General features: G+C 56.2%; 18 protein-coding genes across 18 annotated transcripts; 9 read left to right on the forward strand and 9 right to left on the reverse strand.

Moving 5' to 3' along the window:
- Nucleotides 1–2,703: 2,703 nt before the first annotated feature.
- On the forward strand, nt 2,704–5,187 carry BBK36DRAFT_1133398 (kinase; the record flags this gene model as incomplete). The annotated part of the gene is made up of 6 exons (XM_024892087.1): nt 2,704–2,743; nt 2,875–2,980; nt 3,119–3,335; nt 3,503–3,553; nt 3,700–3,944; nt 4,116–5,187. The coding sequence occupies 6 exons, from the start codon at nt 2,704–2,706 to the stop codon at nt 5,185–5,187; spliced, it is 1,731 nt and encodes a 576-aa protein (XP_024749369.1).
- Nucleotides 5,188–7,226: 2,039 nt separating this feature from the next.
- Nucleotides 7,227–7,826, reverse strand: BBK36DRAFT_1106990 (hypothetical protein; the record flags this gene model as incomplete). The annotated part of the gene is made up of 1 exon (XM_024889217.1): nt 7,227–7,826. A coding segment is annotated over one exon (600 nt), but the record flags the coding sequence as incomplete, so codon positions are not given.
- A 2,976-nt stretch (nt 7,827–10,802) lies between these two features.
- Nucleotides 10,803–12,558, reverse strand: BBK36DRAFT_1135637 (proteasome regulatory particle subunit). Its single transcript, XM_024892707.1, is given in 5 exon segments — nt 10,803–10,958; nt 10,969–11,842; nt 11,927–12,180; nt 12,335–12,411; nt 12,453–12,558. The coding sequence occupies 3 exon segments, from the start codon at nt 12,398–12,400 to the stop codon at nt 11,158–11,160; spliced, it is 1,005 nt and encodes a 334-aa protein (XP_024749371.1). The 5' UTR covers nt 12,401–12,411; nt 12,453–12,558; the 3' UTR covers nt 10,803–10,958; nt 10,969–11,157.
- Nucleotides 12,559–13,261: 703 nt separating this feature from the next.
- Nucleotides 13,262–15,564, forward strand: BBK36DRAFT_164776 (hypothetical protein; the record flags this gene model as incomplete). The annotated part of the gene is made up of 5 exons (XM_024897763.1): nt 13,262–13,456; nt 13,541–13,841; nt 13,913–14,454; nt 14,519–15,310; nt 15,359–15,564. 5 exons carry the CDS (start codon nt 13,262–13,264, stop codon nt 15,518–15,520), a joined length of 1,992 nt encoding a protein of 663 aa, XP_024749372.1. The 3' UTR covers nt 15,521–15,564.
- Nucleotides 15,565–16,611: 1,047 nt separating this feature from the next.
- On the forward strand, nt 16,612–17,975 carry BBK36DRAFT_1120460 (RNA polymerase Rpc34; the record flags this gene model as incomplete). The annotated part of the gene is made up of 3 exons (XM_024890699.1): nt 16,612–16,892; nt 16,997–17,376; nt 17,572–17,975. 3 exons carry the CDS (start codon nt 16,612–16,614, stop codon nt 17,973–17,975), a joined length of 1,065 nt encoding a protein of 354 aa, XP_024749373.1.
- Nucleotides 17,976–18,485: 510 nt separating this feature from the next.
- BBK36DRAFT_1135639 (cyclophilin, mitochondrial form) lies at nt 18,486–19,772 on the reverse strand. Its single transcript, XM_024892708.1, has 5 exons — nt 19,632–19,772; nt 19,482–19,546; nt 18,966–19,135; nt 18,792–18,898; nt 18,486–18,725 (listed from the first exon to the last, which is right to left on the reverse strand). The coding sequence occupies exons 1-5, from the start codon at nt 19,646–19,648 to the stop codon at nt 18,539–18,541; spliced, it is 546 nt and encodes a 181-aa protein (XP_024749374.1). The 5' UTR covers nt 19,649–19,772; the 3' UTR covers nt 18,486–18,538.
- Nucleotides 19,773–21,396: 1,624 nt separating this feature from the next.
- Nucleotides 21,397–23,152, forward strand: BBK36DRAFT_1141968 (ENTH-domain-containing protein; the record flags this gene model as incomplete). Its single annotated transcript, XM_024893489.1, has 4 exons — nt 21,397–21,478; nt 21,559–21,590; nt 21,664–21,743; nt 21,805–23,152. The coding sequence occupies 4 exons, from the start codon at nt 21,397–21,399 to the stop codon at nt 23,150–23,152; spliced, it is 1,542 nt and encodes a 513-aa protein (XP_024749375.1).
- A 1,271-nt stretch (nt 23,153–24,423) lies between these two features.
- Nucleotides 24,424–25,105, forward strand: BBK36DRAFT_1105297 (hypothetical protein; the record flags this gene model as incomplete). The annotated part of the gene is made up of 2 exons (XM_024889197.1): nt 24,424–24,570; nt 24,689–25,105. Coding segments are annotated over 2 exons (564 nt in total), but the record flags the coding sequence as incomplete, so codon positions are not given.
- A 60-nt stretch (nt 25,106–25,165) lies between these two features.
- On the forward strand, nt 25,166–25,477 carry BBK36DRAFT_5402 (hypothetical protein; the record flags this gene model as incomplete). Its single annotated transcript, XM_024898229.1, has 1 exon — nt 25,166–25,477. The coding sequence occupies one exon, from the start codon at nt 25,166–25,168 to the stop codon at nt 25,475–25,477; it is 312 nt and encodes a 103-aa protein (XP_024749377.1).
- Nucleotides 25,478–28,683: 3,206 nt separating this feature from the next.
- On the reverse strand, nt 28,684–29,326 carry BBK36DRAFT_1169730 (Ctr copper transporter; the record flags this gene model as incomplete). The annotated part of the gene is made up of 2 exons (XM_024895353.1): nt 28,684–29,154; nt 29,225–29,326. The coding sequence occupies 2 exons, from the start codon at nt 29,324–29,326 to the stop codon at nt 28,684–28,686; spliced, it is 573 nt and encodes a 190-aa protein (XP_024749378.1).
- Nucleotides 29,327–30,485: 1,159 nt separating this feature from the next.
- Nucleotides 30,486–31,096, reverse strand: BBK36DRAFT_1169731 (hypothetical protein; the record flags this gene model as incomplete). Its single annotated transcript, XM_024895354.1, has 2 exons — nt 30,486–30,924; nt 31,008–31,096. 2 exons carry the CDS (start codon nt 31,094–31,096, stop codon nt 30,486–30,488), a joined length of 528 nt encoding a protein of 175 aa, XP_024749379.1.
- Nucleotides 31,097–33,660: 2,564 nt separating this feature from the next.
- BBK36DRAFT_1203611 (Zinc/iron permease) lies at nt 33,661–35,163 on the reverse strand (the record flags this gene model as incomplete). Its single annotated transcript, XM_024897272.1, has 2 exons — nt 35,103–35,163; nt 33,661–35,009 (listed from the first exon to the last, which is right to left on the reverse strand). The coding sequence occupies exons 1-2, from the start codon at nt 35,143–35,145 to the stop codon at nt 33,661–33,663; spliced, it is 1,392 nt and encodes a 463-aa protein (XP_024749380.1). The 5' UTR covers nt 35,146–35,163.
- A 752-nt stretch (nt 35,164–35,915) lies between these two features.
- BBK36DRAFT_1120032 (NAD(P)-binding protein) lies at nt 35,916–36,866 on the forward strand (the record flags this gene model as incomplete). The annotated part of the gene is made up of 1 exon (XM_024890647.1): nt 35,916–36,866. The coding sequence occupies one exon, from the start codon at nt 35,916–35,918 to the stop codon at nt 36,864–36,866; it is 951 nt and encodes a 316-aa protein (XP_024749381.1).
- Nucleotides 36,867–37,656: 790 nt separating this feature from the next.
- Nucleotides 37,657–39,874, reverse strand: BBK36DRAFT_1160178 (hypothetical protein; the record flags this gene model as incomplete). Its single annotated transcript, XM_024894269.1, has 2 exons — nt 37,657–39,298; nt 39,375–39,874. 2 exons carry the CDS (start codon nt 39,872–39,874, stop codon nt 37,657–37,659), a joined length of 2,142 nt encoding a protein of 713 aa, XP_024749382.1.
- Nucleotides 39,875–42,309: 2,435 nt separating this feature from the next.
- BBK36DRAFT_1141976 (hypothetical protein) lies at nt 42,310–43,126 on the forward strand (the record flags this gene model as incomplete). Its single annotated transcript, XM_024893490.1, has 3 exons — nt 42,310–42,384; nt 42,572–42,938; nt 42,975–43,126. The coding sequence occupies 3 exons, from the start codon at nt 42,310–42,312 to the stop codon at nt 43,124–43,126; spliced, it is 594 nt and encodes a 197-aa protein (XP_024749383.1).
- A 2,726-nt stretch (nt 43,127–45,852) lies between these two features.
- BBK36DRAFT_1169735 (hypothetical protein) lies at nt 45,853–47,610 on the reverse strand (the record flags this gene model as incomplete). Its single annotated transcript, XM_024895355.1, has 2 exons — nt 45,853–46,851; nt 46,927–47,610. The coding sequence occupies 2 exons, from the start codon at nt 47,608–47,610 to the stop codon at nt 45,853–45,855; spliced, it is 1,683 nt and encodes a 560-aa protein (XP_024749384.1).
- A 918-nt stretch (nt 47,611–48,528) lies between these two features.
- On the forward strand, nt 48,529–48,960 carry BBK36DRAFT_1203622 (hypothetical protein; the record flags this gene model as incomplete). Its single annotated transcript, XM_024897273.1, has 1 exon — nt 48,529–48,960. One exon carries the CDS (start codon nt 48,529–48,531, stop codon nt 48,958–48,960), a length of 432 nt encoding a protein of 143 aa, XP_024749385.1.
- Nucleotides 48,961–49,186: 226 nt separating this feature from the next.
- BBK36DRAFT_1160181 (hypothetical protein) lies at nt 49,187–50,521 on the reverse strand (the record flags this gene model as incomplete). Its single annotated transcript, XM_024894270.1, has 1 exon — nt 49,187–50,521. The coding sequence occupies one exon, from the start codon at nt 50,519–50,521 to the stop codon at nt 49,187–49,189; it is 1,335 nt and encodes a 444-aa protein (XP_024749386.1).
- Nucleotides 50,522–52,784: the final 2,263 nt, after the last annotated feature.

Raw genomic sequence — 52,784 nt, forward strand, 5'->3', positions numbered from 1 at the left:
TCGCGCCCTCGATGTTTAGTCCAGATGGCCCAAAGGATTCATGGCAAATTTGCGATGCTTTTGTTTGTTATTTGTCCCCTTATTGTTTGGTCTCGTTCGTCTTTTTCCGTCTTTTCTTATCACGATGCATAGGTACGAAAGGGACGTAATGTAAGCCGGGATGATCGTCGCCGGCGTGATGCATGCCCGACGGGCCAAGGAAGCTTGATCGAGGGCTTGGAGATGAAGATGGATGTTCCCCCTGTTTTTGGATTCTTACATGTACATAAAGGTACCGAAGATGGTCGAGCTCATATCTGTGCCGTCCTTTGCAGATATCAGTAATCCAGCTCTCGGCATCTCTCTTGTGGCGTGTCTACACAACACATTCCAGCCGGCCCTGGATCGCGCAACTTGAATCATCTCAGGCACCTCACCGAGACAACTGCCGTGGCTTGATAAATACTCGATCTAGGCCCCAAGACACCATCAAACGTGATGCTTCCCGTCGGTACCGCCAAAGAGTCTACTAGTTTCAGTGGAAGCAGGGAAAATGGCATCAGAAAAACATGGTGTCTGGTGTCCTGGCCCTTCCGAAGGTCGCGTGGCGCCGCAAGGATGACGTCGGCTGCGGCGTCATTATCGCGGATCCAAGCCGCGCCCCCGCCAAAGGGAGAAAGGGCAGGAAAAAAAAAAGTGTAAGAAATGCCCTGCTGGGTGATGTAGCCGGTACTTGCAGCGCATGCCAAATACGTTAGTCGAAAGAGGTATTGCGGCGGCGCCGGGAACTTTGAGCGGCTAGCAGAAAAAAAAAAGTGTTGCGATGATGCATCTGCTCCGTTTTGGCAGAGATTTGATTTCCGCTCGTGGTCTTGGCATCGGTCATTCATGTGCGTACAAGCAGACGTACGAGTACTTGTACAGTACACTTGTCAAGATCAGGTTGTCTTGCCATGCTTTCTGATGAACCCCCCTTTCGCATCTGTACTTCCAATACTCGTACCTCGATGCATGAATTCCCTGGCAGTGGACGAGATGCTGGTTCCTTGGTTTTCCTACTGTTGGTCTACCGTCCATTGTCTCATGCATGTGTCCGCGTCCTTGCTTGGACAGAGCAGACCAACCCAACAGTCAGCTTGTCTGTTGACGGGCATCCATCAGTCAGTCTGCAGTGTTTCTGTGCATGACATGACATGACACGCTTCTGCTGTGCCTCGCCACCGGCTGTGCGATGCGATACTCACTCAATACCTCGATCAATTAGTAGCCATCGCCCGGGATCACGGAGGAATCTGTCCTTTGCCCTCTGCAGCTGATTACCCACCCCGCGGTTTGACTGCGGTCTCGACCCGTAGCGTTGCATCACGCTCCAAGGTCTAGATCTACCGAGCAGAAAACGGCAATGGAAACGAGTCTAGGCGCTGCCGGTTCAAGGTTACAGGCGCCCTTGTAAGCACGGCTCCCGCCCCGGTCAGCGGTAAGGCCGTGTCGTTTTGGCTTCCAGGTTTTTGCTTGCCTGCAGATGACAGATTGAATGCGACGCTGCTGTGCCTTTTCTGGCTTTGCTGTCGGTGTTGGAGGATGCTGTATTGTGTTGGTGTTCTGTTCTTCGGTGTCTTGACATCAAATAGCCTGCAGGTGGGAGTAGCATCTGCTGCAGCCAAGGTACAGTGCGGTAGAGGCGGGTTGGGTGGTGAAAGCAACCAAGCAGCTGTTGCAATCCGCCTGCGTGCGTCATAACCACTGCCCTGCACCGCTGGACTTGACGTCGACACAGTACAGTACACCTTGATGAAATCAACCTGGAAATCCAAACTCGTACAGAGTTGAAACAAAAGAGGACTATTTTCATCTATTTCTCACTCACCCTCACCCTACAATCTATTCTCCCTACTTTCCAATCATTAATCATTCAACTTCACGTCTCTCTCCCCCTGCCTGCTGCCAAGGCGTCCTCGATCGCTATTAGTGCAGCTGCAGCGGCTAACGCCACTAAAAGCTGCCCAAAGTCCCCTCTGCCTTACCAAGCCTAGCCTCTTGCAGGCGCAGCAGCCGCACGTCACCTTGGCCTGAACTGAACTCAACTGCGCTGAACCTTGGATCTGATTGATTGATTGACCGCGCCGGAACCATCCATCAGAGTCACTAACAGGCCCCGGCACCACCAGCTGCCGCCCGCTAAAAGCGATTCTCTTCCTCTGTCTCGTACTTCCTCCGTCTTCCTCTCTTTTCCTTCATTCACGTCCGCCCTCACCTGCGATCAAATCCTTCCCCCTTCCCATCCTCCACATCGCTTTGCCGTTCTGATTCCCCCACCGTTCGCACTTCCATCATAGAGCCTTTATTCACCTAGACGGTCAACAGAAGAAGGGAAACAAGAGAGAAAAAGTGCATCCCTGTTTGCTCGCCTACACTGCAAACTCCTTTCAAAACCCCGCATCATCATCCATCGCACTTCGCCTCCGCGCACAACAAAAGCGCCATCAGACATCATCGCGTTACTGGTTTGCCTCTGGTTCTTTTCAATTTGAGCTCCTGCCAAAGAACTCGGCTTCTTCATTTTCAATCTACAACTTCTTCTCTTTTACACACGCCCGACTATAAAGGGACTCGAAAAGAAGCAGCTCTCGCATCGCGCAGCCATACCATCGTGGATACAGTTCGCCCACTCCAACTTGCATTTTTCGCCGCGCTGTCGCTCGCCAGCGGCATCTCTCGGTAACCATGTCGACCATTCAACAGCTCAAGAACTTTATTCGCCATGGTATGACCAACCCTTGCCAGCTACTCTACTCTCACTCCCCTCCCCTCCCCTGGTGACCTTCAGCATCTGGAGCTGATGCTTCATGCTTCTTCCCAAGTACGCAATGCATGACTAACAGATCTTGATTCTAGGCAAGCAAGCACGCACTGCCAATTTCGCCGACGAACGCAAGAGTGACGCCGCTTCCCAGCCCGTACCACAGCCGCCTCCTGAAAAGACCGTGGCAACAGGTCCTCTGTACGGCAAGCCGCCCGGAAACCAGGAGCCGCTTTCAGCATACTCCGAAGCGCCCAACGACCAGCAGAACCGCGCTGCGCAGGCTGGCCATGCCGCAGCGCACCATGTCGAGCCCGGTCAAGCCAATGGCCCCAAGAGCAGGAAAATTGACGAGGCGAATCTGGCTCAGATCATTGCCGAGGAGAATGCCAGCAAGAGCAAGTTCCCCAAGTATCCCGACCTGGAACGCTGGGAACTCCTCGAGAAGATGGGCGACGGCGCCTTCAGCAATGTCTATCGTGCCCGCGATTTGCAAGGAGAGCATGGCGAAGTGGCCATCAAGGTCGTGCGCAAGTACGAGATGAATCGCATGCAAGTAAGTTGATCGATTTGCTTTGTCATTTTCGTTCTTTCTTGCTTGTTTGCCTGCCTGTTTCTTCCGTGACAGCCGGTCTCCCTTTTAGCTGGCTCGTTGTATCTGTTTCTGCTTTCTCGCTTCTATCCCGCTTTTACCAACCACGGAGAGGGGTTTCCCCTGAATAGGGAAACAAACATTTACATCCAGACTTCAAGAAGATACCAAAGGCTGCAGAGGTGCGAAAACAAATTTCCTTAGACTATTTCATACTTTCAGTCCCTCGCCCTGAGGGTACGCATTGTACACATCGGGGCCAGAAGTCGTGGCCTCCGATGCAGGGAGACGATAGCCGCAACGACAGATTGTGCTAACGGTTCCATAGCGCTCCAACATTCTCAAAGAGGTCCAGATCATGCGCCAGCTCGATCACCCCAACATCATCAAGCTCATCGAATTCTCCGAGTCCAAGCAGTACTACTACATCGTTCTGGAGCTGGCTCCTGGTGGCGAACTATTCCACCAAATCGTACGACTGACCTACTTCAGCGAGGAGCTCTCTCGCCATGTCATCGTGCGAGTCGCCAGAGCGCTCGAGTACTTGCACGAGGAGAAAGGCGTTGTCCATCGGTACGTTTCCCGGCAGCACATTCGTCTCATTTCTAAGCAGCCCCAAACCAAACAAAACAAAAGTAGTGGGACAGGGGTTGTCTTGGTCCCGCCCCTGACGTCATGGCCTCCCCCCCTTGTCCACTCACAAGGCACACCTGTGCGCGACCCGTGCTGACTCATCATAAACAGTGACATCAAGCCAGAGAATATCCTCTTCAACCCGATACCGTTTGTTCCGTCCAAGCACCCGAAGCCGAAGCAGCCCGGAGACGAGGACAAGGTCGATGAGGGCGAGTTCATCCCCGGCTTGGGAGCCGGCGGCATCGGCGAGATCAAGATTGCAGACTTTGGCCTGTCCAAGATCGTCTGGGAGGCACAGACCATGACGCCTTGTGGCACCGTTGGCTACACTGCACCCGAGATCGTCAAGGATGAGAGATACTCCAAGTCGGTGGACATGTGGGCGCTTGGCTGTGTGCTCTACACCCTGCTCTGCGGATTCCCGCCCTTCTACGATGAGAGCATCGAGGTGCTCACCGAAAAGGTTGCCAAGGGCCAGTACACCTTCCTGTCACCATGGTGGGACGACATTTCGTCTTCGGCTAAGGACCTTATCAGCCACCTGTTGACAGTGGATCCCGACAAGCGTTACACCATCAGAGAATTCCTCGCTCACCCCTGGATCCAAGAGGTTGGCCCGACGCCTCGAGACGAGAAGGCACCGGGCATGGTGCCGCTCAAGCAGTTCGCCGCCACCCAGTTTGAAGAGAACGGAAAGCGGTACGACTTCCGATCTCCCGCTGCCGTCAATCTTCGCGAGGTGTTCGATGTCAGCTATGCCGTCCACCGCCAGGAGGAAGAGGCAAAGAGGAGAGCGCAGATTGGAGCGCGGGCCGGCGGTGCGGGACGTCCCCTCGGTGGCCTCAACGAAGAGGAAGAAGAGGACGAGGAAGAAGAAGAGAGCGATGTCGATAACATGGACGTGGATGAAAAGTCCGCCCACCACAACGACAAGACGCGGGCCCTGGAGCAGAGCATGCAAAGAGCCAACATCCAGGACCATGACACCGCCCAGAGCCGAGGACGGGAGCGAGAACGAGCCAGCGAGCGAGGCTACGGGCAGCACTCGGCGGCCGTGACCGCTGCCGCACGCCAGCAGGTGCGGGAGAGGCAACGCCAAAAGGGCGCGTTCGAGCTCAATCTCGACAACGCAACGCTGCTGGGCAAGCGAGGCAAGAAGGTTCCCGTCATGGGAGCATAGGAGCTCAACGTGGTCGGGCCATCGAGGCCTGCTACGCCAAAAGACGGAGCTGCCGAGGATGGTATATTCGACATGGACATGTCGCCGGCGGCGAGTGAGGCTTCGGGGCCGGCTGACGAGCATGACTCGATCATATGTGACAGTTCACGATCCGGCATTGAGAGCGCGGGGGACCATGCGGAAAACGTGCCCGCCGCGTCAAACAGGACGCACACGGCTTGATGCCGTTCTAGGAGGCGTATTGGAGTAACGAGGAACCGGGTTGGGAAATGGTTCTGAGAGCGTCATTTTTATTATTTGCTTTATTTTGTATCCAACTTTGCTCCCATCTTGTAGAACAAGGGAATGGAAGACTAGCGGTGGGAATTTGATAGGGCAGTTGAAGACGAATCGTGATTGATGCATCATTTTGGGCAGACTGAGGTGCTTGTTCCCCAGTGACGCCCTCTTTTCTTTTTCTATTTTATAGATGAACTATCAATCTATGGGTATGAATGCATGTAATTTGAAAGTCCGCAGGCAATACCGCGGCCTCTCTGGTTCTTGGTCCTCGTGTCTCTCTGTGTCTTCGTTCTCTTCTCGAGTTTCTTGTGATGATCTTTGTTCCCATCGTCGTCACGTCTCACTTCCCCCTCTTCAAGGATCGTCAATCCGTCTCTTTATCATCATCCTAGGATATCCTCTCATTGCCATAAAAATTCAATCATCCAGATTAAGAGCCCTCTCATGCCATATGCAGTTAAACAAAAGCAAACAAGACCCTCTTTCCTGGTCATATCCGTTGGACCCATCACGAAAACATTTCGTTCATTCTTTGGTACAAAAGGACTCCAATCCGTCGTGTAAGAGTAACAGAAGAAAGAAAAGGAAAGGGAAAGGAAAAGGAAAAAGAAAAAGAAAAAAGAAAAAGAAAAAGAAAAGGGGATATCGTGGCCAAACTGATTTCTCGTCCATTGAGGCTGTACAAAGGAAAAAAGCAAACAGACACAAAGAGGAAAAGGAAAAATTGACAAATAAAATTAACCCAAGATCCGTAGATCTGGTGGTCCGGTCCGAGACGTGTCCAGCGTTAATCGGTGAAATAGAATTCGAGATCGATAGATTGAAGTAAATGGGTTCGCTGAGAAAACAAAATGTGCGTTTTTTTATGATGGTATCCTCTATCGGGGGAGAGGTGGTATATTGTTGGGTCAGTGTAGAGAGAGGAGAATGACTGGCTTGATATCTCATATCCAAGGTCTTGATTCGTGGCGATTCGATCGTGTCCTCCTCGGTAAAGGCGGAGGACCCAGAGGCTGTATATGAGGCGTAGAGTCCGAGGGGTTATAACGATGGAAAGGTGCAAAAGGTGGCGGAGGCATGCGAGACGCGGGCGATGTCATGGGCGGCGAGAGGAAATACTGCGGCGAGACCATGCCATTTGATTGTGAGAATCCCGAGTCGGAGGTGGCCGGCGAAGAGATGTTGGACGTCATCAGCGGCCGAGCGTTTGGCAGGCGCTTCGTGACTCTACGAAGAGACGGAGGCGTGGTGCTGTTTTCGGACTCTGAGAGGTCCGAGTCGTGGTAGCTGTGGTGTGTCTGACTCTGGCTGAAGGCTGGGTTGTAGTTGTTGGCGAAGCTTTGGCCGTACCCTTCCTGGTCGTAGTCTGTGTATCCTTGGCCGTATCCTTGGCCGTATGTGTAATTTTGACCGTAGTTTGCACCGTAGTTTTGGCCATAGTTATGACTGTAGTTTTGACCGTAGTTTTGACCGTAGTTTTGACCGTAGTCTTGTCCATAGTTCTGGCCATAGTGTTGGTGATAGTTTTGGCCATAGTTTTGGCCGTAGCCGTAGCTGTGGTTGCGGCCATGACCGTACATGTTGTTATTGTTGCCATAGTTGTAAGTATTGCCGTTGCTGCCATAATTGTAATTGCTGTAGCCGCTGTGGCTGCTGTTGTAGCTATTGAGGCTGTAGTGGCTCGCCGTGGTCCGGGCCCGCGGCCGTGGAGGCGCCATGGTCTGTTCGTCCGTCTGCTGCCAGGCCTTGAGGCTGCCGTCGCTCTGGATCTCGAGCCCGGCGGCAGCAAAGAGAGGCACGGTCTCGGGGTACGACAGAGTGAAGGGGATCCAAAAGGAGCGACTGATGATGTCGCGCGCGCGCTCGGGCGTCAGGCGCTGGATGGGGTCCGAGGGCGGGATCTCGGCCATGCGCTTGAGGGTCCAGGCCAAGTACCGCGCGTAGAGGGCCTGGCGGTCGGTGGACGACGAGTGCAGGCGGAAGACGTAGCTGCGAGCAATTGTGTTTGCGATGCTGGGTAGTGTCACCATGCTGGCCTGGCCGGGTCCGATGCGCACGACCTCGAGGGCCTCGAAGCCGTTCTTCATAAACTTGATGCACACAGGACACGAGCGGCCGTTGGAGACGCGCACGCTGAAGCCGTCGGGGTTGTCGGGCAACGGCGTCATGCCCTTGGCCAGCGCCCAGCAGCGGATGGCCTCCTTGGACTCTTCGGGACAGGTGATGCTGACATGGTCGGGCAAGTAGGAGCGGTAACCGTAGTAGATGAGGGCGGCGGTTCCGCAGACGGCGTAGGGGATGTGGTCGAACAGGCGGCCGACGCAGTCGACGACCTCGTTGACCGTGGCGACGTCCATGATGCCCTGATGTTGAGAAGGGGGTATCGGATTGCGAGACTCGAGGGTGAGGGTTTGCGATTTTAATTTGCAGTTTCGGGAGAAGAAGGCATCGGGGTGCTCCAATGCCAGTCAATGTTTGTTGACGCCGATGCTGACCGTACGAGTAACGCTGAGGATCGTGTCGATGCTGGTATTCTGCTGGTTGACAGGCAATGCTTTTTGGTGGTTTCACCAGCCCGTCGTCAATCTGCCAGCACCACCGCGGCCACCTCGGCGTGGTCGCTGGTAGAAGGCGATGGTGGCGCTAGTTAGTATGAGAGGGAGCAGGAGGAAGCGGGAGAGTTGGAGGTTGTCGCCGTAAATAGAGAGATGTGCAGATTGTGGGATGGCCGCTGGGTAATGTGACCGCACTACCACTCACTACTCCCGCCTAGCACGAGAGGCAAGCAGCAGGGAATAGTCTTTCGATGTTACTCTCTGTCTCTCTGCACCCACTGAGTTGGACTACTCCGTTGCAGTAACACCATATAGCAGTACTTGGTAGAAGATGTTTTGTCTAGAGCCGTGACAGAGCGCTTGCAATGAAGGCCAACCACGGCGCAACTCGGTCTACCGGAATAGTATTGAAGACGTGCTGCCCCCCTGCGCATGTAGACGCACGAAATGCCGGCGCCGCAGGGGAGGATGCGAACAAGAGATGCGATGCCGGTGTCCTTGTCTTTTTGCCCTCTTGTCCTCAATTTTTCCTGCGTTTGCTGTTGTGGCTCCTGCAGGTGATGGCGACGGCGATGATGACAGCAGCGGCAACAGGGGCAGGCGGGCGGATCTGCTGCGAGGGCCGACAGCCGCTACGATCGAGTGAAGAGCGGAAGCGTGAAGAGTGAGGAAGACACAAGAACGAGTCGAAGCCGTCTGTGTCCCCTCGTGGGTGCGCGGCAGCTGGAAGTCGCAAGAGTTGCGCGCAAGTCAGAGAAGCAGCAGCCGCGGCTTCAATCCATGGCTCCCCCAGCGCCGATTGAATTGGACACAACGAGGAAGAAAGCGTGTGGTTGAACGAGCGAGTGAACGAACGAGCCAAAAGAGTGAACGTCAAGACGCCTGTCTCTCTCTCTTGTTTCAAGCAAGGGAAAATGCAAAGCGCAGAAGCGAAAGCGTTCGCTGGGCTGCGTTTCCCCCCCTGCACGTCATTTGCACTGTACGGGGAACACAAAGGCGTGAAGCCTGAGCCTGGCTGGCGGGTTCCTTCGCGCAACTGCTGCTGGGGTTCCGCCGCGCAGGGCAGGTTGAGGCCTCACCAGCGAATCCATTCGGGTCCCCTAGAGCTGGTGCCAGCGGCTACTGCAGTGGCTCGCAGCGCCTCCAATCCGCGGTGACTTGCCGGGGAAGAGGGCTGAGCTGATGATATTGGGCGTACGCATGCATTGGGCGTGGTGATGAGTATGGACACTGCCTGCGCACTGTGGCGGCTGCACGGACAGGGGGAGAGGCCTGTGTGCGTGCATGCGCGCGAGAGAGAGACTGGAGCAGATGGATCAAATGTGCTGCAGCGAATCCTGGCCTGTTCCACAGGGCCCTTGTTTCTTTCTTGCCTTTGGGCCTTGACCTTGTCCTCTCCAGTCCGTGTCCGCTTTCTTTCTTTCTCGTGCACTTGTTTTCCGGTCCTCGTGTTAGCGCCGAGCGGAAGAGACGTGCAAGTTCAAGGTCTTGTCACAGGTGCCTCGCGGTTGAAACTTGGGTACGGTACTTTCAGCGTGAGGATGTCTTCATCCATCTAAGGATTGTTCACCGACAGTGTAAATCTTGAAAAGTTTTCCATGCATCCAGACGCGTATCAAATTCCAGCTACTACTGCATCACGCATCACACAAGCCCGCAGTAGCCGCACCGCAGCTGCAGCCAACAAGGAAACAAAGAGCCGTCAACAACAGAAAGCCACATGTATGTACTCCCATACCTACAAGGGGGAGGCGCTGCAGACGCCGATGAATCAGCCCCCTGTTGAACCACTGGCTCCGTCTTTTTCCTCCAGGGGTCCCTCCTCTCCTCTCCCCTCCCCTCTCTTGCAGAAACCCCAAGTTGAACAACAGGCTTCTGTCGACCCAGTGCAGTCAGTTATTACCTTATACTAGTAGCACCAGACCGCAGCGAAGAGGGGCTGCGTGCGCGAGCGAGGAGCGTCGTCGCCAATCGAACCAGCGCCGCCTGATGTCAAAACCCGCCGTGTGACTGCTATCTTTGCCCAAGCGAGGACACGAGCATGTCTTGGGTGAGTGGCGAAACACACGCACACACTCAACAGGAAGACGAAAATACGTAATGTGTCTGCCTTTGGTTATACTCCCTGGGCTGCTGATGATTACATGTACATGCATGCTGCTGTGTATGTATGGACGACAACATGCTGTATATCCTTTGTGATATTCTCTCTTCGTCGTCTTGTCCTTTCGTTTTGTTGGGATTTGCATCTGCATGGAGTGTTACTCGGTTTACTCAGCAGGCACATCACGCGGCGACGTTGACGACAGTGACATGACGGTGCACACACATGCAAGTACGAGTACAGTATGTAGGCTCTCCATTCCAGATCCTACTAGTCGTAGCATCGTACAGCAGCATCCTCCTCCCATCATCTGCACCACCAGAAAATATTCCCAATAGTACTACTACTACTACTACCAATTATCAGGCACTCTTTACATCAGGCATCAAACAGCACTGCATTCTTCATGAGATGCACAAACACCATCACACCTCTACTGCCCAGGCCCAGCTAGTATTAGTTAGTACTGCTCAACCACACCCAAACCTCACACCAACACGTCAGCAAGATCATCGCTCGAAAAGGCGGAACATGGTTAACAAGAAAAATCATCAAGTTAAGGTGTAGTGACATGTCATGAATCGTGCTGCCCAACGACGGCTTCATGCCCCGGTGCAAGGGGGCCCTACGCATTCCTCCCGGAAGCAGGAAGCGACGACAAAAACCGACGACCAGGGCACCGCACGCCCACTCTCTCTGTGTGTGCTTCTTAGCTGCTAAGTAATGGCTCATGATCACGCAGAACCACCATCTGACCAGCCCAAAGTCCTCCCAACGTGTCAGAATCCATCATCCAAGGCTGCGTCTCCCTCAACGCCCCGCGTCTTCCACTTCTGACTGTGACAGCGGCTCGATCGCCAATATTTTCTACCGTCCCCTCTATTGTGCCAACCCATGACCAGCGTGCTCCAGGTACATGAACCATGTTATGCGCGTGTAAGAAAAAGAGCATGTAGCAGCAACAGCACGGAGAAAACACTAGTGCGAGCCAGTGGTCGTAATGGCTGCCCTCCCTGTTATGCTACTCGTCTATAACTCTTCCTCCGTCTCCATCTGGTCGCCGTTGGACTGGGCTAGCGCTCCATTCTTCTTGGGCATCGTCGCCTCCTTGTCAATCATCTGCCTCGACACCGACACAATGTTGTCCTCAATCAGCTCCTGGCCGACGTCCTCCAAGTGCTTCTTGGGGTCCAGCTTGCCGACGTAGCGCGTCTTGAGTTGCTCCTTGGTCAGCTCCGTCTCCTCCTTGACTCTCTTCTCGTAGCCGTCTGCCAGGCTGACCAGCCTCTGCAGCCGCTCCTTGTTCTTCTGTCCCTCCGTCCGGAAATCGTCCATCTCCAGAGCTTCCGTCCACACGTGCTTGTGCAGGTTCATCAGCATGTTCTCCTCCAGCGCCGTCTTGCGGTAGTTGATGGCGATCGAGTAGTAGTGACGGTTGAGTCCGTGGATCAGCGCCTGGATCGACGGCTTGTTGAGGTGGCCCAGGTTGCTCGTGCTCTGACGCGGCTCCTGGCCCATCATGAGCAGCTGGGGGTTGATGAGCCGGAAGGCATCAATCACGACCTTGCCCTTCACTGACTGTATGGGATCGACGACTACGGCCACCGCGCGCGGGTTAAGCTGCTCGAATGACTGCTGAGTGTTGATATCCACCGATGAAAGCCAGCAGCCAAAGCCAGGGTGTGAGTGGTACCATCCAACGACGGATTCCGGTCTGTCCGCCTCCGTTAGCCATCCCCTCTATGATTGTAACAGCGTTCCTCTGCCGGTTGGCTACTCGTCGCCCGTATGAGCTCACCTCCCAGTTTGCCGCAGCATATCCATCATCTTTGTCTGAAACACAGGGTCGACAGCTTCGACACTGACGCCGGTACCGCTCTGGGGCATGGCAAACACGTCCATGACCTTGACTGTGAAATCGTCGACGAATTCGCCCAGCATCAGTCCCATGACTTCCATCGGCACGCCCGCGCGGCCGTGCCGGAGCATCTTCAGCAGGGCCAAGGACGAGATGTAGACGGTTTCCGAGTTGTCGATGAGACTGGTGTTATCCTGTAAGCAGACCATCATTAGCCGCACGATTCCTCGAAGTTCACCACTGCCGCCTCATTGCTCTCTGTGCCAAATCCATCATAATGCTCCGATGGACCGGAGCAGCGGGCACAAGGGAGCTCCCCAGCAGTATCGTGACGGAATCAAAGCTTACAGTGCCAGGCGTAACTCCTCCCAGGCCCATGCCACCTCCACCCAGCAGATTCCTGAATCGCTCCATGATCGAGGCTGTAAGGGTTGAGAATAACGAAAAGAAAGGTCGGTAGTATCGGGATTGAAAGGTTGTCGGGGCGGTACGAGGAAAGGTGCGTGTATGATGAAAGCTCGTGGTTGGAGGCTGCGAAACCAGGCGTTGGCTTAGTAGCTTGCTGATACCTTAGAGTGTCCCGCCACGACAAGTTGACGCAGTTGTTCGGCAGCCTGCTACAGGGGTGAGCTGCTGAATAATCGGATCACGTGCTGCTCTGGCAATCGTGGACTTTGGGTTCTGGGCCTCACGAGCAATGGACAAGTCCTTCTTCCTAAAGAGAACTTCATTTGTTTAGGCTTTACTACCGTATGTATCTAGGCCTTGTTTAGAGAGACTCTGAGCATTTGAGTTACAGACCATTTTGACGAAAAAGTCGGTATATCGCGTGGCATATCAGTTACATCAAGTACCGCGTCTCTTACAAGAGCCAATCAGAAGTCGCTGGAGCTTCATCCCGGCTGCCAAACTTGGGCGGACTCGCAGCCTTGCCGCAGCAAAGGTTTATCCGGCCTTTACCGGCCTGCAACTAGCATTAGCACCAAGGCCCAAGTGCAACGCCTCTCGGCCTGCTAAACTTTGGGGCGGCGCGCTTCCTTATACAACATCCTTCGGCTATTGTTTCCTCACCTTTTCTACAACTTTCTCTCACTTTTTCTCACCCACAAATATGCAGAAGCGCCCTTGATTCTGCCATCAATCGCATCGCTGCTTCTTCTACTTTCCCACTTGTTACTCTTACCACCCGACATTGATCAGATTCCCGCCAACTGACGCATTTTCACACCCGCGCTCTCTTACAAGCAAGCTCCTTGCATTGCTGCAACTTTTCCAATGGGCGAGAGCAACATGGCGGGCCTCGGGTCGGTGGCCCTCAACGGGTCATCACCGAAGAAGGTCGCCTACTTTTACGATTCCGACATTGGCAACTATGCCTATGTCACCGGCCATCCCATGAAGCCGCACCGCATTCGACTGGCCCACAGCTTGATTATGCAGTACGGCCTGTACCAGAAGATGGAGATTTACGTATGTAACGCACAGCGGTTGCCATCTGACAGTCGCCCAGCAATGGTGGCCTCGTGGTTCATGATATGCTAACAAGGCAAACAGCGCGCCAAACCGGCCACTCGCGGCGAAATGACCCAGTTCCATACCGACGACTACATCGACTTCCTGCAAAAGGTCACGCCGGACAACATGGATAGCTACATGAGAGAGCAGGGCAAATACAATGTCGGCGATGACTGCCCCGTGTTTGACGGCCTTTTTGAGTTTTGCGGTATCAGTGCCGGCGGCAGTATGGAGGGCGCAGCGCGTCTCAACCGACAGAAGTGCGACATCGCCATCAACTGGGCCGGAGGCCTGCATCACGCCAAGAAGTGCGAAGCCAGTGGTTTCTGCTATGTGAATGGTGCGCGTTCACCCTCATGTCACCATATAAGCTTTTTCTGTTCTTCTCCCAAGCTGACCATTTCTCTACAGATATCGTCCTCGGTATCCTCGAGCTTCTGCGATTCATGAAGCGCGTGCTCTACATCGACATTGACGTTCACCACGGCGACGGCGTCGAGGAGGCCTTCTACACCACCGACCGTGTCATGACCGTGTCGTTTCACAAGTACGGTGAATACTTCCCCGGTACCGGCGAGCTTCGCGACATTGGCATCGGACAGGGTAAGAACTACGCTGTCAATTTCCCGCTCCGCGACGGCATCACCGACGAGTCCTACAAGTCCATCTTTGAACCGGTCATTGAGAACGTCATGAAGTATTTCCAGCCCGAGGCCGTTGTCTTGCAGTGCGGTGGCGACAGTCTGTCGGGCGACCGCCTGGGAGCCTTCAACCTGAGCATGGACGGCCACGCCAACTGCGTCAACTTCGTCAAGAGCTTCAATCTGCCTACTCTGGTCCTCGGTGGTGGTGGCTACACCATGCGCAATGTTGCCCGAACCTGGGCGTTTGAGACTGGCGTGCTGGTTGGCCAGGAGATGGACCGGGCTCTGCCATACAATGAGTACTACGAGGTTTGTTCCACCGTTGTGCCATCAAACTTTCCCGTGGCTTGCGCGCTAACAATAGGCCTTCTAGTATTATGCTCCCGACTTTGAACTCAACGTGCGAGCGTCCAACATGGAGAACTCGAACAGCAGAGAGTACCTGGAGAAGATCACCGCTGCCGTGATTGACAACCTGCGTCATACCGGCCCCGCGCCATCTGTGCAGATGCAAGACGTTCCTCGCAAGCCGTTCGGCGGAATGACGGACGAAGAGGAGGCCGAGCTGGATGACCTCGACGAAGACGAGAACAAGGACGTCCGAATGTCGGAGCGGCAGTGGGACAAGCATGTGGAGAATGGGGCCGACATTTATGCCAGTGATGATGAAGACATGGCCGCTGAGAACGGAAAGACCCGCTCCAAAGGTAACAAGAGAACCTTTACAGACTTCCGGACAGATGAGCCTGAGGAAAAGAGCGAGCGCCCGTCCCCTGTACCTGCCGCTGTTGCTACGAATGGCAGTGCTTCCGAAGCCCCAGCGGTGGAGGATGCTCACGATATCAACGATGACACCATCGAGGACTTTGCTGCTGCAGGCGAGCAGGAGAAGGCGTCAGTGGATAAGATGGACGAGTCCAAAGAACCCGAAAAGGAGAAGGAAGCCGAAGCCGAAGCTGAAGCGGTAAAAGAAACCGAGCCCGTCAAGGAGAAAGAACCCGAAAAGGAGAATGTGGACGATGATGGCGACGTCGGCATGGCTGACTCAGAGCCCAAGGACGAGATGACGATCAAGAAGGAGGACGTCGAGCCTGAACCAGTACCCGAGCACGTTCCCAGCAAGAGTCCCGCGGTGGAGGAAAAGCCGGCTGAAGAACCTGAAGCGGTTGCCGCCCCCGCGGCTCCTGCTGAAGAATCTGCTGCTGTCCAAGAGGAGCCAAAGGAGCCTGAGGCGGAGAAAGCCAAGTCCCCCGAGGCGCCATCTGAGGCCAAGGAGAAGGAGGCCGAGCCCGCGGAGGCGGCTGTGGATGCCATGGAAGTTGACCAGGAAAAGGGCGAAGCCGAGCCGGAGAAGGCCAGCACACCGCCCGCTTAAGCCTATACAGGCGAGTGAGGCGTTCAGCGTTCAGCATTCGGTGGGCAAGCTTGAAAGCCAGAGAATTGGTTTACGCGGGGTATGAAGAGCTTCGATTTGATTGACGCAGTTCACGTTGTAGAAGGGTTGGAATTGGGCGAAGGAGGCGTTTCCGGCGTGAAGGATACCTACGAGCCATATCACAGCAGATGGTGAGATGTTCGAACCATCTGCTGAGCGCTGGGTGAATGCCTTGTTTTGTGTCTTTTTGTTGCTTTGTTGCTTTCTGATTTATACGGAGTCTATATCCATAGCGCGTGCCGATTTGTATTTCGACGGTAATTCAACGACGAAAGTCCGCCTTACTGCTAGTAGATGGTTGAATACAAAGTTTTCAAAACAAAACGGATAGAGTGTTCGGTTTCCTCTATTTTTCCCAAGTCTGACTTGTCCGATATTTCTCCCTACTTGCCATCATCCTTGGTAAGGTACGGAGTAGTGAGACCGCCTTCACGATAATGGCCCCAGCCCCCACTAAAAGCACAGGTACCGGCACCTACCGTATGTACCTACATAGCAAGCGGCCACCGAGATTCTCCCGGCACAAGGCAAAGGCAGAAGCTGCAAGGTCCCCACCCGCCTCCATTAAGGTTATGATGGCAACGGCAAGGCGGAAAAGAAAAGAGAAAAAAAAAGTTCCAAGTCAGAGCCTCGTGTCCCACCACGATACGATAACGATTTCAACAATCTTTGCTGCTATCGGCTGACGAGATAACAGAACACTTACGAACCTGAAGCCAAAGGAGAACATTGATCGTCCTTTACCATCAATTGCGCCTCCCATGTCAATGTAGCGCCAGCATAGCCATCGAGTTACAGCCCCCAGCCAGAGGGGAGAAGAAGCGAAGACTCACCTTGGGATTGACTCTTGACTCGGAGCCATAATTTCGACGACCCAGCGTCCACCTCCTGCGATCAATATCTTGTACCCTCTTCCACAAGCCAGCGAATCCTTCAACGAGTCGACAAGTATCGCCATTACCTCCGCCAACACCACCTCCTAGAAGCGCTCCCCCCATCAACACACATCAAGACCAACACCAGAGTCAAAGATGTCGGCCCCAGCCGCCGCCGGTCCCTCGCGGACCCCCGGGGGCGACGCCGACGCGGCGAAGCTGGCGGTGCTCAAGGAGCTGCTGTACGAGCGGTGCCGCGACGAGGGCGACATGTTCTCGCAGGACGACCTGCTGCGCATGGACGTGATCCCCAACCGCGACCTGCTGCTGCTGGCGCGCGTGGTGCAGTCGCTCAGCGACGACAAGCTCTTCATCACCATGAGGGAGGCGTCGGGGCAGGTGCTGTGGAAGTGGCGCGACAAGCAGGAGGCGCACAAGTGAGTTGCAAAAACGATACTCCCCTCCAGTTGATGGGCAATCGGGGAGGGGGGGTTAGTTTCAATGAAAGTTTTTGTTGTTAATCCCGGTTGTTGTCTTCCAGGTACAAGCAGTGCACGACGGACGAACAAGTCATGGTCTACTCCCTCATCGACGACTCCGGCGGCGACGGCATCTGGACGCAGACGCTCCAGAAGCGGCTCAACATGCACGACTCGGTCCTCAAGAACGCAATCAAGCAGCTCCAGGCAAAGGGCCTCATCGCGCCCTTCAAGAACGTCGAGCACCCCAACAAGAAGATGTACATCAAGGCCTCCATCCGGCCGAGCGACCGCGCCACCGGCGGGCCGTGGTACACCGACCAGGATCTCGACGAGGCCTTCATCGAGGACCTGCAGCGCGTCGTCTTTGACTTTATCAAGAGGCAGAGCACGTATCACAGCACACATGCGAGGGCGGCTGCTGCTTCTTCTTCTTCTTCGAGTCAGGGTGGTGCGAGCAAAGCTCCCAGCAAGGGCATTATCAAGGGCGGAGATGTGCCCAAGGGCAAGAAGCGCGATGCCTCCGAGATGGAAGCGAAGCCCAGCAATCCCAAGCCAGCCACAACAACAACAACAACAACATCCTCCTCAGCCGCAGCACCTACAACATCCTCCTCCTCCTCCTCCTCCCGCAGAGAGCCCGCGCTCCTCCCCCTGCCGGCGGGCTACACGGCCTACCCCACCGTCCGCGACATCGCCCGCCTGCTCTCCTCGAGCGGCATCACCAACAACACCATCCTGTCCGAGGGCGACGTCAAGAAGCTCGTCGACGTCCTCGTCTGGGACAACCTCGTCGAGCCCGTCAAGGTCGCCGGCAGGGTCGGCTACCGCGTCTCCCGCGTCGCCCGCCAGTCCGTCGAGAGCTGGGCCGGCCGCGACGACCCCACGGGCCGCGCCGGCGGGCCCGAGCTGTACGTCAGCCCGCTCACCGAGGCGCCCTGCGGCCAGTGTCCCGTCTTTGACCTGTGCGAGGAGGGAGGGCCCGTGGGGCCGAGCAATTGCGAGTATTTCCAAAAGTGGCTGGGCAAGGACATCTTTTAAAAGTGCAGGGACGAAAGGGGCATTCGTTGTTACAATGTCGGATTTTGCATCATATGGAGTTTCTTTTCTTTCGTCGGTTGGATCTTTCTTGTTTCGGGATTCACAAGGATGGAATCTACCCCTTGCGTCCATCAGGAGACTTGTATATATCCTCATCTGTTTCTACATACTCGGCAGGCGCATTTTGGGGAGGTAGGCTCAGTATAGCACATGATTGAACACAGGATAAACTTGGAATAGAGGCACGAGTCTTGGCCTCACTGCCAGTCTACCGAGTCTACTTTGATTCAAACGTAAATGCGAGGCATTGGCAATTCGATAGAAGTGAATTCTTACAAGTTGACAGGCACGAACAGTTCACAATCTTCACATTTGACGCAACGATGTGTTATTTTTTTTATGCTTTGCAGCACCTGAATGATTGGCTAAAGGATATGGCGAGGTACTTTTCTAGATATCACTCTGGAGCTCTGAGGCTCCTTATTTAAGCCGCCCAAGATAATCGTGTGATCCCAAACTGCCAGCAAATGGTCCTACAGAGCATTCTGCTTCCTTGCACAAGCTTACAGGACACCGCTGTCGACAATGGTGGGGCGGGGCTCGTACTTGACCTTGCCGTCATCACGGCCGGTGGCCTCGAGGGCCTGGACGACAGCCATGGACTCCTTGTCGGCGACCTCGCCGAAGACGACGTGGCGGCCGTTCAACCAGGAGGTGACGACGGTGGTGATGAAGAACTGGGAGCCGTTGCTGTGGATGATGCGTTAGTATAGTGCGCAATCAATGCAAATTGCAATCTCCTCCGCCGCGACTTACGTGTTGGGGCCGGCGTTGGCCATGGACAGCAGACCGGGGCGGTCGTGCTTCAGCTGGAAGTTCTCATCGGCAAACTTCTCGCCGTAGATGGACTTGCCGCCAGTGCCCTAGAAATGGAGTCAATCTTCGACGCGTCTTGTAGCAGTGGCTGTCTGTCTTGAGGGGGGTCCATACGTTACCGCGGGTGAAGTCACCGCCCTGGAGCATGAAGTTGGGGATGATACGGTGGAAAGAAGAGCCCTTGTAGCCGAAGCCCTTCTCGCCGGTGCAGAGAGCGCGGAAGTTCTCGGCGGTCTTGGGGACAACGTCGTCAAAGAGGTTGAAGTTGATGCGACCGGTTTGCTCTGCGGTGAGGGACGTGTTAATGCCAAGCTCCATCCGACAGCTACAGCTATAGAGAGAGGTACAGGTGCAGGTGCATGAGGTGATAATTGGAGAAGGGGGGACCAATGCGTCACCGCTGGTCCCCACCATCAGATTGACAGCGTGCAGTGGGTGCCGGAAAGGCAGAGCTGGGTGAAAAGGAGAGCAAGGGGGAGAGAGGAAGAGAGGAAGAGAGAGAAGAGACAAGCAGAGGCGCATGGAAGAGGCCAGCTCGTCGATGCAGCTCGACCTTGCTCTTTACGAGTCCTCAGAGGCCACTGCTGGGCGAATTGATGCTCTCTCGGGCGGATTTGGACCTGGACTCACCCTTGATCTCGTTGGTGGCACGGCCGTCCTTGAAGACAGGGCCCTTCCAGGCGATGTCGAAGTAACTGGAAATGATTGTGTTAGAGGGGGAACCGAGTGCAAGGGAGCTGAGCTGAGCTGAGCTGATGACAGCTGTGGAAGATGACTTACACCTTAGTGTTGGGCATTTTGGCGGGCTGTGAGTAGAATCTCGGAGTCGCAAAGGAGGTAGAAGCGGTAATGCGTTGAGAGAGAGAGAAAGTTCTTGAGGCCGGGGAGCAGAAGTTATGGCGGGGTAGGAGGGGTTGGAAGAAAGCTGATCTCATTTTGAACGTGACTGGAGGGGTAACGTTAGTAACGCGTGCGGGCCAATCAGGACGTCGGACGGCGGCAGCAAGGGAGACGGGTGGGGTGCGACGAGAGGAGCCAGTCACGTGGCAGGCCAGGGTACGAGAGGCTGTACAAGGTACAAGGTGCTTCGTACGCGACAACAGCCCGGAGCTTGACGTCGCTCAAGAGGTACCTGGCAGAAGCTCCAGAGCTTCCGTGGCAAAAACAGGGACCAGTCATTGCTCCCTCTCCTTTTTCCCAGCGTCCAGCCAGCGCCTCAATTGCGTCGTGCCGCCATGCCAGGTCCCTCAGAGCTGCTGAAACCGGCCGCAGCAGAGCTCGCAATGGCTCAATCCCCCTCGGGCCCTCCAGCCAGAATCCCGCTCAACGGCCAACCGCTTCGCCGCCTTCCGAGCGCCAGAGGCGAGCTGACGTGACGGGGACTTGGTGTGCGGCCGGAAGCTGCAGGCTGGCTGTGGGCAGAGGCCCGCGCTGATTGGACGGCCGAGCCAGGGAGCCCTTCCAACCTCTTCGCGCGGGCGGAGCTGCTCCGCCTATCATTCGGTCCATGCCTCTGAGGAAAACTGGCTGTTTGGCCGTTGCAAACGATGGCAAAAAGAGAGCAGGGAAAGGAGAAAAACAGAACCGGTTCGAGAAAGGGCCAAGTTGAGCGGTGTCACTGCTGGGTGGTGGCAATCCGGGCTGCTGGTCCTGCTCCTGCTTCTGTGCCCTGACCGTTTTGCCCAGACGTTGGCTTCATCCGACGGTGATTTTGCCGAGGTGTGCTGTGTTGATGGCTCATCTCATCCGCATCAAGGGTGGTGACTCTGGGGTGAAAGGGCAGGGAAGCCGCAAGACAGAAGGAAACAGGTGCACCGTACCTTTGGGTCAGACAGAACTTTACAGTGGGCAAGCAGTTGATGGTGATGGTGATGCTTGACTCTACGCAAAAAGATCCAACCAGAAGACGTAAGGTAGCTTGGAAGACCAGGGGTGATGGGACAGCCAGCAGAGAAGTGAAAAAATTTGGGTGATGTCAGTTACTGAGCACAAAGTACCGTTTCTGGCCTGAAGTCTCAGGTTGCCGCCGGGCGTTGTGTTAGTAATGCCTGCCAAAGTCGGTGAAGCGGGCGTTTGGCAGAGAAAATCGATCGGATGCCCGTTAATGGACCGCTGCTAAAAACGTGTCTTGGTTGATAGCATAATCCAAATGCATCGCATCAATTGGCAACAGCTGAAATTGCCAAACGATCCAGCAATAGCATACTTGTACTACGGGCCTCACTGTGCTGCAATCAAGCCGAATCCTTCTTCCCACCTGTTGTTAGCATAGCACCGTACATACAAAGGATATGCACGGTCCTTTGCTCAGCAACCTTCTTCGATTAAACCCAATCAGGTAATACGCATCACGTGACTGTAGCGCTCCTTGCGGCCTAGCTCCCAATTAGTGTCCAAGTGTCCACGTTCGGCAACACCGTGGAAAGTGGAAAGTGCCAGAGTCTCGTCACCCGCTCTGGCATCTTGAGCCTCGCCTCGACTCGACTCCTCTCCTCTCCTCTCGCCATCTTCTGCCTCGGTCTGCTGTCCTTGTCCGCTCGCCAAGATGGATTTCAATGACCTGAAGAACACCGTCTCGAACCTGACCTTGTACGACCTCAAGGCCGGGTTCCGGAAGGCGCAAAATGGTATGAGGCGTCCTCCGCTGGCCCCAGGCGCTGCTCACCAGGAGGGGAGGTTGATACTGACGCGATTCGATCTGTCTTAGCCGTCATGAACTACACCGAGATGGAAGCAAAGGTGCGCTCTTCTACTGGCGATGGCGATTGCAATCCTAATTAGCGAGCGTACTTGCTGACTCCCAGCGCGCCAGGTCCGAGAGGCGACAAACAACGAGCCCTGGGGAGCGTCATCCACCCTGATGCAGGAGATTGCCAATGGCACCTTCAATTAGTACGCACGCGTCTGCCCTCGGACACCCGGGGTCCTGTTCCTCTCTCTAATGCTTGTGCAGCCAGCAACTCAATGAGATCATGCCCATGATCTACCGTCGATTCACCGAAAAGTCCGCCGAGGAGTGGCGCCAAATCTACAAGGCCCTGCAGCTGCTCGAGTTCCTCATCAAGCACGGGTCGGAGCGCGTCATCGACGATGCGCGTGGCCACATTACGCTGCTGAAGATGCTGCGCCAGTTTCACTTCATCGACCAGAACGGAAAGGACCAGGGCATCAACGTTCGAAATCGCGCCAAGGAACTCGCGGAGCTCCTGGGCGACGTCGAGCGGATCCGCGCAGAGCGCAAAAAGGCCCGAGTTACCAAGAACAAGTACACGGGCGTCGAGGGCGGCATGACGTTTGGCGGCGGCTTCTCCAGCGGCAGTCGCTTTGGCGGCTTCGGCAACGAGTCCGGCTACGGTGGTGGCGGTGGTGGTTCCGCTGAATACGGCGGCTATTCCGGCGGCGTATATGGCGATGGCGGCGGCTTCGGTGGCCAGGCAAACGACTTCCGCGACACCCAGAACCGCTCCGAGAGATTCGAGGAGTACGACGAGTTTGACGAGGGCGACCGGCCCGCCGCCAGCTCTCGTCCTCCAAGGACTTCAACTCCCAAGAAAGCCACAGCGCCACCTCCCAAGCCAAAGGAGCCCGAGGTAGACCTATTCTCATTTGATGAACCGGCCTCGTCTGCTCCCGCGCCGTCGAGCAGCTCCGGCTTGGGAGCTCTCGCCCCCACCAGCACTGCCAACGACGACGACGATGAGTTTGACGACTTCCAATCGGCCGCCCCGGCGCCGGCGCCGGCGGCGACGACAACGACCCAGCCCATGTCGCCGACATCAGCCTTCTCGCAGCCTCTGTCGCCCACCTCGCCCAACTACTCGAGCACCCAGTTCGCTGCGCCTAAGCCGCTGTCGGCTCCGCAGCAGGCCGGCATCAACCAGATGGTCAACCTCGCGTCCATCTCACCAGCCAGCAGCGCCAACCCGACGCCTACCGCAAGCTCAGCCTTCAGCGTGCCAATGCAGCCCGCCAAGCCCACGGGCTACCAGCCCACGGGCCCCAACTACTTTGGCACTGTCCAGGCCCAGCCGACGGGGTCCTCAGTCTCGTCCCAGACCACCAGCGCCAGTCTGCAGCCGGCGAGCAAGTCCAACGGCAAAGCTGCCGCTGCCGGCGGAGACGCTTTTGGTGCTCTCTGGGGCAAGGCCAGCGCCGGCATCAAGAAGCCCAGCACTCCCACTGCCGGGCCAGCCCTGGGCCAATTGGCCAAGGAGAAGAGCAGCGCTGGCATCTGGGGAGCACCCGCACCCGCTCCGGCCGCTCCACAAGGCGGCTCTGCCTCTGGCGATTTGCTTGGATAAACGAACCACCGGTGTTTGAGGGAGAATTCACGTCATCGTACGTACTGGACAGGGCAGGGGAGGGGAACGGACTAAAATAATGAGCGTGGTGGCTGGATGTTAGGGGGGGACGATTGTAGGACAAAAAGAAGTGTTTGAGGCCATTGAATGCAAGCGACGAGGAAGCAGGCATTTTGTCATGTTGGGAATCTTTAGATAGGCGTTTACGGCGCGTTATGTTGATGAATCGGCAATGCAAAACGAGTTGAAGCAGCCAACCGGATCTCATCCCTCACCCGGCCCGTATCAGTGCGAGAAAACACTCGGAGCTGGATCAGAGACATGCGGCCAGGAATGCAGCCGCTCCTCTGAAACGGAACCACAGCTGAGCCTCAATATCCTCGTTTACTTGGTGCTCTTGCCCGTTGCTGCTGTGATGCCGGACAGGGTTGGGCGAATCTCTCCGGGCCAATCGACGGGACGGTGGGGCGCGATCCTCCGGCTGCCGGGATCCACGCCGGCGCTTAAAAAGCGCGGCGGATCGAGGACATGATGTTTGAGACAGGACGGGGTACGCATCTTGTCCAGTGCTCGCGTGAAGATCGGTGAGCTGGGGCCTGAAACGGTGAGCGCGGCTATCCTTTTCGTGTCACTTGGGCGCGGCAAAATAGTCGATCGAACTGGGGGACGATTGATCCTGGTGCTGCGTTGATATAAAGCAAGTTGCTTTGGGGTCTTGTGCTGGCTTTTTTTTCTGATTCCTCTCATCATTCACGACCTTCTATACAGATTATTTCCTTCTCATTTTTCCTTTTGTCTCTTTTCTTTGAGTCGAATTTTCCTATTTTCTCTTCTACCTTTCCAGATTTGTTTCCCTTTCTTTCTTGAGTTCGTTCGGTTCATTGCTTCACGATATATTCATCAGACTCACGTCTTACACCAACTTCAACGCCTTTCTTCAGCTTTTTCATAACAGCATTACCTCACGATCTCACATATATTTGCCCTTGGAAATCTCCATCTTTAGACTCTAAACAAGATCTGATCTGATCTTCTTCTCTCATTCTTTTTATTTGATCAGTTCGGCCCCGTGGTCGAACACCAACACCGCCAAAATTCCGCCCTCACGCCTCCCCTCCCCCATCCCCCACTACGCCAACCGCCTCCCCCTCAAAACAGTCAACACCACCCGTCCCAGGCTCTCCCTCAGAGTATCCTTTCCTCCGCCTCCTATTTCTACTTTTTCAACCGGAACTACAATGGGCTCCTCTTCTCCGCCGGGAGGATTCGGAGGCGTCCTGAGCGCCGTCTTCACGGTCCTGAGGCTCCTGCAGACCATGGCGCTGCTTTCCGCCATCGGTCTCACGAGTGGCATTGTCAGTTTGGTGGTGGGAGAGAAAACAGCTGCTCCATCTGCGATTGTCGGCACGCTGGTCGTTGTAAGTCTTCTTTTCCCCCCTTTCCATGTTCCACTATTCCATTTTTTGTCTTTGCAAACAATCTACATACACGCTCTTTTACATAAACTGACTCCGAGCGTGATATGATGCCCAAAAGGCCTGCCTCGCAATGTCATACATCATCACCAGCTCCATCCTCTACTGGAAACATCTCCTCCCCCTCCTCATCGCCACCGCCGCAGACGCCGCCTTCTCCATCGCCTTCCTCGTCGCGTCCTGCCTCCTCGGCAAACCCACCGGCCGTCTCTCCTGCAAGGCCTTTCCCAACCAGGGCAACACGAGCGCATTCATATCCTCCCTCTTCACCTCCTCCTCCTCCTCCTCCAGCAGCAGCATCGTCGTCAGCCCCAGCAAATCAGCCTGCCACTTGATGAAAGCAACGTGGGGCCTCGCCATCGCAAGCACACTCCTCTTCTTCGCGTCCGCCGCCGCGGCAGTCTTCCTCTGGAACAACCTCAAGCGCTGCCGCCGCGACGCAAACCAGGGGCCCCGCAAGGCGATCGACTGCGAATGAGGGTACGCCTGCCGCGATGGCTCCCGGGGAAATGTGCCGTCGTCTCCAGCGCGGCCGGATATGGTCGTCGTCCGCAAGGCCCGGAGCCTGGGGACGTTGGCCATGGCGAGGGCGGCCAAGGCGCAGCACCAGCGGGATGCCAGGTCGCTGTATGACGACGAGGATCTTGATAGCGACGACGACGAGTTCGACGCAAGTCTTCTTGATGCGAATCTTGTCCCTGCTGTCCGTCGTCGTCTGCTTGACGACCGGCATCCGTACTTTCCCCCGCCACCTGCGGCAGCGAAAAGGGTCAAGATGAAGAGAAGGACGAGACGTCCGGTGGAGGAGATGCCGCCGCTGCCTCCATTGCCGGCTTTCATGACTCAATGAAGGTGTAATAGGGACGGAAATAATGATTGAATATGGATGATTTGGTATACAGAACACACAGGATGTGGATTAGACTCAGACTTGTTTTGGAATTGGGCATTTGTCCTTTGGAATAATCAGAAAGGAAAAAGATGAACAATCGGGCACATGTATAGAGAACCTGATTGAAGTAACATTCATCGAAAGTTGATTGAGAATATAGACAGCTTCGCATTGCAATACACAACATACAGCGCATGCAAGACCGAGTAATGATGAATTAGAGCAAGCCTAGGTATTTAGTTTAGCAAAACCGGACAAGAAAAATGGCAACGCCAACAAGGGTATCATAGCAACACAACTCCGTGCCCCAGAATGTTCATGCACTGCGCAACATCCCAGCTCTCGTCCAAGGGCCGCCGCGCCCACACCCGCTCCATAATGTTCATGGCTTCCCTGAGCGTCCCAAAGGGTTGCAGCCCGCCGAGTCGGGCGACTATGTTCTTGTATTTGACCTCATCTTCTGGAGGGGCCAGACAGCCGGCCACGCATAGCGGCCAGGCCAGCGCCCCCAGACAGGTTCCGCTGGGAAGGTTGAACAGCATGTCTGTGGTCTTGGACACGGCGATGCTGATTTCGGGACACGAGGGCTGCCAGCCCGTGAGGACCGTGTTCAGGTAGATGAGGGCTGCGTTGAGCCAGATGGTGTTGTGCATCGCATACGACGGCTGCTCGCCGAGGACCGGCACGGAGATGACGGTAGCCACCGTATCTGGCCGTGGCTCGGTGTTTTGTATGGCCATGACACCCCCCTTGATGGCGTCCATCAGCACCGTGCCCCGTGACAGGAGCTCATTGATGGACAGGGAGCCGGCCAGGCTCTGCGCCTTCTTCCACGCGTGCAGAGATGCAATGTCGCCAATGACCTGGAGAACCCAGTTGTGCAGCCCGCGGAACTCCTCCATCCGCAGAGGTCCCTCGCCCATGGTGCAGGGGCTCCATTGTGATCTGGCGCAGGAGGGTATGATGGTGTTCTGGTAGCTGTACAGTCGAGGCGGGCACGCAAGCGTGACGCTCGACAGCACGTCAACGTAGAGCAGGTTGGCCGTGTAGAACCTGCAGGCAGCCTGGCTGGTGCTCCAGGGCCGCTTCATGCCCATCTCGGGCGGCGGCCAGCGCGCGTTGGCGAGGCCGTAGAGCATCTCCTCCCAGCCTTGGGGATCGGGGAGGATCTGCCGGAACAGGGCGATGGCGGCGTCGAGATGCAGCTTCCAGTTCTCGCGGTTGCCCATGGCGACCTCGAAGATGAGCAGCTGGATGATGCTCTCCATGACGACGAGGCCGTCGCGCTGGTCCATCTTGCGGCTGTGCAGGGCGCTGACCTCGCGCTGCAGCTCGCGCAGGCCCAGCTCCATCTGCGTCTGCAGGTTGTGGACCATCTTCTTCATGCACTCCTCGTGCTGGGGCTCGCCGTTGTTGAGGATGAGGGCGAAGTAGTACGAGGCCAGGGAGACGGTTATGTGGTAGAGCGACTTGTTGTTGGACTGCAGCGCGTCCATGACCCAGCCGCGGCCGCCGACGAGAATGTGCGGGCGGTAATGGGGGAAGAGGTGCGGGAAGACGTAGTCCAGGTACATGCAGGCGTAGTGGATGTCGGCGGAGCGGTCCAGCTGGGCCTGCTCGTCGATGCCGCCGCCGCCGCCGAACGTCTGGCTGTGCCAGGGTATCTCGGGCGGCGACGTGCCGGCGGTGCTGGCCGAGGCGTGGCTGTTGGGCGACTCCTTGGTGGACGGCGCCGACGTCGCGTAGGCGTAGCCTCGCTCGCGGTCGCGGTCCGGGTCCCGGCTGTGGTCACGGTCAAGCTCCGTCACCGGCCCGTCGTCGCTCAGGCTGACCTTGCGCGTGCCCGACTCCAGCAGGTCGAGATACTTGCGGTCCCGGCGCCGGCTGGCCTGCTTCTTGACCTGGGCCTTGACATGCTCCGCCATCTCCTTCTGCTTGGGCCCGCCGTCCATCCAGTCGGGCTTGGTGTCGCCGTAGTGGCATGTGATCTCCAGCGCGGCGCACCCCGAGCACTCGGGACGGCGCTCATCGCACTTCTTGCGCCGGAGCCTGCAGGTGTAGCAGCCGGACTGCGACCGCACCTTGGACGACAGCAGATGCTTGATGGAGGGCATGGCCTCTGGTTGGCCCCTTGAGAGAGGACTTGTGACGCGGACTTGGAATTGCTGATGATCTGTAGCTTCTCACGGGATGCTCCTGTGATTGGTCACCCGCCGGCTCAAGCGAGACCCGACTTGCTGCGTGTAGCCTCGCGATATCGATGCAGGTAAAGGATACTGATACCGAATAATACAACGATGGTGGTTGAGTGAAGTTGAATGTTTAGTAATGCAGCATCAGCACGGGGAGACGAAGACTGTGCCCGCGTTAGGCGGCGGTGCCGATTTGCTGCAGGGGCTGCATGTTTTCGGTAAGTTGTGTACATTGAGACTGGCCTAATTTATACCCTCTGCGCACTGTGCCTCGTACGATAATCTGTATGTACCTTCCTCTAGCAACAGGGCGGACCAGCTCGGAAAGGCGACAGCCGGAAGTGCTTTTTTGTTCTGCTCCGATTAGTCAGGATCGCTGGGGTAATAAGGCTGATGCGATCCGCACAGTGTCGATGCTTGGTGGACGATTGCACGATTACCCGGCAGACGTGCTTGAACTCGGGGATTAGTATATGGACATGCATACCATCCAGGGGACTTTAATATAAAATTCCTTCGAGTTAATGCCTTCGATTTTAGCATTGTGAGTTGAATGATCTTGACGAGAGACATTCAAATGAGGCAAGCCCAGGTTAACATTGTACCCAGCAAGATGTGTTCAGACATGGACTGTAAATGTCAAATGTACTCGATATATTGTCCCTAACCGGATAATTCCACGCTCATATCGCATAACTGGATGGGTTTCTATTCTGACGACATAGGGTTCCCTGATCCAAATCCACCTTGCTTGCCATTCCCACGCAATACGTTACTCTTCTAGCCCAGAGTCGGCTGACTTCGACATTCGTCGCTGAGGCGATGCGTGGCAAGGCAGCAGCCCGCACCTAACCGCAGCAGACGGTAGCACAGCTCGTGGCACTCGTCTTCTCGTCGGAGCTACAAGACAGGTCAGCATACAAAACGAGGCGAAGGGTGTGACGTTTCCACGTTTCCCGCATGGCTTGCTCCTTACCCAGCGGTGAGCGGCTCCCAGTGGAAGACAAAGGAGCCGATGTAGGCTCCGATGAAGATGCAGATGATGAAGTAGCCGTTGTAGTACATGGCCAGCAGCATGACAAAGTAGGCGACCGCAAACTGAGCCACGTGCAGCAGCGCGCGGATGGCCTGCTGGAGCACGCTGGGGCGCAAGGGCGGCATGGCCACGCCTGCGGGACGAGCCGCCTCCTGGCTGGTGACGGACTCGGACTTGGCCGGCTTGGCCGCGAGGGCGATGGGAGCAGAGGAGGAGGCGTCTCGGAACTTTGCCGTGTGCTGCTTGATGAGGAAGCGGTCGTATTCCTTGGACAGGCGACGGAGAGCCTCCAGGGCGATGACGAGCAGGATGATGCCGATGCAGGAACCCGCAAACATGCCCCTGGAGGTGATTTGCCAGTGCTTGGAGATGAAGCAGGTGTTGATGACATTCCAGTTCCAGAGCATCTGCGAGGGTAGTTTGGGGTTAGCTGGCCCTTGGTAGCTGGGGCATCTGTGGTCGTTGGGTTGAGTGTACCGAGATCTTGCAGAGCCCTCCCTTTCCCATCATGGCGCTCATGTCGTGGTCCATGCCGCCGCCAGTGGCAGCGGCGCCGGCTGCCGTGGTGGCAGATGCCATGTCCATGGCCGTGGTGGCGGTCATGCCCGAGCCCATGTCCATATCCATGACGGCTTGCGCTGGAGAGAAGAGGCGAGCTGCGTATCGACGGGGGGATGGAAGAGGAGGCAACGCGAGAGAAGAGGGAAGAGAGGCTCTCTAGCCTGGTGAAGAGACGAATGGACGACAACACAGACAACGGTGGATTTGAAAAGTTGATGCCAAAATCCAAACAAAAGCAGAACAGGTGCTGTTGCGACAAGGTAGGAGGTGATGCAGCTGGCCAAGGGCGTGGTATGTTAGGTAGGTATTTATAAGGCCTGCGCATTGACCGCCTCTTGTGGAAGCACAGCATAAAAGGCTACTGCCTACCTCTACCAACTTACAGAAGAGTTTTCAGCGCACCGAGGTCGAGTATCAGAAGCGCTGGCAGGTGGCATGTCTGGCTGGCAGGCTGGAGCCTTTTGAGGGGGTTCTCTCCCCTAAAGACTCGCTATGATGTCTCTTGACCTGTGCTGGATCTATGTGGATTGAAGTTGCGGGTGGTTCTATGCAAGAGTCACAGGAAGGAATTCTTATCAAGGACGGAGACATTCCTCTAGCGATGGGCCAATGCGGCTGCGGCCGTTTGAGCAAGTTTCTGAGCAAATCGAGCATCCTAGTGGCCTGATGGACAAATTCTGCTGTCTTGGCGATGTACCTCATATATACTACCGTAGGTAGGTAGTAACCGATAGCCTTTCTGATGACTTCCATCTCTTTGGGTCTTGGTGTTGTTGGTGATACAGCGATGCCTTAGTCTGTAATCCAATGTTGCTCTTACATACTCCCACAGACCAAACGTGCCATCATAAGATGAGGGCCATCATGGACACCGCGAAAAGACATCAAAGCGGGAAAGTGCATCAAATTCACATTTGACGAGGTACAAACCAGTACCTGAAAGCAGATACCTACCAGCCCAGAGGCCTCAAATACGACACCAAACTGTTGTTGTCCCCAACGCCTCGTGTCACCATCCATCTCGAAGTGTCAAATGGCCAGACTGCCGAGACAAAGCTCAGCTGCCTCTCCTCGTGAATCACCTCAACGTCCCCAGCTGTCCATATCCTCCCAAACAGTATACGACTTCCCTCCCTGCCTCCAAAAGCCATGGCGAGATAGGCATCCGTCCATATTCTCATTCCTCTCGGCTTGACTTGGAGGTCGAGCTAGAGCTAGACCCTGAACTCGAGCTCGACGAAGCCTTGGTCCGCTCCTCAGGAGGCTCAACAGCCTCTTCCTCCTCCTCCTCCTCCTCCTCCTCCTCCACAAGTCCAGGCACGCCCTCTGCCTCCGCCACGCCGTTCTCCTGTCGTCGAGAAGGAGGGACATACACCGTCGGCTCGAGAATGACATGCTGCGAAGTCGGCGACAACGACGACGACGACGACGCCGACGCGGACGAGCTCGCGCCTTCAACCACCTCGTTGGGCGTCATGGCCTCGACAATGGCCGGCATGTTTTGCTCGGTGGCCCCTGAGATTGCGACGGGGGCGGCGATGGGGGGTGGTGGTGTGGTGATGATGGGATCGGGGAGGACGCCAATGTGTCTCGGATCGTATTGTTCGGGCGGGATTCTGCCTCGCCCGAGGTAGTCAGCAGTTGAGCCCTCGCAGAGCTCTGAGATGAGGAAGAGGTAATCACGGTAAAGGAGACTTACTGCGGAGGAGGCGTGGCGATTCGTCCATGCGGCTCGTGCTCGCGGTGAGAAGCGGCATTCGAAGCCTGGCTGGAAAAGCAGCAGCCCATCACGATAGTGGCAGAACTTTATACGGAAGTTGTGTCTGATTTCTGGGCGATGATGCTGTTCTTGTTGAGAAATGATGTTCTCTGCAGGAAAAAGCTTGGGAGGAGATGCAAGAAGGGAGTATCTTGCTTTCCTTTCTCTTTGCTTCCTCTAGTTTCCTTTGCTTGAGAAGAGAAATCGATGGAGTTGATTGACTGACTGATTGACTGACTGACGGCTCCGCAGGTGAGCAAGCAGACCCAGGACACAAACAACTGGCCACTTTGTACCACTTGAAATCGCTGGCCGGCAGCTGTCATTGACGGAGCTGGGTGATCCCGTTTGGGAGGCTGGAAAGCTAAGCTTGTGTCTATCTGCGCTCCCTCTACTCCCGCGTCTTCTGGCTGTCATTGAATGTCATCTTTTCATCTGATACAGGGTACACGCACGCACGCACGCACGCACACGTAGGCACAGCAGAACAATGGCGGCGCTGATGCTGGTATTGTTGCACCAGGCGAGGTGAATGAAGAGGCCAAGCTTGCTTGACTCTTGTCCGTGGTCATGGGATTTGTATAGATGACTTGACTCACGTTTATGATTGTGATTGTGACTATGTATTGTCTTCGTTATTGAGGGATTGCGGGTAGTATTTCGTGTGCTCGTTGTTGAAAATGGGTGAATCCTCCGAATTAAAGGGGGGATGGGATTGAGATTGATGCCCAATGAGTGAAGAATACCCCTGAGTCGTTACCGTGGTCAGCCACTTCTCCTCAAAGCCATATGCTTGCTCATTGTAGATTTACCCGAGAGCCATTTTTTCTCCATCTCCGGTGTATGCGACATCATAAGGTGCAAACCAGTCATTGTCTCACCAACTCCGGCAAAACCCGAGTACCATCAACAGTGTCCTGCTCATCGCGGTCTTGTGTCGTCTCGTCCAGCCAGAAACCTATTCGCCTCTGGGTGTCTTCGTCGAGGCCCTCGTCTCCGCTAGCATAGTCTTCAACAGAGAGGATTATCGTCAGTTTTCCATCTTCCTCTTCCCTTCCGTGCCCGGAGATTGGGACGACTTGCTTACCGTAACTGGAATGCCTCCTACTACGTTGACTTTGGTGACTCTTCTGCTTCTTCTCATCACGACTGGACCTGCTCTTGCTCTTGCCTTTGCTCTTCTTCCTCTCTTTTCCCTTGTCCTCCCTCCACACAACACCATACCGCTCATTCCCGCCACGTCTCCCCTTGCCCCTTGCAGGCCCATCTCCAGCCCGCGAGGAGCGGTCAACTCGGTGCCGAATCAGAACCTGTTCGTTGTTGTTCATCCTGGTGTAGTAATACTCGTATGCGACAGGCGCGTCTCGGGGCTCTCTGGGACTGCGAAATAGTTAACAGTGCTCACTTCTTTTTCGATTTGTTGAGGCAAAGGGGGGGAGGGAGGCTTACGAGGGGGAGCGAAGGCGTCGACGGGAGGGCTTGACGGGTTCGGAGAAGCAGGAGCCCATTTCGCTTGTCGGCTGGAATAAAAAAAGGAGAGCACTGCTGCTGTTTATCCTTGGGGGGCAAGATAGAACAGGGCATGCTGTGAGTAGCCACTGGGTATGAAATCGAGAGTTTCTCTCTGTGAAGGATAGGAAATGACATGAAGACAATGCTATCCTAGGAAGGAAAAGAGAAGCCATCATATACCCCTTCCATCGTCGACGTTTTACGTGCGAGTGACGGCTACTCAGATAAATTTTCACAGCTGGCGAGGCTCTTAATCACAACGACGGCGTCTCTTCTGCACTTCATCTCGTCATCTTCTCTTCATCAACACCTCGCCTTTCTGTAGTCTAAGCCGTCAGACACAGCGGTGAAGCAGTGTACATGTATCGGATGTGGCCAAACAGGCAAAAGGCAGACTGCCATGAGAGTTGTGCCTGCCGTGATCATTTCATTGTCCAAGGAATGTCCAGACTCCTATGGTGGCTTCGCCCGTGGGGAATGACAGAGTGCCCAACGACTTTGGTAGTGTAGTGAAAGCTCTTGGAAGTAGAAGATAACATGGACTTGTCACTTATCATCCCATGGTGGCATCTATAAGAATCCTGGCATTTATCCAGAAACTACGTCTTCGCGTCTCGACAGTCCCGTCTACCAGACAAGCCCCCCCCCCCCCAATCATCATCACTCTCCTTCAAATTTTCCTTCGCTGGAAGCAGAGACGGAGATGGTAAATTCATCCAATCATCTGCCTTACACAGACAGCATAAGCAAGATTCAGAGATGAATCCGAGCGGAAATACTGAACAACTGCAAAGGGATGACCACCCTCTTTGCCTGTAAATTTCGATATAGAGCCTCCCTACCCTATCTAAAGAGCACATGCTTGATGCCGCGAAAACTTTCTTCTATGAGATTATGGCCCCCCCCTAGCCCTACCAACGCCAAACGGTAGTGAACAAGAATATGAAAAAGGGGGGGCAGATAGACAAACAAACCAAGCGACATATCAACGCAAAGATGCAAATGCCTCACACTTGGCAACACATTGACCCCACGCCCATAAAATGCATGCAACAACAAGAAGGAAAAAGTGAGTAAAGAGCTAAGCAAACGCTCCCACAGCCGCCATGAGCGCAGCGCCGGCCACGACGGAAAAGTAGGCCTGCACGCGCCTCTTGCCCTTCAACACGCGATAGCTCTTCTCCGTCAAAAAGTCCTCGGCCAGCAGCTGCACCAGCCCCGCGTAGAGCAGCAGGCCCGAGGAGATGGCGTTGGTGGTGCCCACGACGACGAGCCCCGTGGCGCTGCTCGGGTCCCACTTGCGCTGCAGGACCAGCCCGATGGCCTGGCCGATGGGCGTGGTGGTGCCGTAGGCCAGGACCATGAGCCAGGGGCGGACGGAGCCCTTGGGGAACTGGATCGCGGCGATGCGGCTGCCCAGGGCCATGCCCTCGAAGGACTGGTGGAAGCTGATGGCGACGAGGAAGACGACAAAGGCCGGGCCCGTCGCCACAGAGATGGCCATTCCTATGAAGACGCTGTGGAACAGGATGCCCGCCTCCAGCAGCAGACACTGCAGCATCCGCCGCTTCTGCTCGTCCGGGGACTGCACGTGGTTGCCGTCGGAAGCCTCGCCGCCGCCGCCGCCGCCTCCTCCTCCTCTGGCATTGGTCTTGACGCGAGAAAGCGAAGAGTATGCGCCGTTCTGACCGCTTCCGCCGGCAGAGACGGGGTCGAGCTCCGCCAGGTCCAGGTCGAGATCCGAGTCTCGGTCGTCGTCGTCGTCGTCGTCCCCAAGGTCCGCGGATCGTCGCCGCTGCATCGCCGGGCTCGATCCAGGCAGGGGGGAGACGCCGGCAATGAGCCCCTCCGAGGCCTCCAAGTTGTTGAGCGAAAGGTCGGCCGGTCGTCGTCCCGCCACATGCCCACGCCTGCCAGCCATGCCATTGACGGCTGTTGCTGATAGCTCCTGCGCATCGTCCTGCTCATCTTCATCCCAAAAGTCGTGTGCGTGCGAGTGAGAGTGGCCCGCGCCCCGAGCGGTCAGATAGGACTCGACGCCGACGACGACGATGGCGGAGACCATGGCGATGAGGCCGGGGAAAGGCGTGTATCCCTTGCTGAAGAAGTACGGGAGACACGGGTCGGTGAGGGACGAGAAGGCGGTCGGCAGCAGGTGCACAAAGGCCGTGGCCAGGAGGACGCCGGTGCCGATGTGCTGACAGTAGAAGACGATGTTCTTTTGGCGATGCCCCGTCGTCGCTCGTCTAGACAGCAGGGGGAAGCCGCAAGCGAGGGTGCTCAGGACGAGAATCAGGAGCAGCGCAAAGACGTGCGCCGCGGTGTCGTACCATCCCGAGTTGTGCCCGCCGCACTGCGGCCTCTCGCCCTCGTCTTGTCGTCTCTGGAGCTCGGCGCGGAGCAGGTGGGAGGGAATGGACGCCCAGGTGTCTATGTCGGGAAGACACGAGTCGCATCAGCTTTCTTTTCTACTGCGCAAGTCTCAAACAATGCCAGATCCCCCGATTGGGGAGCTCCCCTTACCTCTCGCCATCATCACCTCGCCAGCGCCATCCATATCGCGCATCTCGCTGGGCCGTGGCAGTCTGGTCCGCTGGGCATTGGCCAAAGGGGCTGGTGATGCCCTGGAATCGGGATCCGGGTCGTGGCCGTCGAGCAAGCAGCTGCCGGTGGTTCTGCGCAGGTCACTTCACCGGAGCGTCCAAGGGACATGGAAGCATTCAAATTGACTTGTGGTTGCAACTTGAGCATCCCTACAGCAGGGTCCCATGGATGATGGTTGAAGCACCCTTCTGCGCCTAATCCTCGGCTGCGGCTGTACGACTACATGCGCGTCTCCAAGAGGCCCGTGAGCTCCGAGAACCCTGAGGGACGGACGCCACCTTTGCAGCCGGTTCCTGTCCAGTGGTTTGTTTCACAGCTAAAACTAAAACCAGGGGTCTCGATGGCCCTTTTAACCTCATGTTACCCTTCCTGGTACTAGTAGACTAGCATCTCGCCATGTGAATCTCCAGAAAGCTCCATCTTGCATTAGACTGTGAATCCTTCACACGGCACTGTAGAATGCTCGAGAATTCTCGTCGGACGATGGATTGCCCATGCCCAGATGAACGCCTACGTCATAATCGAGCACCTCATTAATAATACTCCTGAGGAGAGCATCTCCCCGAGCCAAGTCCGTATAGATATAAATTTGGCAGTGAAAGCAGAAACTCTGCAGCAGCAGCAGCAGTAGCACCAGAACTATACCGTGTGCCATTGAATGATACCACTCCTTCCATCTCAAAGCTACTAATCAATAAATCCCATCTCATCAACAACAAAAAACCGCCCAACATGTCCGTCGCCATCTTCCCCGCCTCAGGAGGCCTCGGCACGAGCACTTACACCCACCTCCTCGACTCGAAGCAAATCCCCGCCTCCGACGTCGTCCTCATCAGCCGCTTCCCCGACAAGACGCCCAAGCTCTACCAGGAGCAGGGCGTCCAGCTGCGCCGCGCCACCTTCGAGGACAGCCCCGCCGACCTCGAGGCCGCCTTCAGGGGCGTCAAGACGCTCTTCCTCATCTCCTACCCGAGCCACAACCGCAGCTACCGCACGCCCCTGCAGCTCGCCGCCCTCGACGCCGCCCACCGCGCCGGCGTCAAGCACGTCTTCTACTCCTCCCTCGCCTTCGCCCTGCCGGAAAAGGACACCACCAGGGCGGAGGTCATGGGCACGCACCTCGACACCGAGGCTCATCTCCGCAAGATCGCCGCCCAGGACCCGGAGTTTACATGGACCTCGGTCAGGGAGGGCCTCTACAGCGAGTCCACCCCCATCTACACCGCCTTCATCGACCTCAAGGACCCGGCCAGCACCGAGATCCGCATCCCCCACGACGGCTCCGGCCCGGGCATCAGCTGGGCCAAGCGCGACGAGCTGGGCGAGGCCACCGCCGTCCTCATCGCCCAGTACTTCAAGGACCCGGCCAACTTCCCCTGGAAGAACAAGATTGTTCTCCTGACGGGAGCCCGCGAGTGGTCCCTCGCCGAGACCGCAAAGGTGCTCTCCTCCGTTGCCGGCAGGGAGCTCACCATCCGCCAGGTCTCCGTCGACGAGTACGTCAACCAGCCGCAGGTCCTCGAGCACTTTGGCTCCGCCGAGCTCGCCCGCACCTGGGCCACTTCCTGGGAAGCCATTCGGGACGGCGAAACGGCCTATGTGTCACCCACCTTGGAGCAGCTGCTGGGCCGTCGTCCTGAGGAGTTTGATGTGACTGTCAAGAACCTTTACGGTGCTAAATGAAAATGATATATATCAAGATACCTAACAATCCTTGCTTATGATAGTAGTAGCTTTTGTAGTATTCTCTAATTGATAATATAATTATATTATTCATCATCTGACATACCTTTTTGCCCTGCCTGTCACTTATCAGTGTAGCCGTAAGTACAAATATTGCCTTGAAGACCATCGTAGTTGCGGTATCATGTTACGCTGGCTACCAGTAGTCGGGAACAACTCAAGTTAGATTCCAATAGAAGAAAGGAGATATATTGGGGATGGCTACTGGGCAGCCAATCCCATCATGTACAACCTAGGTACTTTGGTAGACTACCGATTCTGGAGATGTCCATGCCACATGTGAATCTGTCATGCATCTCGATCATCATGTACACCCAAACCTGCATTGGAATCTAGTGAAAGAAAGACCCTGACCCTCCCAAACTCCTGGATACAATTCCAAAGGCACAACGATAAACCAACAAGCAGATGGACAGACTATCGGTCGTGAAAAAGGGAGCAACGCGGCCGCATCACAGTCAAAGCTAAAAGGGTATCAAAACATCACCACTTCTCCTGGTCTACTCCGGTCATGTCGTGCGTCAAACTCAGCCGGCACCGGCTGCGCATGGATACCTGCCATCCCCGTTCCATTTCGTAGGGTCAACCGTACTTCATTCGTTTGGCAAAATGGAGAGTTCAAGATATATGAACCAGTTTCAATCTCACGTGCCCACATATCCAGCTTGTAGGCGCCGTTGATAAGGAAGAGAAAGGGGAGGGGAAAAGACGAGGAAGAGCTGTCCGTCGCTTAGTACGCAGTGGTAGTGGAGCCTTCACTCGTCGCAACGGCCACCAGCGCTTCGAGTCGTTTGAGCGAATCCGGATTATTCGAGCGATCTTGTTGAAGGGGTTGCTGCTGCTGCTGCTGTTGCAGCTGCTGTTGATGCGGCTGCTGCTGCTGGTGATAATGAGGATGTGGCTGTTGTTGTTGCTGCTGTCGATGCTCCTGAGGCTCTCGTGCTGGGAATCCAGCAAAGCCAGTGAAGTTGGGATGAACCATCCGCTCAACAAGTTGGTGCCGCGGGTCCTGGGATGACTGATGGCCGCCTCCGTGAGCAGCCGGATACCAGCCGTGGCCCCTGGGCTCCCTCGCCAAAGTGGGAGCAGACATGGTATGCTGATGGAAGGATCGACTTGGGGCAGCTGAAGACGGGACCATGTGGCTCGGCCTGGGCTGCTCTTGAAAGCGGACGACTGGCGGGTTCAGACGTGCCTGATCGACATTTTGGACCGCCTTGTGGGCTTCAGACGCCCACATGCCGGCGCTGTCACGAGGAGGGGTCTTGGGTCCTATGTCAAGACGGCCCAGGCCGCGCTGCAGGCTGACGTCGTACATGTTGAGGTTCCGCCTCTCGTCAGCCGGTATGGCCTCCATCATCGGGGGTCGAGGAGCGAGTTCAGGGTCGACAGCCATGGGAGACGGCTTGCGCCTCGGCGGTGTAGTAGAGCGAGGCAGAGGATCAAAGGACTCGATACCGGGAAGGCGAAGATTGGCCGGAGGCCCCGCGGGATTTGCAATAGGCGGAGGGGGGTTGATCCGCGTGGACTGGCTGAGGACAGCGTTCAGCTGGTTACGGCTGTCTGGGTGCCAGGTTCGCCGCCGCCATGCTTCCTCGCCGGTGCTGCTCGCAATCGACTCTCGTCGGGATGAGAACCCGGAAGGCGGAGCAGCCGCAGTCGGTGACGCAACAATATTCGCGCCTTGAGGCGCAAAGGCACCAGCGTTGGAGCTGTTCATGAACGGGAGCCCAACGGGCGAGCGGCCTGCAGGTTGACCCTGAGGGATCTGGGGAAACTGGAAGGGGCTGCTGCCTGAAGGAACGCTCAAGCGACGACCGGGCGTCCTAGAGCCCGCGACGTACATGCTATGAGATCGCGAGTGTGTCGCCGGAGACGCCACGCTTGCGCTCCATCGCGGGCTGCTCTGGGCCGTCGAGAAGGTGGCAGAGGTTGGCGTGCTGAATTCACCGGGGCTCTTGGGTCGATAGGAAAAGGTGCTGTCCGTGCTACTGCGGTAAGACTCGATGGACATCCTGGAGCGGGGATCGGCCGCCATGACGAGCGGGGCAGGTCGTCGACGGGCATCACTCTGCGGGCTGTAGGCCGAACCCACGGAGGTGATGCTGGAGATGCTCGAAGTCGAGAGGGATTTCGAATGTCCACGAACAGGCCCGCCGGCACTGCCGCCGGTAGACGCCCTCGCTCTGTTGCCGGCTTGACGGACCCTGTCAGTCCGTATCTGACGCTGAAATCTGGATCCGGTGGCAGCAAGAGAGTCGATCGGAATATCTTCGTTAACGTGAACCGTCTGGGCATGCTGCCTTAGGTTGTCCAGCCTCGAGAAGCGCCTTGAGCAGTGGCACTGGAAAGGCCGCTCTCCGGTGTGTTTCCTAGCAACTTGTCAGCAAAACAACTTGGATTTGGTAAAGGGAAAAGACAAGACGAGCTGAGCATCCGTTGGCTTACCTTATGTGCCTCGCCAGATGCTCACTGCGAGTAAAGCTGAGGTTACAGGGCGGATAGTCGGTGCAGAAGAAGCGCTGGGACTTCTTCTTCTTGCTAGATCTTGTGCCGTCGGCATTTACACTCTCGTCGTCGGAGCCGACGCCGTCATCGACAGCGCCGCCCTCTCCATCCGAATCGTCCATGTCGACGTCGAGCGAGCTTCTGTTGGGCGACTTGGAGCGATGGGGGCCGTCGTGATGCAGTGCACCCTCGGGAGGATCAGGACCGGGCGGAGCTGGAGGAAACGAACTCGGCGGCAGAGGCCTCTTGCTGGCCATGTTGATGCTGCTGAAGGTGGCTCGCGTGGGCGTCTTTCCATCGTCTGGCGAGCCCGCGGGCTGGAGCTGCTGAGACTGCGGCGCGGTGCTGGGACGAGGAGTCGTGCTTCTCGGTGCCATCATGTCCTGCCTGGCGAGGTCCGCTGCCATGGGGGTGTTGACGGGGCGAAACGCAGCCGCCATGTTGGGCGCAGCGAGGCGACCAGACGGTGACGATGGGCTACGTTGACGGCGATGCAAGACGAGCGATGGCGCGCGTCGGCGGGTTCGCCGGTTCGCAGGCCGTCGGCAGTGTCGTGCAAGGTCGGAAGAGGAGGAGGTTTGCGAGAGAGGTGATGCAGCACAGGCCGATTACGCAAGAGAGCAGGCAGGGTAGAACAGGGTGGCACTTGTCGACCTCTGCGGGCACCACCCAACGAGCAAGGCTGCGTACGGCACAGTCAGGCACGTTTCCGATCGTGGATGGAACCGCCGAAGGAGCCCGCACGACAGCGGCAGCTTGACGAGCGAGCGACTTCTCGTCTGGAGAGCAGAGCGGCAAGAAGAAGCCGGGTACAGGGATATCGCGATGTCTCGAGGCCGTTGTTCCGCGTCCGCTGGAAACCGAGCTGGAGCTGATGTTGGAGTTGCTGGGCCAAGGCAACGGGCAAGAAGGCTGAAGTAGGGCCGAGGGGGGAGGGGGAAGAAAAAAAGGTGGTGGGGGGAGTGTTTGAGGTCAGCAAGGGCGGAGGAGGCGAAAATCAGGAAGGACAAGGGGGGGCAACTCGGCCGCCAGAAACTTTGAAGCTTGTGCTGGGTAACTTTTTTTTCGGGGGCAGCAGAACGAGAGACGAGATAAAAAGGCAAAACGAAACGACTGCTGGCAGACGCTCGAGGCGGATGGCGGCGTTGGTGTTGGGCTTGGGCTGGGACCTGCTGCGGCTCTCCTGGGGCTGTCGTCAACAGCTCGAGACAGCGGATGGATCTGCTAATGGAGGCGCTGTTGGTGGCTGCGTGAGAACTGGGGAATGGCGCCCACTGCTGTGCTTCTGCTGAGTGCGTTCCAGGTACCGGACGGCGAGGGCGAGTACCTGAGCCGAACCTGAGCCTGCTAGAGGCCACTGGACTGGTTGCTGACCGGAGGTGGCAGCAGCTGGTGTCTCGTAGTCGGCGGGTATCGAGTACCTGGCCGGCAAGGGTTGGGTACCTGAACGAAGGGATGCCTGCTCTGCCGCTAGCCGACGGCGTCAACCCGTCCATGCGTCTGCTGCGAGAGAGAGCGCTGCTTGTCTGCTCTGGCGCTGGTTATGTATGTTGCCTGAGGCGAGGCGTCGCTGCTTGCGGCCAAGAGCCCAGTTTGCGCCGTGGATGATGAGCTCCGGATAGACGTGGATGGTAGATGGCCAGTCGACCTTGGGGCCAGTCCTTCAGCATCTAGGTATCTAGCGCTGTGACATGCACCTCAACTCCGCTAGCAACAACGGCGGCCAGCGACCAGGAGCCCCGTGCGATTGGACGATCGCCAGGACCAGAATCGGAAACCAAGGACGCAGCGGACAAGCTGAGGCAGAGCAGCGAACGAGCTCGACAGGGGTTGAGCCGCCCGGACCCTGCGATCGGTGACACAGCGATGCGTGCCTGGTGGGCTAGCGCTGGTCGGCGACAGGACGCTGTCTTTTCTCACTTGATGCTCGGCCTGATCATTCCAGACTCTGTCCGGCTGAGAAGAGGAAGCGATCAGGTGAGGATTCGCAGACTATCTATAAAGTTGAGGCTGGCATGCTCCTCCTCCACAGGAGAATAAGGTCCCAAGAAAGACAGATCGCGATCCCGCGGCGGAGGCCGGATTCGGATTCGCGTGGCAGGGCATGGCATAGCAGGACAGGGCAGGGCGCCAACCACGCTCGTCACGATTCACTTTCCCGAACCGAAGTCCAGCTGGCGACTCTTGTGCCGGGGATGGCCCTTGAGCGAGCGACGATATCACTCGAGGTAGGTAGGCATGTATTGATCAATATATCTGGTGTAATATCTGGGCTGTCTCGCTGATATTGGTGGCGAGTGGACCATCAGTTACCTACAGTATGGTGGAAATACCACCTGCTGCAGTACAGAGTTCAATGTTAGCAATCATGATGCTCAACGGCCGTCGAAAAACTATCAACCGCATTCCTATCGAGCGAGACCTGCCTTACCGCGCAGAGCGGCTGAGCGCTAAGCATGTCCATCGTGGATGCGCCCCAGGTAGCCTGTACCTGGCGATACCTCCGGCACCCGCAACAGGCCAAGGCACCACGCCATTCTCCAGGTCAGATATCGACGACTACTGCCACCACTAGTATCTAGGCTCGCACAAGTGCAGTCGGGGGGGCCTTGCTGGCCTCGTCTCTCCCCTCCGGGAAGGTCGGAATCCTTGTCTGAGGCGCAAAACCGCACCCAGATCGCAGCGCGCTACCGGCGGGCAGCAGAGAATGCGCATCCATGTGACACTCGGCAACGCCCTGCAGCCCGCCCACGGCCATCCATGCCTTACCCTTCCTTCCATGTTGCCTTACTCGTGCCTCTCCGGGGGGTGGCTGGTACCTGTACCTAGCCGTCAGACGTTATAGTATGCGTGCGTGCTCCGGGCCTGGGCGACGATGCAGACTGCCGGGGGCCTGATACGAGTTGCGAGCTCGCTAATACCTGTGATGACCTGCTGCTACGAGGTCAAGGTAGGGAAGGGATAGGCATGTACGAAGCACCTGTGCATTCGTATGCCTGCAAGAGAAGCTTTGAAACACACGACGCCGGATGACAAGAGGCGGCGCAAGCGTCGAACTGTTGAACCGGGGGTTCCGCCGGAGATGGCGGACGGCGCTCTCTCTGCTGTCTAGATGATGTATGTATAAGCTTCCAGAGATATCGTACCAAAGCCAGGCGAAGGATGCCAAACGCGACACAGACCGAGGACGGACGACAGGCCATCTTCAGTTCCTATTCGATGGCACTCCCTTGGTCGAACAGTTCCTAGCAGCTGCGAAACACCTCGTGCACGGCATGCCACATAGAGTTCAGGGCGCATCCAGCAGGACATGCAGACTGTCAGTTATTCCGAGGGAGGGCATTCGAAGAGCGAGCCTAAGAAGAGAGCGTGGATGCAGAGTTTCCGCTCGAAGCTCGACCCGGTACCTCGACACCGCGAATGTGGAGCAAGGGTACCTGGGGCCTGCCCATGCCGACGACGTCACACCTCCATCCGTTGACTCGCCCACATTGGATGGGCAACGTAAGGTACAGGTCATCTGCCCTGCGCAAACCTTAGCGTGTGCGGCCCAGGCACATCTGCGGCAGTCCAGTGGGCAGGGCAAGGTCCAGGCGACTTCGCTCAGGGCTGGGCTGGGCTGGGCTGCTGGAGCGGATAGGTGGCCGTCTGGTGGCTGCTTCGGCCTCTGGGGCTGGGCTGCGGCGGCCTAGTGGGCGCTAGGCTGCTGAGGAGGCGCTGGGCTTCTAGGTGAGGTGCGTGCTCCATAGCTGCTAGGCTGGAAGCGAACGCCCGCTAACATTGATGCTTGTGGGCACCGCACCCAGGGCCGCAACTCCACGTCCCGGCTGGATGACGGCATGGCGAGACGACGACTTTTGCTTTTGCATTCCTCGACCTTTTGGTGCAGTCGATGCGCGATCGAAGCAACGGGTGAGAATGGGAAGATGCCACGGTTTCTTGGATCGGGTAATAATATCTGCTTCTCTTTTTTTCCTCCGTCTCTTCTGATACTACCGTGAATGGCTGCTAATGTGAGGTGAGTTGTAGCACGTGTGATGCAGCCTTTGTACGTGCGTGCATTTGCATCGAATGACGAACCCGAGCATGCCATATGTGGGCAAGTGAACTTCGGATCAGATAGATTGCGTGAGGTTGAGGTTGAGGTGGTCCCCTTGCCGCCCAAAGCCCGGCCGCTTGCGCTGGTACGGGAGCGACGAAGCGGATCCCCCGGCCCATTTTCGAGGCATCACGACTTTTTTGGATGGAGCCCGGAAAGCCCATCGTATGCGCCCAACAAAAGAGGCTGTTCTGTTACGATGTTCGTCATCTCATATGTGCTGAGATCATGTCTTGTTTTGGGAGGGTTTATTCCCGATAGTACGGCAGATAGACGAGAAAGGTATATCATAGCCAATAGGTCGGAATAGAGGGACGGAAGACAAAAAAAGGCAAAACTGGGGTTTCGTGGTGTGAGGTCCGGAGTAGTGCAAACTCTCTTTGACGGCCGGCTCTTGATTGGTTCGGTGCCTACGCTACAGATGGGAACACTTGGAAAGTCTCGAGTCATTGAGCCGTGCATGCATATTGGGAGGATGAAGCAGAAGTATCAGTAGCCGCTTGCATGTGGCCTCACTGCGCATCTGCCTACATACCTAGTATATTCGGGGCAACGAGGGACTCCAGTATGTAGTATGGAGGAGCAGGTTAGGTAGGCATTTATCAGCAATCGGACGGAATAAAAAGGGAGGGGAAATGGATAGGTAGGTACAAGTGCATGTAGTTGATGGGCTCTCTGAAGTGCCCACATTTCCGGCATGCACGCGATCTATCGGATTCGACGTCATCCAGGCCTTGGTGGTCGCTGGGAGAGGTGAGTTTATGACAACAGCCCTTCTAACACACACACTCACACACACAACACGCATGCATGCGTATTTTCGTTCGGCACGTATGGAAAGTCTATTCTTGGAATGGGATGCTGGCTTCTATTGCTTGTCTGGATGGGTGCGTCCACTTGCGTGAAACTATAAGTATTGATTAACCGAAGCATCTCATCGTGACGATGTCATGATTTGGGTCAACTGGGACCACAGCGCCGTTGCAGTGGCCGATAGTACTACAAATGCATCCTTCGTTTAAGCTTTGCAGCGACGCCGTCTCTAGAATCTTTGACATGCTGGGTTGGTTCGAGAGAGTAGTATCCTTGGCCAAAGTACGAAAGCAAATAAGGCATCAAGCTTCCAACCTCAAAGCACTATAAACAACGTGGCAGGACATGGGGAGTAGAATACAGAAACCACAAGAGAATCATCTTGGCAATCTTCTCGCGGTGTTGTTGTTCCAACGGCCTCATTGCACGTGAACACTTGTAATTGGCAGAGACCAAGGATCGACAGGGATCCCCTTATCCGATTCGAGTTCCTGGATTTTGCCAACACACTTGCTGCTTTTTTGCATCATGAGTGGCTGGATCTATCACCGTACCTGATGCACCTTCTACGTACCTTACATACAGCTACATACGTTTACATACTATCTACAACGTACATATAATTCGATTTCAGCGTCCATGATACAAACATCTACTACTTACTACCCAGACCCAGTGGCCACCCCCAAAAGGCAAATCTACCCCTTTTGCTGACGTCCTTGGCATCAGTCATATGATCCCATGCCATGCTCTCTATTTTCTTACTCATGTCGTCAATCCATCGTGCCCCTTCGTCCTCCCCTTCCCTTCCTCCCGTGTCACCGTCGCCCAAATTCCTTCACAAAAAGGGCCTGGGCACGGAGACGAGATCCGCTTATGGTGGGACACAAAGGAGCGAGAGTTTTACAGGAAATGGGTTCCTGCAACGTCAGCAAGGACATTACGACACTGGGGAACACAGCCAAGATTGAAAGTAGTAGGAAGAAGACGAGATACATATATATATATATACGGTCCTTTCGAAGGAACTGAGATGGAATTGGGTATCAGATACATTGAACCGTGTGTGACAATGATGGGCGTCTTGACTAATACGCTTGTCAGATGAAGGTGACTCGCCAAACGATAAATTCTAGCCGATGATACAACTTATTGTATATTGTAGGTCATGATATAAAATCGAAGAAATCGTGTTCTCTATACAGAATATTTGTACCACCTCATGTTAAGGGAGGATATTGACCCGGACAAGCCAACAATGTAGATACGAGCAATGCGCCCATCGTCCCAAACATAAACAGTTCATCATCAAGCATCATGGCTCTTCGTGCAAGGATGACAACATACTTCCCTCTGCTAATTGCTTTGCCCCTCTCTTGTTCGCTTGTTCGCATAAAAAAGCCCAGTCGTCACCAATCGAGCCGTTCATCGCTCTCGTCATTGTTCATTAATACTCTCGTCATCTCTCGGATAACTCATCAAATTGAAAGCAGCCGTTATGCCGGCTCAAACATCCAGCATGCTCCTAACTTGCTGTGGCGGGGCAGCAATCGAGTTGGTCGTATCGGCGCTGCCGTTCCTCTGCCCATTACTCGAGCCGTTCTGCCGGGACGAGCGGCCACGATCCTCGTCCTGATAGGGCGGAGGGCCGTCTGCCGTTATCTCGGCGATCCTCCGCGCCCTCTCGGTGTCGGCATTGTTGGGGAAGAGCACGCCGGCAAAGTCCTCGACGATGCGCTCGTTGTGTCGGCGCTCCGACTTTCCGGTGTAGCGCCGCTGTTCTGTGGACGCCAGGCTCCCGACGCCAGCCCTGTCCACCCGCGGGTTGTTCTTCTGAGACACGCTCGTCATCTCAATGCCGTCGCCGTTGCCGCCCGTCTGGTTTTCGGCCTCGGCTTCGAATCTGGCCCTGAGCCCGCGCTTCCCTCCCACCTCGTTGACGTTCTGGGTAATCTTGTCTCGCATGGTGTACAAGTGTTCACCCCTGACGCGCCTCCACCACGCCGGCTTCCTGACGATGCCAAGCTCCCGGTCAATGGTGTCGCCGCGCTGTCGTCTTTGGTGGAGGAGCGCCTTGTCTTCGTTGGGGCTCGCGAATCCGTAGGCGACTTGCACGAAGATGATGAGCAAGGACGGGCCGTAGCCCCAGGCGAATATGACTGGCACGATGCCATGGTAGCGCATGACAGAGAATGTCCAATCAAAGGAGATCAACACCTGGTAAGCAACGAGAGCGCCTGCGAGGGGAATGGTCAGTACGAAACGCAGCGGGAGCGCCTTGGCAAAGCCGATGGTCCGGTTGAAGACTCCACGGTTCCGCGGCTTGTAGTGATAGATTGAGTGGCGGAGCGAGAAGACGATGGTAAGCCAGGCGACGACGAGACAGAAGGCGCCGGCCTTGAATCGCGCTCCTGTAGCGGCGGGAATCGCCTTGGCGATGGTTTGTTCTGGAGAGCGCTGCTGCTCCACAAAGGACCAGCTCCGAGGAATGACAAGGAAGAAGTTCTAAATGATTTGTGAGACAGTGCACGAGACGAAGAATATTGGTCACCATCAGAAAACAAAGGGGCGCGAGCTTACCATCCAGGTCCAGAAATAGAACCACAGGGGCATGTAGAATTCCACCATGGCGCGCCGGTCGTCGGTACGGTAGACGAAGGGGTTCGGGTCGATGAACTGCCTCTCCTGCCAGCTTCCCCAGTGCCTCACCGACTCCCACACTAGCGCAAGAGTCCCCTGGCAGATGAGGAACCAGAAGAAAGAGGTGACGATGATGGGAAGCTCGGGCACATGGTAGCGGTCAATGTCGATGTTGGTGAAGAGGCTGATGAGGGCGCAGGCGCAGACGAAGCAGCCCCAGTACCATTGCCAGCGTCGGCCGATGGGATAGAAGCGCTTCTCCTTGGGCAGATAGAGCCTGCCGTGCTTGGCCAGGCAGCTCAGCGTAAGCATGAGGCCGATGGCATATGCGACGGCGAAGCCAATTCCCGTGTAGCCGCGGGCAGCGATGGGGTCGACGGCGCTGTAGCACTTGGTGGCGTTGATGAAGGTGCCGTTGCTGATGAGCAGCTTTGGCTCGTACGGCTCGTAGGTCAGGTAGCAGCGCGAGTTGTTGGACAGGGTGCCATTGCTGTAGTAGGTGTAGTTCCAGTGCTGGAGGGTGGTGAGGTTGAAGTGGACGCCGCCGAAGACGGTGTCGGTGCTGTTGTCGCCGCCGGGGAAGGCCAGCAGGTCCCGGGCGTCGAAGACGTCGTAGCGGACCATGCTGTGTGTTTGTTTGCCTTGGGATGAGGTTGCGGTTGATTCCTCGATGGCGAACTGCCGCTTCTCAGCACCTCAGCCTCTCTCTAATCACGGGCGGTGATGTCGAGGGAGGAGGATTCAAGTCTCGTCGGCGATGCTCGTCGCGCTCTGGATACGATCCGAGAGCAGAGCACAGCGAATCGATAGGACGAGAAGAAAGGAGATGGGTTAGACCATCGGAGAAGAAGCACTAGAGGAAGGGGGAAGAAAATAGAGATGGGAATTGAGTTTAGCAGAGCGGCTGGGCCGTCCAGGCTGGTTGAATCGGAGACGATCCGGCGCTGCCGTGGCCGGACCCGAAAAGCCGCGCATTACATGTACACACACACCCAACCACCATTGATTGGCGTGAAGACTCGTCTATAGCGATATGGATCGGCACTGTGATGCGCACACCGAACTTTCTTCATGTCACTGATGTGAGCAGCAGGATCAGGGTTGACGATAAGTATATGAAAAGGGTCAAACTCACGATGTCAATACTCAGACAATTCGTGTTTGACACCGTGTGAGCATGAACTTTTATCATGTTGTCTGGAAAAGATGGATTGAAGCCTTCTATCGCCTGTATTTACAGAGCACGCCAGCGCGCCCTTTGCTTCACCTTGTGAATTATAGGTAGTAGCCGATCTCTGATAAACTTGGCTCGCCATCTCCAACTCCGAAATCAACCTGGACAACCCCTCATGCAGCTTCAATCACTACTATCTAGTTGCCCACTGCCTACTGTGTGATTCGTATAATCTATTCAATCCAACTTACACCACTGCCCAGCGGCACATCAGCACACGAAACACGGCATCGTGCTGCTTCCTTCACAACGCTGCCTATAAGCCGCATATCACAGCTCCTCTCTTCTTTCATACTCATCACCTCCACATGGACACCAACCCCATGATCCGCTGCCAATGCGGCGCCGTCTCCTTCCGGGCCGTGCTCCCCAAGCCTCTCCGCGTCGACATCTGCCACTGCCTCGAGTGCCAGAAGCAGTCGTCCTCGGCCTTTGGCGTCTCCGCCGTCTTCCCCATCGAGGGCATGCTCCCCTTCCCCGAGAGCATACGGGACCACGTCGGCATGTGGACGCGCAAGACCGACTCGGGCAACACCCTGGAGTGCTATTTCTGCAAGACGTGCGGCGTGCGGGTGCTTCACCGCGGGCTGCTGCCGGACGGGACGTCGCGGCCGACGGTGACGGTCAAGGGGGGCTGTATGGAGGGCTTGGACCTCAAGGATGCCAGGCACATTTACACGAGATCGGCCAGAGTACCGGTGCCGGAGGGGAGCTGGCCGGGGCCACCAGACGAATACTGAGAGAGTCGATAGGGAAAAGCCACCAAAGGACGATGTTTGAAGCGCCTCGAAGCCAGTAGCTGAGCACTTGAGAATGCGTGAGGAGAAGCCGACTTCTATCCTTGAGAGAAATGTAGAATACTTCAGTTCAGCCGCTGCTGCTTCAAGACAGCCCTTTTCCAGTTCTATATCTATATGCATGGTATTCCCTTTCCAAAATCCATCTAATTACTTTCCGTAAGAACCATCATCGCCCAATGTTGTTCAACACGCTACCCACCATAACGGCGATTTCTCGATCCCAGCTCGCCTCGACGACGGGCTTCTTCTTGCTGCTGGCAAAGACATTGGGGGTCTGGCCCCCTCGGACGACCGCCTGCCGAATGGCATCCCCCACCACGTTCTTATTCGTGCGCAGGGTCCGGGCAACGATGCCCCCTCGGGTAGCAATCTCCTGCACGCGAGTGGAAATGTTGCTTGCCATGGTGCGCCAAAAGTAGGATACCAGAGAGCTCGTCTCAAAGCGGGACAGCAGCAGCTGGTAGAGGCTGTGCTGCTTCTTCTTTGCTGCGGGAGCTGGGACCAAGGGATGCGCCGGAGTCTCGATGGTCTCGAGGATCAATTCGAGAGAGGCAATGTTCTGGCAATGAGACACGAGCTCGCCGAGAGACTTGTCTAGGGTGGGGAGCTGTCCCAGAGATCGCGAGAGCGCTGCGGTGCTTGCCTGTAGGGCAGAGCGAACATAGGTCTCGAGGGCTTGCAAGAGCAGCGTCGGTGACCACTTGTCGGGCTGGATGTCCCTCGAGGGGGACAGCAAGTAAAGGGCAGATATGGCGGATGCCAGTCGCGATCGTGTCTCCTCGCTCTGGGCAAACGTGATGTTGCTCGAGATGGCAAACTCTCGAATGAGGCGTTCGGATGCCTCCACAACCCGCCGTTCTGTCGGTACAATGACGGTATCCTGCAGCGTCTTGATCGCGTTGAGCTTGTCCAGCCCATGGCCTTCCTCTCCCGGCGCCCTGCTGTCCAGCACCTCCCGCAGCGAGAGTATCGTGTACGAGCATCGAACGAGCGCTCCGTGGTCGCTTTTGCCGGTGCTGGAGCCGCCCAGCTCTGACATTTGCACCTGAAGCTGCCTGCCGAGCTGCAAGCATCTCCCCATGGACCTGCCCAGCCTCAGCGTCTCCCACAGGCGCAGAGCGACCTGTCGAATCTCCTCGGCTTCGGCATGCTTGTCAATGACCTCCTTCTCCAGCTGCTTGTAGCTGTCGTTGAGACTCGCAATCTGGGCATCGAGCTGGGCCACGATGGCCTTGCTGGCCTCCGTCTGCGCCTGGGTGTACTGCAGCAGGGGCACGGCGGAGCGGGTTGTGAGGAGGTCGATGTGCGAGTCGATCTCCTGGGCGTCGAAGAGGACCCGGGACAAGGGCGTCGCGAGGTCCAGCGGGGAGTCGTCGGGGTTGTTGGTGGCGAGGACGAGGGAGTTGGCGAAGGACGCGGGCGCAAAGTCGGGGGACAGGAAGGTCTCGTAGTCAATGTACGAGGGCTCTTCGGCGGACTGGGCATCGGGCAGGGCTGCCATGGTCGGCCGAGGCTGGGCGTGACGGGCGTCACGAGAGAGGATGGCCGCAGTATCAATCGTTATCGTGATGAGGTGCGCGCCTCGACTAGTATCGAAAGTTGGAGGGGCCAGCTGTAAGAGCTACAGGTGCTGTAGCCTCGCTAGGCTTGGAGTAGGTGGCACTCAATACTACTAGGTAGTAGATAGGTGGTTCGCGGATATTGCAGCCAGCCTCAACTGTGTTAGCTGCATGTGATTTCAACGACCCAGTACGTATACAGCAGCCACACTAGCGATTTTTCTTGACGGCATCACAGAGACCAGAAGCGCAGGGATCTCGGATGGAGAGTGCTACAGAACAGACAGGATGGACATGTCACATGGCTTGTTACCGCGCCCAGCATCTGTTCGACTACTTTACAAGTGGTTGGCTTAGGTACCTATACTATTTGACTACCTATATCCTAACGACAGATCAGCGCTGTCACGTCTTCTTGTTCGTTCGAGCTTCATGTCTATCATCAACCTGCCTCGGCTCAACAATCCAGATACGGAGCATCAATCACGGCACTTGCAGCGAGTGTGCCTGGCGTCGCATCCGTGATACCGTAGCTCTCCGGCCAGGCACACAGACGGTGGCGCATCCCGGGGCTGTTCTCTTCGTGTCTTTTTATATACCTGATAATACTACCCACGTATGAATGCTTCGGCACCGAGTCAGTAAGGTATCGTTGCTCCGGGGATGCGATGCTTGTCGAAATTTGTAGTAGATAGTATACTATCTAGAAGGACAGTAGGCTATGCGTGATTCGGCCTCCCTCGTTCCTGGGACAGGCTCATGGAGCACCTCCGCAGTGCAGATCAAGGCCCATGCACCTCGATATCCGCAAGTGGCTGCTTCGTGCCTTGCTCACATGATGGAAGAAACCAGCAACTGCCATGGAAACAACAAGAGATCACCCTCCTCAAGCACAAGCAGCCCCTCAAACAAACCGGACTTGTTGATAGTATCAGCTACTCCGTCCAAAGCCCGGACAGCCAGCCTAATAAGCCCGCCGCAGCTGTCAGCAGGCCGTGAGGAACCTGCATTGCAGGCCCGGCATCAGATTCCATGAGGCGCATCGCCACACTGTATTACCTTTAGTCTGGGAGTTAATTATAGCTCACTCACTGTTCCAGACAAGAGCCCCGTGTTCCAGCAGCCTCGGCCGCGATATCTAACGTCGTCGGCCCTCTGCCACCTGGCGAGAGCTTCGCTTTTTCAACTACTGTTCTCAAAGCACCCTTTTCATCTTCCAACTGCCACTGCTGCTTGTTATTTTGCGGAGGGTCACGCAGCTCCTGTGCGCCAGGGCACGACCTCGTCCACTCGATTTAAAATAAAGGGATCGGACAGAGGAAACACAAAACGAAGGAGAGTTAAAGCAAACGGCCTTTCGCTTGGCCCTGATTTGCTCTAGCCTGTGCACCGCCTCATCAGGACGAAGAGCCAGGCGAGCGCCGTGCATATTACCTACTACATAATTCCAGGCCGCCCGCCTAACGCATCGATACCTGCAAAGTACTGCAGCTGCTTGAAGCGCACGATCTTATACAAGCAACGGCAGCCGCTCGACATACGTCTGAACACCGCACCCGACTATCCGTTGGTTACCAGGGTTCGAGGCCCCGAATCCCGCTCTTCTCACGCAGGGCAGTGCAGACGCCGCTTGTTGAGAGGGCATCTGGGATTCCAGCCCGTCCAAGTAGGCACACACTCACAGAAAGAGAAGCTCTCACTCCTCCTCCTCGTGCAGAGAGAGCGAGAGAGTCTTCGCAGCCATGTCCAAACTCGGCGCCACCTTCGTGCCCGGCAGCGACGATGACTATTTTATGCCCGAGGTCGTGGCACCGTCGCCCCAACGGTAAGATATCCAGTCCAGCCCAGCATCTCTGTTCTCTTCTGCTGCTGTTATTATTCCATACCTTATCCCTGCTCCCCTAAGCCCCCCCTCCCTCCTTGTCCCTGTCCGCTTTTTGTCGGCGGTCCCTCCTATTTATTGCCCTCTGCCATTTCGCCTGGATGAGGCTGAATGGAGCCGTTGAGCCAGTCGAGGTGGGGCTGCTGCTGACGTTCTCTTGATCCTTTCGAGGCGATTAGGGTGACCCCTCAGGTGCCGCAGAACATGCAGGAGGACCTGCAGCGCATGGAGCTGGAAGCCCGCGAAATCGAGCCCCGGAGCCACGACTACAATAATACAAGCACTACTAATAGGAGCCGCGAACCCTCGCTGTCGACGTACTA

The sequence above is a fragment of the Trichoderma citrinoviride genome, assembly GCF_003025115.1.
Source record: "Trichoderma citrinoviride strain TUCIM 6016 unplaced genomic scaffold BBK36scaffold_8, whole genome shotgun sequence".
In the NCBI taxonomy this organism is placed as follows: Eukaryota; Fungi; Ascomycota; class Sordariomycetes; order Hypocreales; family Hypocreaceae; genus Trichoderma; species Trichoderma citrinoviride.

Bases quoted from the DNA above. Each gene is read 5' to 3' on its own strand.
- BBK36DRAFT_1135637 (XM_024892707.1), bottom strand. From the start codon at position 12,400: ATGGAGCGATTCAGGAATCTGCTGGGTGGAGGTGGCATGGGCCTGGGA. The intron at 12,181-12,334 runs GTAAGCTTTGAT...GTCTGCTTACAG, and splicing joins GAGGAGTTACGCCTGGCACT to GATAACACCAGTCTCATCGA. The intron at 11,843-11,926 runs GTGAGCTCATAC...GGAGGCGGACAG, and splicing joins ATGCTGCGGCAAACTGGGAG to ACCGGAATCCGTCGTTGGAT.
- BBK36DRAFT_1135639 (XM_024892708.1), bottom strand. The intron at 19,136-19,481 runs GTGAGTCCAGGT...CCCTCACCGCAG, and splicing joins TGCCACCAACGAGATCAAGG to AGCAAACCGGTCGCATCAAC. The intron at 18,726-18,791 runs GTAAGTCGCGGC...CATCATCCACAG, and splicing joins GCCAACGCCGGCCCCAACAC to CAACGGCTCCCAGTTCTTCA.